This window comes from Hemitrygon akajei, chromosome 28 (assembly GCF_048418815.1).
Source record: "Hemitrygon akajei chromosome 28, sHemAka1.3, whole genome shotgun sequence".
NCBI classification, from domain to species: Eukaryota; Metazoa; Chordata; class Chondrichthyes; order Myliobatiformes; family Dasyatidae; genus Hemitrygon; species Hemitrygon akajei.
Window position 1 is genome coordinate 16,307,698 of NC_133151.1, and position 71,280 is coordinate 16,378,977.

Genomic DNA, 71,280 nt, shown 5'->3' on the forward strand with positions numbered 1-71,280 from the left:
CCCTCCTACAGAGCGGAGTTCCCTCACCACCCCTCCTACAGAGCGGAGCTCACTCACCACCCCTCCTACAGTGCGGAGTTCCCTCACCACCCCTCCTACAGAGCGGAGCTCACTCACCACCCCTCCGACAGAGCGGAGTTCCCTCACCATCCCTCCTACAGAGCGGAGCTCCCTCACCATCCCTCCTACAGAGCGGAGTTCACTCACCACCCCTCCCACAGAGCGGAGTTCACTCACCATCCCTCCTACAGAGCGGATTTCACTCACCACCCCTCCTACAGAGCGGAGTTCCCTCACCATCCCTCCTACAGAGCGGAGCTCCCTCACCATCCCTCCCACAGAGCGGAGTTCACTCACCACCCCTCCCACAGAGCGGAGTTCACTCACCACCCCTCCTACAGAGCGGAGTTCCCTCACCACCCCTCCTACAGAGCGGAGTTCCCTCACCACCCCTCCTACAGAGCGGATTTCACTCACCACCCCTCCGACAGAGCGGAGTTCCCTCACCACCCTCCTACAGAGCGGAGTTCCCTCACCATCCCTCCTACAGAGCGGAGTTCCCTCACCATCCCTCCTACAGAGTGGAGTTCCCTCACCATCCCTCCCACAGAGCGGAGTTCACTCACCACCCCTCCCACAGTGCGGAGTTCCCTCACCACCCCTCCTACAGAGCGGAGTTCCCTCACCACCCCTCCTACAGAGCGGAGCTCCCTCACCATCCCTCCTACAGAGCGGAGCTCCCTCACCATCCCTCCTACAGAGCGGAGTTCCCTCACCATCCCTCCCACAGAGCGGAGTTCACTCACCACCCCTCCTACAGAGCGGAGTTCCCTCACCACCCCTCCTACAGAGCGGAGCTCCCTCACCACCCCTCCTACAGAGCGGAGTTCCCTCACCACCCCTCCTGCAGAGCGGAGTTCCCTCACCATCCCTCCTACAGAGCGGAGTTCACTCACCACCCCTCCCACAGAGCGGAGTTCACTCACCATCCCTCCTACAGAGCGGATTTCACTCACCACCCCTCCTACAGAGCGGAGTTCCCTCACCATCCCTCCTACAGAGCGGAGCTCCCTCACCATCCCTCCCACAGAGCGGAGTTCACTCACCACCCCTCCCACAGAGCGGAGTTCACTCACCACCCCTCCTACAGAGCGGAGTTCCCTCACCACCCCTCCTACAGAGCGGATTTCACTCACCACCCCTCCTACAGAGCGGAGTTCCCTCACCACCCCTCCTGCAGAGCGGAGTTCCCTCACCATCCCTCCTACAGAGCGGAGTTCACTCACCACCCCTCCCACAGAGCGGAGTTCACTCACCATCCCTCCTACAGAGCGGATTTCACTCACCACCCCTCCTACAGAGCGGAGTTCCCTCACCATCCCTCCTACAGAGCGGAGCTCCCTCACCATCCCTCCCACAGAGCGGAGTTCACTCACCACCCCTCCCACAGAGCGGAGTTCACTCACCACCCCTCCCACAGAGCGGAGTTCACTCACCACCCCTCCTACAGAGCGGAGTTCCCTCACCACCCCTCCTACAGAGCGGATTTCACTCACCACCCCTCCTACAGAGCGGAGTTCCCTCACCACCCCTCCCACAGAGCGGAGTTCCCTCACCACCCTCCTACAGAGCGGAGTTCCCTCACCATCCCTCCTACAGAGCGGAGTTCCCTCACCATCCCTCCTACAGAGCGGAGTTCCCTCACCATCCCTCCTACAGAGCGGAGCTCCCTCACCACCCCTCCTACAGAACGGAGTTCCCTCACCACCCCTCCTACAGAGCGGAGTTCCCTCACCACCCCTCCTACAGAGCGGAGTTCCCTCACCATCCCTCCTACAGATCGGAGCTCCCTCACCATCCCACCCACAGAGCGGAGTTCACTCACCACCCCTCCTACAGTGCGGAGTTCCCTCACCACCCCTCCTACAGAGCGGAGCTCACTCACCACCCCTCCGACAGAGCGGAGTTCCCTCACCATCCCTCCTACAGAGCGGATTTCACTCACCACCCCTCCGACAGAGCGGAGTTCCCTCACCATTCCTCCTACAGAGCAGAGTTCACTCACCACCTCTCCTACAGAGCGGAGTTCACTCACCACCCTCCTACAGAGCGGAGTTCACTCACCACCCCTCCTACAGAGCGGAGCTCCCTCACCATCCCTCCTACAGAGCGGAGCTCCCTCACCATCCCTCCTACAGAGCGGAGTTCCCTCACCATCCCTCCTACAGTGCGGAGTTCACTCACCACCCCTCCTACAGTGCGGAGTTCACTCACCACCCCTCCTACAGTGCGGAGTTCACTCACCACCCCTCCTACAGAGCGGAGCTCACTCACCACCCCTCCTACAGAGCGGAGTTCACTCACCATCCCTCCCACAGAGCGGAGTTCACTCACCATCCCTCCTACAGTGCGGAGTTCCCTCACCACCCCTCCTACAGAGCGGAGCTCACTCACCACCCCTCCGACAGAGCGGAGTTCCCTCACCATCCCTCCTACAGAGCGGATTTCACTCACCACCCCTCCGACAGAGCGGATTTCACTCACCACCCCTCCGACAGAGCGGAGTTCCCTCACCATCCCTCCTACAGAGCGGAGTTCACTCACCACCTCTCCTACAGAGCGGAGTTCACTCACCACCCTCCTACAGAGCGGAGTTCACTCACCACCCCTCCTACAGAGCGGAGCTCCCTCACCATCCCTCCTACAGAGCGGAGTTCCCTCACCACCCCTCCTACAGAGCGGAGTTCCCTCACCATCCCTCCTACAGAGCGGAGTTCCCTCACCACCCCTCCGACAGAGCGGAGCTCCCTCACCATCCCTCCTACAGAGCGGAGCTCACTCACCACCCCTCCGACAGAGCGGAGTTCCCTCACCATCCCTCCTACAGAGCGGATTTCACTCACCACCCCTCCGACAGAGCGGAGTTCCCTCACCATCCCTCCTACAGAGCGGAGTTCACTCACCACCTCTCCTACAGAGCGGAGTTCACTCACCACCCTCCTACAGAGCGGAGTTCACTCACCACCCTCCTACAGAGCGGAGTTCACTCACCACCCCTCCTACAGAGCGGAGCTCCCTCACCATCCCTCCTACAGAGCGGAGTTCCCTCACCACCCCTCCTACAGAGCGGAGTTCCCTCACCATCCCTCCTACAGAGCGGAGTTCCCTCACCACCCCTCCGACAGAGCGGAGCTCCCTCACCATCCCTCCTACAGAGCGGAGCTCACTCACCACCCCTCCTACAGAGCGGAGCTCACTCACCACCCCTCCGACAGAGCGGAGTTCCCTCACCATCCCTCCTACAGAGCGGATTTCACTCACCACCCCTCCGACAGAGCGGAGTTCCCTCACCATCCCTCCTACAGAGCGGAGTTCCCTCACCACCCCTCCTACAGAGCGGAGCTCACTCACCACCCCTCCTACAGTGCGGAGTTCCCTCACCACCCCTCCTACAGAGCGGAGCTCCCTCACCACCCCTCCTACAGAGCGGAGTTCCCTCACCACCCCTCCTACAGAGCGGAGCTCACTCACCACCCCTCCAACAGAGCGGAGTTCCCTCACCATCCCTCCTCCAGAGCGGATTTCACTCACCACCCCTCCGACAGAGCGGAGTTCCCTCACCATCCCTCCCACAGAGCGGAGTTCACTCACCACCCCTCCTACAGAGCGGAGCTCCCTCACCATCCCTCCCACAGAGCGGAGTTCCCTCACCATCCCTCCCACAGAGCGGAGTTCCCTCACCATCCCTCCTACAGAGCGGAGTTCCCTCACCATCCCTCCTACAGAGCGGAGTTCCCTCACCATCCCTCCTACAGAGCGGAGCTCCCTCACCACCCTCCTACAGTGCGGAGTTCCCTCACCACCCCTCCTACAGTGCGGAGTTCCCTCACCACCCCTCCTACAGAGCGGAGTTCCCTCACCATCCCTCCTACAGAGCGGAGCTCCCTCACCACCCTCCTACAGAGCAGAGTTCCCTCACCACCCCTCCTACAGAGCGGAGTTCCCTCACCATCCTCCTACAGAGCGGAGTTCCCTCACCATCCCTCCTACAGAGCGGAGCTCCCTCACCATCCCTCCCACAGTGCGGAGTTCCCTCACCACCCCTCCTACAGAGCGGAGTTCCCTCACCATCCCTCCTACAGAGCGGAGTTCCCTCACCACCCTCCTACAGAGTGGAGTTCCCTCACCATCCCTCCCACAGCGGCTGGATAGTAAGTCAGCACTTCGGGCAGAAGGCCATGTCTGTGATGTTAGGCCTGGCCCCTGCCAGCGGGAGGCTGGAGTGATTCAGATGAGCCTCCGCTGTATCTCAGCATGACGGGGCTGCCCCTCTTCCTCTTCCCCTGCAGCCTGTTCCCTCTGCGAGCTCAGCTCAGGGCCCTGCGGCTCGCTAAGTCACCTCCTACCCACCGCCCTGCGCCTCCTCGAACTCGGCTTGCGGCTCAACCTCAAGCCCTGCACAGAGATGTCTTCGCATGTAGCACTCGGCTGGCTCAGTGTGGGGGAAGGTGGGGTCTGTCACAGACTGCTGCCTTCCTGCCTTCGGTCCGCTACATCTCTCTACCTGCACCCTCTCTCACTCACACTCTCTGTGGCTCTCTCTAGTTGCCTCTGTTTCTCTCTTTCTCTCTAGCTGCCTGTCCCTCCCTCTCCCTCTCTGTTTCTGTCTGTCTCCCCTCTCTGTCTGTCTCCCTATCTCTCTCTCTTTCTCTCATTCTCTCTCTGTCTCTCTCTCTCCCTCTCTGTTTCTGTCTGTCTCCCTCTATCTGTCTCCCCTCTCTGTCTGTCTCCCTATCTCTCTCTCTTTCTCTCATTCTCTCTCTGTCCCTCCCTCTCCCTCTCTGTTTCAGTCTGTCTCCCCTCTCTGTCTGTCTCCCTTTCTCTCTCTCTTTCTCTCATTCTCTCTCTGTCTCTCTCTCTCCCTCTCTGTTTCTGTATGTCTCCCTCTATGTCTCCCCTCTCTGTCTGTCTCCCTTTCTTTCTTTCTCTTTCTCTCTCTCTCTCATTCTCTGTGAGTCTCTCTGCCTTAACTGGGGGTTACCTGGACCCAGGTTGCAAACCCCTGGTCTGAACCGTTCCCATCCGTCTCTATTAAATGTTATTAATGTACCTGCCTCAACCACTTCCTCTGGCAGCTCGTTCCATATACCAACCACCCTCTGGGTGCAGAAGTTGCCCCTCAGTTTCCTGTTAAATCTCTCCCCTCTCATCCCAAACCTGTACCCTCTAGTTGGTGATTCCCCAAGCCTCGGGAAAACACTGTGTTCATTCACTCTATCAGTGTCCCTCATGGTTCTACACACCTCTATAAAGTCACCCCTCAGTCTCCTACACCCTATCTGTGTCCCTCATGGATCTACACACCTCTATAAGGTCACCCCTCAGTCTCCTACACCCTATCTGTGTCCCTCATGGATCTACACACCTCTATAAGGTCACCCCTCAGTCTCCTACACCCTATCTGTGTCCCTCATGGATCTACATACCTCTATAAAGTCACCCCTCAGTCTCCTACACCCTATCTGTGTCCCTCATGGTTCTACCCACCTCTATAAGGTCACCCCTCAGTCTCCTACACCCTATCTGTGTCCCTCATGGTTCTACACACCTCTATAAGGTCACCCCTCAGTCTCCTACACCCTATCTGTGTCCCTGATGGTTCTACACACCTCTATAAGGTCACCCCTCAGTCTCCTACACCCTATCTGTGTCCCTCATGGTTCTACACACCTCTATAAGGTCACCCCTCAGTCGCCTACACCCTATCTGTGTCCCTCATGGTTCTACACACCTCTATAAGGTTACCCCTCAGTCGCCTACACCCTATCTTTGTCCCTCATGGTTCTACACACCTCTATAAAGTCACCCCTCAGTCTCCTACACCCTATCTGTGTCCCTCATGTTTATACAATCTCTATAAGGTCACCCCTCAGTCTCCTACACCCTATCTGTGTCCCTCATGGTTCTACACACCTCTATAAGGTCACCCCTCAGTCGCCTACACCCTATCTGTGTCCCTCATGGTTCTACACACCTCTATAAGGTCACCCCTCAGTCGCCTACACCCTATCTTTGTCCCTCATGGTTCTACACACCTCTATAAGGTCACCCCTCAGTCTCCTACACCCTATCTGTGTCCCTCATGTTTATACAATCTCTATAAGGTCACCCCTCAGTCTCCTACACCCTATCTGTGTCCCTCATGGTTCTACACACCTCTATAAGGTCACCCCTCAGTCGCCTACACCCTATCTTTGTCCCTCATGGTTCTACACACCTCTATAAGGTCACCCCTCAGTCTCCTACACCCTATCTGTGTCCCTCATGGTTCTACACACCTCTATAAGGTCACCCCTCAGTCTCCTACACCCTATCTGTGTCCCTCATGGTTCTACACACCTCTATAAGGTCACCCCTCAGTCTCCTACACCCTATCTGTGTCCCTCATGTTTATACAATCTCTATAAGGTCACCCCTCAGTCTCCTACACCCTATCTGTGTCCCTCATGGTTCTACACACCTCTATAAGGTCACCCCTCAGTCGCCTACACCCTATCTTTGTCCCTCATGGTTCTACACACCTCTATAAGGTCACCCCTCAGTCTCCTACACCCTATCTGTGTCCCTCATGTTTATACAATCTCTATAAGGTCACCCCTCAGTCTCCTACACCCTATCTGTGTCCCTCATGGTTCTACACACCTCTATAAGGTCACCCCTCAGTCTCCTACACCCTATCTGTGTCCCTCATGGTTCTACACACCTCTATAAGGTCACCCCTCAGTCTCCTGCACCCTATCTGTGTCCCTCGTGGTTCTACACACCTCTATAAGGCCACCCCTCGATCTCGTACACTCCAGGGAATAAAGCCCCAGCCTGCCCAATCTCTCTCCCTGAAGACCCGGCAATGTCATCATAAACCATCTTTGCCATCTTACAACTCAGAGACATCCCTCCTACGTCAGGGTGACCAAAATGGATCACAATGTTCTAAATGCGGCCTCACCAAGATCTTGCACAACTGTAACACAAGACCGTAAGATACAGGAGCAGAGTTAGGCCATTCGGCCCATCGAGTCTGCTTCACCATTTCATCACGGCCGATCCATTTCCCCTCTCAGCTCCAATCTCCTGCCTTTCCCTCGTATCCCTTCATGCCCTGACCAATCAAGAACCTGTCGACCTCGACTTTAAACACACTCAATGAATTGGCCTCCACAGCCGCCCGGGGCAATGAATTCCCCAGACTCACCACCCTCTGAGTAACGAAATTCCTCCTCAACTCTGTTCTGAAATGAAACCCCCCTCTACTCTGAGGCTGTGCCCTCGGGTCTCAGACCCCCCCCCCCCATCGAAGGGAATACCCACTCTGTCGAGGCGTTCGATAGGTTTCGATGAGATCCCCCCCCATCATCCCAGTGAGTACAGGCCCAGAGCCATCAAACGTTCCTCGTATGACAAACTCTTCAACCTCGGAATCACTTTCGTGATCCTCTCCTCTCCAATGTCACTGTCAATGTCCTAGATAAGGGGCCCGAGCACTGTGGCTCCTATACTCAGTACCCTGACTGGTGAGGGCCAGTGAGCAGGACACTTCCCTCGCCTCCGTCTCCCCGTGACGCCGCTTCCAAGAAGCCACGCACCTCTACAACGCCGCGGGCCGACGGGTCGGTCCCCTTCTGGCCCACCACCCCTGCTGGGGCCCTCCGTCCTGAGCCCCGGGCCCCGGGCCCGTCCGTCTTGTGTCGGCCACCGAATGTCCCTCCCCTCCCGGGGATGAGGTCTTCCGGCCTCCTGCTGCTCCCGGTTGCTACCCCCGTGCCGCGAGCAGGCTTGAGGCCTTCGAAGGGCCTGCGCTGTGCTGTTCGCTGAGTGTGATTTGCCACCCCCACCGGCCTACTTCCCCGGTGTTCCTCTGAGATTTCTGACAACCATCTTCACGGTCTATGGGGCCACCCATTTCGGAGTCAACTGCCCCCCCGAACATTCTCGTCCAAGTGGCTCACGTTCCCCACTGTCGGCCTGGAGATGCCCTCCAGTGCCCCGTCCCCAATCTGCCCCTCCCCTCCCTGCACCCAGCCCTGATGCCTCTCTCTCTCTCTCTCGCTCGCTCGCTGCATCTCACAGCTGACAGAGGGCTTCCTGTTGATGGAGATTAACATCGCTGAGCGCAAACACCATCCCGCCCCCAAGGCGACACACACCAGACTCTGCCACCAGCCGTTCCCAGAAAGCACGGGCCACAGGGTCCCGTCCCGTCCCCTTCCACCGCACTCCCTCCGATATAGCACTCCTCCGGGCATCGGGAGGTAAGTCCTGTCGACAGAGGCGGGGGGGGGGGGGGGGGGCGCGGAGGAGATGGCGAGGCAGATAATGTACGGTGTTTGTGGTTCCCCTCCCTGACTCGAAAAACCCTTCCTTCCCTACACTGCTCCCTGTCTCTGGAACCCCCTCAGGCCCTACTCCCCTCCCCGTCTGTAACCCCCTCAAGTCCCTACACCCCTCCCCGTCACTGTAACCCATCCCCAGCCCCTATACCCCTCCCTGTCTCTGTAAACCCCTCCAGTCCCTACACAACTTCCTGTCTCTGTAACCCCATCAAGTCCCTACACCCCTCCCTGTCCCTACACCCCTCCCCATCACTGTAACCCATCCCCAGCCCCTATACCCCTCCCTGTCTCTGTAAACCCCTCCAGTCCCTACTCCCCTTCCTGTCTGTAACCCCCTCCAGCCCCTACACAACTTCCTGTCTCTGTAACCCCCTCAAGTGCCTACACCCCTCCCCGTCACTGTAACCCATCCCCAGCCCCTATACCCCTCCCTGTCTCTGTAACCCCCTCCAGTCCCTACACAACTTCCTGTCTGTAACCCCCTCCAGTCCCTACTCCCCCTCCTGTCTCTGTAACCCCCTCCAGCCCCTACACCCCTCCCTGTCTCTGTAACCCCATCCAGCCCCTACACCCCTCCCTGTCTCTGTAACCCCCTCCAGTCCCTACACAACTTCCTGTCTGTAACCCCCTCCAGTCCCTACTCCCCTCCCTGTCTCTGTAACCCCCTCCAGTCCCTACACAACTTCCTGTCTGTAACCCCCTCCAGTCCCTACTCCCCTTCCTGTCTCTGTAACCCCCTCTGGCCCCTACACCCCTCCCTGTCTCTTTAACCCCCTCCAGTCCCTACGCCCCTCCCTGTCTCTGTAACCCCCTTCAACCCCTACACCCCTCCTTGTCTGTAACCCCCTCCGGCCACTACACCCCTCCCTGTCTCTGTAACCCCCTTCAACCCCTACACCCCTCCTTGTCTGTAACCCCCTCCGGCCACTACACCCCTCCCTGTCTCTGTAACCCCCTCCGGCCCCTACACCTCTCCCTGTCTCTGTAACCCCCTCCGGCCCCTACACAACTTTCTGTCTCTGTAACCCCCTCTAGCCCCTACACCCCTCCCTGTCTCTGTAACCCACACCCAGCCCCTACACCCCTCCCTGTCTCTGAAACCCCCTCCAGCCCCTACACCCCTCCCGGTCTCTGTAACCCCCTCTAGCCCCTACACCCCTCCCTGTCTCTGTAACCCCCTCTAGCCCCTACACCCCTCCCTGTCTCTGTAACCCCCTCTAGCCCCTACACCTCTCCCTGTCTCTGTAACCCCCTCCAGTCCCTACTCCCCTCCCTGTCTCTGTAACCCCCTCCAGTCCCTACACAATTTCCTGTCTGTAACCCCCTCCAGTCCCTACTCCCCTTCCTGTCTCTGTAACCCCCTCTGGCCCCTACACCCCTCCCCATCTCTTTAACCCCCTCCAGTCCCTACACCTCTCCCTGTCTCTGTAACCCCCTCCGGCCCCTACACATCTCCCTGTCTCTGTAACCCCCTCCAGTCCCTACTCCCCTTCCTGTCTCTGTAACCCCTCTGGCCCCTACCCCCCCCCCCCCGTCTCTTTAACCCCCTCCAGTCACTACACCCCTCCCTGTCTCTGTAACACCCTCCAGTCCCTACACCTCTCCCTGTCTCTGTAACCCCCTCCGGCCCCTACACAACTTCCTGTCTCTGTAACCCCTTCTAGCCCCTACACCCCTCCCTGTCTCTGTGACCCCCTCTGGCCCCTACACCCCTCCCTGTCTCTGTAACCCCCTCCAGCCCCTACACCCCTCCTTGTCTCTGTAACCCCTCTGTCCCCTACACCCCTCCCTGTCTCTGTAACCCCTCCAGCCCCTACACCCCTCCCCGTCTCTGTAACCCCTCAAGCCCCTACAACCCTCCCTGTCTCTGTAACCCCTCCAGCCCCTACATCCGTCCCTGTCTCTGTAACCCCTCCAGTCCCTACACCCCTCCTTGTCTCTGAAACCCACTTTGGCCCCTACACCCTTCCCTGTCTCTGTAACCCCTCCGGCCCCTACACCCCTCCCCGTCTCTGTAACCCCCTCCAGCCCCTACACCCCTCCCTGTCTCTGTAACCCCCTCCAGCCCCTACACCCCTCCCTGTCTCTGTAACCCCCTCCAGCCCCTACACCCCTCCCTGTCTCGGTAACCCCCTCCAGCCCCTACACCCCTCCCTGTCTCTGTAACCCCCTCCAGCCCCTACACCCCTCCCTGTCTCTGTAACCCCTCCGGCCCCTACACCCCTCCCTGTCTCTGTAAACCCCTCCGGCCCCTACACCCCTTCCTGTCTCTGTAACCCACCCCCAACCCCTACACCCCTCCCTGTCTCTGTAACCCCTCTGGCCCCTACACCCCTCCCTGTCTCTGTAACCCCCTCCAGCCCCTACACCCCTCCCTGTCTCTGTAACCCCCTCCTCTACACCCCTCCCTGTCTCTGTAACCCCCTCCAGCCCCTACACCCCTCCCTGTCTCTGTAACCCCCTCCAGCCCCTACACCCCTCCCTGTCTCTGTAACCCCCTCCAGCCCCTACACCCCTCCCTGTCTCTGTAACCCCCTCCAGCCCCTACACCCCTCCCTGTCTCTGTAACCCCTCCAGCCCCTACATCCGTCCCTGTCTCTGTAACCCCTCCAGTCCCTACACCCCTCCTTGTCTCTGAAACCCACTTTGGCCCCTACACCCTTCCCTGTCTCTGTAACCCCTCCGGCCCCTACACCCCTCCCCGTCTCTGTAACCCCCTCCAGCCCCTACACCCCTCCCTGTCTCTGTAACCCCCTCCTCTACACCCCTCCCTGTCTCTGTAACCCCCTCCAGCCCCTACACCCCTCCCTGTCTCTGTAACCCCCTCCAGCCCCTACACCCCTCCCTGTCTCTGTAACCCCTCCAGCCCCTACATCCGTCCCTGTCTCTGTAACCCCTCCAGTCCCTACACCCCTCCTTGTCTCTGAAACCCACTTTGGCCCCTACACCCTTCCCTGTCTCTGTAACCCCTCCGGCCCCTACACCCCTCCCCGTCTCTGTAACCCCCTCCAGTCCCTACACCCCTCCCTGTCTCTGTAACCCACCCCCAGCCCCTACACCCCTCCCTTTTTCTGTAACCCCCTCTAGCCCCTACACCCCTCCCTGTCTCTGTAACCCCCTCCAGCCCCTACACCCCTCCCTATCTGTGTAATCCCTCCAGCACCTACACCCCTCCCTGTCTCTGTAACCCATCCCAGCCGCTACACCCCTCCCTGTCTCTGTAACCCCCTCCAGCCCCTACACCCCTCCCTGTCTCTGTAACCCCCTCCAGCCCCTACACCCCTCGTCTCCGTAACCCCTTCTGGCCACTACACCCCTCCCTGTCTCTGTAACCCACCCCCAGCCCCTACACCCCTCCCTGTCTCTGTAACCCCCTCCAGCCCCTACACCCCTCCCTGTCTCTGTAACCCCCTCCAGCCCCTACACCCCTCCCTGTCTCTGTAACCCCCTCCTCTACACCCCTCCCTGTCTCTGTAACCCCCAACCCCTACACCCCTCCCTGTCTCTGTAACCCCCTCCTCTACACCCCTCCCTGTCTCTGTAACCCCCTCCAGCCCCTACACCCCTCCAGCCCCTACACCCCTCCCTGTCTCTGTAACCCCCTCCAGCCCCTACACCCCTCCCTGTCTCTGTAACCCCCTCCTCTACACCCCTCCCTGTCTCTGTAACCCCCTCCAGCCCCTACAACCCTCCCTGTCTGTGACCCCAATCTGACTCCACAAACCCTCTCGCTGTGTCAACAGCAGCCGTACCCTAAACTCTGGGAACCTCCACTGTCCTTACTCTCCGTCCTCTCCCCCTCCCGACATTCAGCACTGACCTGTCCCGGCCGTGTGCGGTACACCGTTACCGTTCAGACCCCAAGCTCTGAGATTTTGCCACCGCCGCCGAGCAGGTATTGGTTGGTCGGGTAACTGGCCTTTGCGAATTCTCTTGCGATCTGGCTCGGGTTAAATCGGGGGGGGTGGCTGGGAGGTGGGTCTCGGTGGGCCAGAAGGAGCTGTTCCTCTCCGTATTGCTAAATAAACAAATATATTTTCATAAGGCATCCATATGTGTTATTTTTCATTTAGAACCCAGCCCGGAAACAGGCCCCCTGCCACCCGATTACTCCCACGAGGCCTACTAACCTGCTTATTTTTCATTTAGAACCCAGCCCGGAAACAGGCCCCCTGCCACCCGATTACTCCCACGAGGCCTACTAACCTGCAGGTCTTCGGAGCACGGGAGGGAGTCGGGGGAAACCCACCCGGTCACAGTCAGCGGCGGGAATCAAACCCTGGCGCTGTAATAGGATCTCGCGATCCACCACGTTGTCCGTCCGTTTCCCTTCCAACCTCTGCCCTCCCGCGTTAGGCCCTCCTCCGCCCTAGGGGAGAGGACGGCGGCGGTCGGCCGGTTTTATAAGCCTCCCTCGCTCCAGCCTGACCAGCAGGGCCTTCCTCTCCGGGGGGGGCGGCCCGCTCCCTCGAGTGCTGGTGCACCCCTCCCTGCGGTGGGGTGCCCGCTAAGGCACGCCGTGCGTCCTTACCAGCGTTACGGTGTCACGCAGCGTGGCAGTGTGACGTGGAGCTGCAGCAGAGTATGGCGCACAAAACAGGCCCTTCGGCCTGTCCGGACCATGCTAAACCATTTGAGCTGCCCACTCCCATCGACCGGCACCGGGGTCCGCGGCTCTCCACACCCCGTCCCGTCCGTGTACCTGCCCGAACTTCTCCTCAACGTCGGAACCCAGCTCGCGTCCACCACTTGTGCCGCCAGCTCGTTCCACACTCTCACCGCCCTCCGAGTGAAGAAGGTTCACCTTTCACCTTTCACCCTTAACCCATGACCTCTGGTTGTAGTCCCACCCAACCCCAGTGGAAACAGTCTTCTTGCATTTACCCTATCTGTACCCCTCATCATTTTGTACTTCTCTATCAAATCTCCCCTCAGTCTTCTACATTCTAGAGAATACAATCCTGACCTATTCGATCTTTCCCTATAACTCGGTCCCTCCCGACCCGGCAACGTCCTTGTCGATTTTCCTATGGCTGACTGACTGAAGCCTCTGTCGGTCAGGGGTGACAATGGACATTGCATCCTAGACGTCTGGATACACAAGCCGGGGCTGTACAGACAGACAGACTCTATTGATACCGAGGGAAACTGGGTACGATGTGGAGAGCGAGCTGTTCCCCACGTAGCAAGCTCCCCCTCTCCAGGCATCTGACGAACCCAAAGGAACGGCGGGGACCGATACAGTTTGGCACAAGGAGCCGCCGGTCAGCGATGAACTCAACGTAGGACTGCCCGAGGGATCCCAGCTCCGGATTTTCCCTCGGGGGGTTCACTCCCGAAGCCTGCCCCACGAGCGGGTACGGCCGCAGGGCAGCGGAGGTTTGAGATCGGAGTTTTCCTTCTCCTATTGAGCTGACGAGCCCCATCTGCCCGAAGCGACTGGCTTTAAGGCTCCAGTAACCCGGCTTTGCCCCTTCTCCTGTGAGTAGAAACGGTTCCGCCGGGCTCCGTAGCGAAGGCCAGGGGCTGGACTGGGCTGTCAGAGGCGTTCATTTAGAATGTGGACCACTCCAGCACCACACTGGCCCTGAACGGATCTCTCTTTCGCTGGAAGTTCAAGCCTAGCTTTGCACCTTCCAGTCCGTCTGCAGCGCTCTTCGCCTGTCGTCGGAACACTGTTTCCCTTCGCTTGTGCACGGAATGACGTCTGGATACCACACAGGCAGAATCCTCTACATGCAGACCCAGCGCCTTACAGGCCCTCCGGCCCACAGTGTCGTGTGCTCACCTTTTAACCCTTTAACTCTTCCCTCCTACATAACCCTCCATTTCTCTATCATTTATCTGTCTGTCCACCAGACTCTTGAGGAGGGGTTTCGGTCCAAAATGTCGACTGTTTATTCATCTCCATAGATGCATTTTGTGTGTGATGCTCTTAAATGTATCTGCCTCTCCCCCCCCAGCCTGGGCAGGGTGGTCCACACACCCACCACCCTCTGCAAAAAACTGACCTCTGACATCCCCCTATACCTTCCTCCAATCTCCTTAAAAATTCCCTCCTTTCGTATTCCACCCCGGGAAAAAGTCACTCGCTGTCCACTCGATCTGTGCCTCGTATCCCCTGTCAAGTCACCTCTCATCCTCCTTCAGAGAGAAAACCCCCTCGCTCACTCAACCTCTCCTCACAAGAGATGCTCTCTAATCCAGGCAGCGTCCTGGTGAATCTCCTCTGCACCCTCTCTAATCCAGACAGCGTCCTGGTGAATCTCCTCTGCACCCTCTCTAATCCAGGCAGCGTCCCGGTGAATCTCCTCTGCACCCTCTCTAATCCAGGCAGCATCCTGGTGAATCTCCTCTGCACCCTCTCTAATCCAGGCAGCGTCCTGGTGAATCTCCTCTGCACCCTCTCTAATCCAGGCAGCGTCCTGGTGAATCTCCTCTGCACCCTCTCTAAACAAGGGAGCATCCTGGTGAATCTCCTCTGCACCCTCTCTAATCCAGGCAGCGTCCTGGTGAATCTCCTCTGCACCCTCTCTAATCCAGGCAGCATCCTGGTGAATATCCTCTGCACCCTCTCTAATCCAGACAGCGTCCTGGTGAATCTCCTCTGCACCCTCTCTAATCCAGGCAGCGTCCTGGTGAATCTCCTCTGCACCCTCTCTAATCCAGGCAGCGTCCTGGTGAATCTCCTCTGCACCCTCTCTAATCCAGGCAGCGTCCTGGTGAATCTCCTCTGCACCCTCTCTAATCCAGGCAGCATCCTGGTGAATCTCCTCTGCACCCTCTCTAATCCAGGCAGCGTCCTGGTGAATCCCCTCTGCACCCTCTCTAATCCAGGCAGCATCCTGGTGAATCTCCTCTGCACCCTCTCTAATCCAGGCAGCATCCTGGTGAATCCCCTCTGCACCCTCTCTGAAGCCTCCACCTCCTTCCTGTAATGAGGGGACCAGAACTGGACACAATTCTCCGAGTTGAAGCCACCGGGTGGGTATTAGGACCCAGGGGAGCTGTCCCAAACAACCTGGTCAGCAGATGACCCGCTTCCCCATGCTGACCCTCAGCCAGCGGGCACCAGGACCATACGGAGGCTCGTCCGCGGGCGCTGGGCCCTCCCAGCGTCGGGGATCCAGGGGCAAGTGGCTGAGACAAGCCTCCCTCAACACCCCCTCCCCTCTGTCCCCGCAGGAAACGGCGAGGAGGGACCTCCCCCCAGCATGGCACAAATGCTCGTCAGTGGCTGCAAGGCCACCCAGGAGGGGCTGCCCCTCGGGCAGGACGACACCGGACTTCCCTTCCAGGTAGAGGCAGGACGGCCGGGTGGGGGGGGGAGTGCGCTGGGGTTGACGGGAGGGGGAACGGAACAAGGTGGGACTGACAGTGGGCGCAAGAAGGGAGGGAGGTGGGGGAGGCAGAGGGAAGTCATTTAACCGTATGCATGTATACCGTCAAACAGGCCGACGTTAGTAGCACACAGAACGCTCAATAACTCGGGAAAGTAAGAATTAAATCTACAAATGAATAAACTGAAGTGCATAAATTAAATATTGTAGGGTACAGATTAACTGGGGACACTTTGAATGCGATGTGGCAGGGAGTTCAGAAGCCTCTTGTCCTGAGGGATGAAACTGTTTCCCATCCCGACCGTTCTCGTCTTTGTGCATCGGAGTCTCCTGCCCGAGGGTAGAAAGTCAGAGAGGATGCTGGATGGACGGGTGGGATCCTGGATAATACTGAGGGCCCTGCGAACGCGGCGCTCCTGATAAATGTCCCTGATGGACAGTAGGGAGACCCCTGTGATCTTCTCGACCATTCTCACAGTCCTTTGTAGGGACTTCCAGTCCGATGGGGGAGAGGGGCAGAGAGAGGGCGGAGAGAGAGAAGAGCAAGTGGGGAGCGAGAGAGAGGGCAGTAGGGAGGGGGAGGGGGGGAGAGGAGAGAAGTGAGCGAGGGATGGAAAGAGAGAGACAGAAGGAGGTAGAACATAGAAACTCTACAGCACAATACAGGCCCTTTGGCCCACAATGCTGTGTCGAACATGTACTTACTGTAGAAATTACCTAAGGTGACCCATAGCCCTCTATTTTTCTGAGCTCCATATTCCTATCCAAGAGTCTCTTAAAAGACCCTATTGTACCCAATAGGGGGTTTCAAGAGGTGAAAAGAGGGGGAGAGAGGGGGTGGAGAGAATGGGGAGGGGGACAGAGAGAGCTAGAGAGATGGAGAGAGAAAGGGAGAGAGGGGTAGAAGAGAGAGGGGGGAGAGTGAAAGAGGAGGGTGAGTGGGGCAAATGAGAGTAGGGGAGAGGGTGAGGAGGAGTGATAGGGGTGAGAGAGGGGTGATGAGAGTGGAGAGAGAGGGAGAACAAGAAAGGGGATGAGGGGAAGAGAGTGAGAGAGGGAGGGTGAGAGGGGAGTGGGAGAGGGATGGGAGAGAGGGGGAGGGGAGGGAGAGGGCTGGGAGAGAGAGGGTGGGAGGGGGATGGGAGAGAGGGAGAGGGCTGGGAGAGAGGGGGAGGGGAGAGAGGGGGAGGGCTGGGAGAGGAGGGGGGATGGGAGAGAGGGAGAGGGTGGGAGAGAGGGGAGAGGAGGGTTGAGGGGGAGAGATAGAGAGAGACAGACATGGAGAAAATGGGAAGAGAGCAATAGAGAGGGGTAGAGAAAGGAGGAAGGAGTGAAAAGGGGAGGGAGAGAGAGGGAGGTGATGGATTGGTTGATGCCCCTGTCAGTGCTGAGTTTGGCAGATTTCCCCGGGCCAGCTATAAATAACGCAGGACCTTGGCCTCGCTCAGTCCCAGTCTGCGAGAGTTCGGTTTATTATTCTGACCATGAAAATAGATCGCTGGGAAAACAGTCCCAGAGAAAGATGGGAGGCTGGCGTCACTCAGAAACCTCCGCGTCCCTCGTGAGGGAACCAACACTGGGGGCAAAAGACAGAGGCTTTTTCCACTGAAGGTGGGTGAGACTGCTAGAGGTCAGGGGTTAAGGGTGAAAGGTGAGGTTTAAGGGGAATAGGAGGGGGAACGTCTTCACTCGGGGGGGGTGGGGAGAGTGTGGAACGAGCTGCCAGCGCACCATAGGTTGGAGTTTGATTGCAACGTTTAAGAGAAGTTTGGATGGGAGGGGTACAGAGGGAAATGGTCTGGGTGGAGTGACAGCCCAGCACAGACTAGATGGGCCGAAGGTCCTGTTTTGTGCTGTTCTGCTCTATGGCTCTATAACGAAGGGCGACGGCAAATTCAAACCGCCACGTGGGCTGGGATTGCCCCGATGGGCCGATTGGCCTCCTCCTGCTCCCCCCGCGTACCTGAGCGCGGAACTCCGTCTGCGTGCCGATGCCGGACAGTCTCAAACGGGCTCCCCTCCGTGTAGATGGGCTGAGCGGCCTGTTTCGTATTCTATAACTATAAAGGCAGGCGAATGAGACCAGCTCGGCAGGCACCGGGATCAGTATAGATCAGAAGGGCCGAACAGCCGGCTTCCCTGCCGTGGAGCTCTGACCGGCCACACCCGAGCGGTGGTTCGATTTATTTAGAGCCCTTCCCGCCCGCCGAGCGACCCTGGCCCAGCCCTGCCTCGACTCCGGGCCTGTCCTGCGAGGCGGGTGAGGTCCGACCGCCCAGTGTCCAGTCCCAGTCCGGGGCTCAGCCGGGTCTGGGCGCTGGAGGTCAGTCATTGCCCCGGGGAAAGTCCTCCCCGCTGCCCGTCCCTCCGTCCGGAGGTGAGAGGGGGCGACGGTCACTGACGCCTGCGCGACGTTCGGTTCCTTACGGAAAGAACCGTGGCAGCGGCCGGTAAACGTGGCCGGTGTCGCAGGGTGCCCGGGCTGTGATCAACTCCACAAGGGAGGGAGGGAGGAGTGAAGCAGAGAGGGGGGGGAGAGAGAGGAGTGGAGAGAAAACATTGAGAGAGAGGAGAGAGGGAGACAGAGGGAAAGAGAGAGAGAGAGGGGAAGGGAGGGAGAGAGGAGAGGAGAAGGGAGAGGGAAAGAAAGGGAGGGAAAGTGATTGAGAGCAGGAGAGAGCGAGAGTGGGGGTGAGAGAGATCAAGAGGGCGAGGAGAGAGATAAGAGGGTAGAGAGACGGGGAAGGGGAGATATAGGAGGGAGGAGAGAGAAGGAACAGAGAGGGGTAGGGGATAGGGACAGAGGGACAGAGATTGAGAGGGGATTATGGGAAGGGAAGGGGGAGAGAGGGGGCAGGGATAGAGAGGGGGAGTATGGGAAGGGAAGGGGAGAGAGGGGGCAGGGATAGAGAGGGGGAGTATGGGAAGGGAAGGGGAGAGAGGGGGGAGTATGGGGAGGGGGAGTATGGGAAGGGAAGGGGAGAGAGGGGGAGAATGGGAAGGGAGGGGGAGAGGGGGCAGGGATAGAGAGAGGGAGAATGGGAAGGGAGGGGAGAGGGGGAGTATGGGAAGGGAGGGGGAGAGAGGGGGCAGGGATAGAGAGGGGGAGTATGGGAAGGGAAGGGGAGAGAGGGGGGCAGGGATAGAGAGGGGGAGTATGGGAAGGGAAGGGGAGAGAGGGGGGGAGTATGGGGAGGGGGAGTATGGGAAGGGAAGGGGAGAGAGGGGGAGAATGGGAAGGGAGGGGGAGAGGGGGCAGGGATAGAGAGAGGGAGAATGGGGAGGGGAGAGGGGGAGTATGGGAAGGGAGGGGGAGAGAAGGGAGGGGGAGAGAGGGGGCAGGGATAGAGAGAGGGAGTATGGGAAGGGAGGGGAGAGAGGAGGCAGGGATAGAGAGAGGGAGTATGGGAAGGGAGGGGGAGAGAGGGGGCAGGGATAGAGAGAGGGAGTATGGGAACGGAGGGGGAGAGGGGGAGAATGGGAAGGGAGGGGGAGAGGGGGAGAATGGGAAGGGAGGGGGAGAGGGGGAGAATGGGAAGGGAGGGGGAGAGAAGGTGAAAGGAAGATTGGAAAGGGAGAGCCTGCACCCACAGGCCTTGTTATTCTGAGGTCCCCATTAATGTCACCCAACATCACCCCCGGTGGTTACCACTGCCCAGGGACTCCACTGGGAGAGACAACAGCACATGGAACCCCCTTTGCGCACTCTACGCTTGTCCCGTTCTTCAGCCTCTTCCACCGAGTTCCCCACCCACCCAGGGGTGTGCGGACTAACCATTGCTCTGAGCCGGAAATTCTTACCCAGGCCTGGAGACTGTGCGACACTTTAAATGGTTTTTTTGGGGGGTAATTATGCATAGTATGAATATTTAGAACGAAGATTGAACGATACATTTGATTTTATTTATTAATTGAAGGGTATAATGAAACTTTTTCTCGCTGCATCCCGGTTCCAGCCGCGTGGCTACGAAGGCTACGTGTGCGCGAGCAATTTGGCTACTGCGCGGCCCGTGTACCTGCACAGGCGGCCGCGGGAACACTGCTCGAGCCGGTCGCAGAGAAAGGTCTCCCTCGTGGGACAGGCAGAAGCCGTTTTTAAAAGCCCAGCCAAAGGAAGGTTTATTTTTCCGAAGAGAGTTACCAGGGCAACGGGCGCAAACAGCAGCAAAAGTCAATTCCCCTCGGAGTCTGTGCATCCGTCCCAGGACGTCATAGACTTGACACGGGTTCAGTCCGCGGTGCCTGGGCTCCTTAAAGGAACAGTCCCTCCCCTCGCCGGGACAGTGTGTGGACCTGGATTCAGAATCGTACAAATCTGGACTTGTCTGCGAAGCCAGGACCACTCTTGGGTCTTAGTGTGTTCTGACCGCGAATATCCAACTAAAGGTGCGGAGTGGGGTGGAGACAGAAGGTTGTTTGAGAGCCCGGAGGAGGGCATCGCGATAGCGTGGCGGTTAGCACGATGCTATCACAGTTCGGGGCGGAGGAAGCCCGCACGATCACGGGGAGGACATTCCGAACTTTGGAGTTCGGTTCCCGCGCCGTTTTTTATAAATTCCTTTATAAAAAAATTTGTTCAGTTGCGGACGGACAAGGGGGTTGCAAATGGACATCGTGGGAGGTTTTTACACTCCGGGGCGAGTTTATTAGGTACAGGAGAGGTGCACGGTGTGGCCTTCTGCTGCTGGAGCCTGTCCACTTCAAGGTTTGACGTGTTGTGCGTTCAGAGATGCTCTTCTGCACACCACTGTTGTTATTGAAAATACTGTCACCTTCCTGTCAGCTTGAACCAGTCTGGCCATTCTCCTCTGACCTCTCTCATTAACGAGGCGTTTTTGCCCACAGAACTGCTGATCACTGGATGTTTTTTGCTTTTCGCACCACTCTCTGTAAACTCTCGAGATGGTTGTGCGCGAAAACCCCAGGAGATCAGCGGCTTCTGAGATACTCAAACCACCCCATCTGGCGCCAACAATCACTCCGCGATCAAAGTCACATTTCTTCCCCGTTCTGACGTTTGGTCTGAACAACTGAACCGCTTGGCCGTGTCTGCATGCTTTGGCGCATTGAGTTGCTGCCACACCATTGGCTGATTAGATATTTGCATTAACGAGCAGGTGTGCCTAATAAACTGGCCACTGAGTGTAGCTCAGTCACAGATCTGGATGCAGAAACAGGAGACGGGGGTTAATCTGGGCCAGTGCTCCGGCAGGTCAAATGTCATCGGGGAAGTTCACGGTTACCGGTGTTGTGTGGTCAGCACCAATAATATCTTCACCTCATTACAGAGAGGGGCCCCCCCCCACCTTTTGTGTGAAGTCTATTGGTAGCAGATGCATCTTCCTTTTGTCAGCCTTTCCCACCCCCCGAAAGGGCTAGTTGCTCTCTGCAACTCTTGGTTTTATTTTCGAACCAAACTCCCCGAGGCCAGGGGTCACAGTCTGACGGAGATCAACGGTTTGACGTCTGGGCTAAATCCCTCGGCTCTCTGACGCATTCCTCTGCGAGTCTGTAGCCCCCCCCCGCAGACGTACGGGCCGAGAGCAGATAACTAGCGGCAGGGCAGGGAACCACGATTCCCCACCCCACCCCGTGGCTATCGTGTGCCTTTCGGGGAGATCAGCTGAACAGTCCTCCCACCACCCTCCCCCCTCCCCAATTTCCAGTTACGGCGAACCTGTGTCAGACCAGGACCGTAACGCGGCGTAGCCTCACCGTCCCCGACAGGAGTATTCCTGCGGGAAGCCAGAAGAAAGGCTGCGACGTAACAGGGTCAGGGTTCAGAATCTTGGCTAAGTGATGGAACTATTTTAAAGTGAGCAGAGAGGGAAATTTCCCACCCGGGGACTGGATGGGAACCAAGGCTGCCCACAGACTCAGCGGAGGAGGTCAATCCCGGACACGGCTCCAAAGACAGGCCCGTGCTATGCAGACCCCTAACCTCCACCCAAAGGGGGTGAAGACCGTGGGGGTTAGAAAGGCCTCTTATCAGGTACCAACATTGCACAAGAATTGGTTCAGTCGTGGACGGTGAAGTTTGTCAAAAGGACACGGCGGGATGTCGGTCAGTTACAGAGATGGCAGATGGAGTCCAACGTGGGGACCACTTGCCCCTTTTCCGTGGCATGAAGAGGGTGGGAAGTCCTAAAGCAGGGCAACACACAAAATGCTGGAGGAACTCAGCAGGTCAGGCAGCGTCTGTGGAGGGGAATAGGCAGTCAACGTTTCAGGCTGTGACCCTTCATTGCAATGCCTGCACTGTTTTGTGCACTTTGTGCAGTCCTGGGTAGGTCTGTAGTCTGGTGTAGTTTTTTTCTGTGTTTTTACGTAGTTCAGTCTAGTTTTTGTACTGTGTCATGTAACACCATGGTCCTGAAAAACGTTGTCTCGTTTTTACTGTGTACCGTACCAGCAGTTATGGTCAAAATGACAATAAAAGTGACTTGACTTGATCAGGACTTAATCGGAGCAAGGGTGAGGTGTTGCAATTTAGGAAGGGTCAAATGCCCAGTTATTACCCCTCAACCATCAGGCTCCTGAACCAGAGGGGGTAACTTCACTCACCCCAACACTGAACTGTTCCCACAACCTATGGACTCACTTTCAAGGGCTCTTCGTCTCATGTTCTCGATCTTTATTGCTTATTTATTTTTCCTTTCTGTGTTTGCACAGTTTATCTTTTGCACACTGTGTGTGTGTGTGTGTGAGTGAGTGTGTGTGTGTGAGTGAGTGAGTGAGTGTGTGAGAGTGTGTGTGTGTGAGTGAGTGTGTGTGTGAGTGTGTGTGTATGTGTGTGTGTGAGTGTGTGTGTATGTGTGTGAGTGTGTGTGTGTATGTGTGTGTGAGTGAGTGTGTGTGTGTGCGTGTGAATGTGTGCGTGTGTGTGTGTGTGAGTGTGTGTGAGTGTGTGTGTGTGAGTGTGTGTGTATGTGTGTGTGTGAGTGAGTGAGTGTGTGTGTGTATGTGTGTGTGTGTGAGTGTGTGTGTGTGTGAATGTGTGTGTGCGTGTGTGTGTGAATGTGTGTGAGTGAGTGTGTGAGTGTGTGTGTGTGTGAATGTGTGTGTGCGTGTGTGTGTGAATGTGTGTGAGTGAGTGTGTGTGTGTGTGAATGTGTGTGTGCGTGTGTGTGTGAATGTGTGTGAGTGAGTGTGTGTGTGTGTGTGAGTGTGTGTGTGCGTGTGTGTGTGTGCGTGTGTGTGAATGTGTGTGAGTGAGTGTGTGTGTGAGTGTGTGTGTGTGAATGTGTGTGCGTGTGTGTGAATGTGTGTGTGCGTGTGTGTGTGTGCGTGTGTGTGTGAATGTGTGTGAGTGAGTGTGTGTGTGAGTGTGTGTGTGTGAATGTGTGTGCGTGTGTGTGAATGTGTGTGTGCGTGTGTGTGTGTGCGTGTGTGTGTGAATGTGTGTGAGTGTGTGTGTGTGTGTGTGTGAGTGAGTGTGTGTGTGTGTGAATGTGTGTGAGTGAGTGAGTGTGTGTGTGTGTGTGTGTGTGTGTGTGTGTGTGTGTGTGTGTGTGTGTGTGGTGTGAGTGAGTGTGTGTGTGTGTGTGTGTGTGTGTGTGTGTGTGTGTGTGTGTGTGTGAGTGTGTGTGTGTGTGTGTGTGTGTGTGTGGACGGGCTTCTGTCTTTTCTACTGTGTTTCCTGTGAATGCCCGTGGGAAGATGAATCTCCGGGTTGTATATAGTGACATATATGTACTTTGATAATAAAGTTACTTCGAACTTTGGAAACTACACGGTGAATGGCGGGACCCTTAACCACAGAGGGTAACTAAAATCCAACGCCTCCGGCACCTTCCCTGGCAGCTCATTCCAAGTAGATTGGGTGGTAAAGGTGGCGTACAGCCGGCTTGGGTATAAAATTTATGAAGTCACGTTGCAGCGGTGTAAATCCCTGGTCGGGCTGCACTCGGAGTACCGCATTCAGTTCTGGTCGTCCCACCGTAGGAGGGAAGTTGGGGCTTTGGAGAGGGGGCAGAAGAGGTTCACCAGGATGCTGCCCGGTTTAGAGGGCGTGTGCTATCACGAGAGGCCGGGTAAACTTGGGCTGTTTTCTCTGGAGCGTCAGAGGCCGAGGGGAGATCAGATCGAGGTTTATAGGATCATGAGAGACACCGATAGCGTGGACAGGGAGTGTCTGTTTCCCAGGGTTGAAATGTCCAACACCAGTGGGAGGCATTGACCATGGGGCAAGTTATTTTGCACAGAGGTGGGTGTGTGGAATGAGCTGCCAGGGGTGGGGGTGGAGGCAGATACGACAGAGGAGTTTAAGAGACTGTTAGTGTGCAGGGAATGGAGGGATTTGGACCGTGTGCAGGGAATGATGGGAGATGGACCATGTGCAGGGAATGACGGGAGATGGACCATGTGCAGGGGATGGAGGTAGATGGACCATGTGCAGGGGATGGAGGGAGATGGACCATGTGCAGGGAATGGAGGGAGATGGACCATGTGCAGGGAATGATGGGAGATGGACCATGTGCAGGGAATGGAGGGAGATGGACCATGTGCAGGAAATGATAGGAGATGGACCATGTGCAGGGAATGGAGGGAGATGGACCATGTGCAGGGAATGATGGGAGATGGACCATGTGCAGGGAATGGAGGGAGATGGACCATGTGCAGGAAATGATAGGAGATGGACCATGTGCAGGGAATGGAGGGAGATGGACCATGTGCAGGGAATGATGGGAGATGGACCATGTGCAGGGAATGATGGGAGATGGACCATGTGCAGGGAATGGAGGGAGATGGACCATGTGCAGGGAATGGAGGGAGATGGACCATGTGCAGGGAATGATGGGAGATGGACCATGTGCAGGGAATGGAGGGAGATGGACCATGTGCAGGGAATGATGGGAGATGGACCATGTGCAGGGAATGGAGGGAGATGGACCATGTGCAGGGAATGGAGGGAGATGGACCATGTGCAGGGAATGATGGGAGATGGACCATGTGCAGGGAATGGAGGGAGATGGACCATGTGCAGGGAATGATGGGAGATGGACCATGTGCAGGGAATGGAGGGAGATGGATCATGTGCAGGGAATGATAGGAGATGGACCATGTGCAGGGAATGGAGGGAGATGGACCATGTGCAGGGAATGGAGGGAGATGGACCATGTGCAGGGAATGGAGGGAGATGGATCATGTGCAGGGAATGATAGGAGATGGACCATGTGCAGGGAATGGAGGGAGATGGACCATGTGCAGGGAATGGAGGGAGATGGATCATGTGCAGGGAATGGAGGGAGATGGACCATGTACAGGGAATGGAGGGAGATGGACCATGTGCAGGGAATGGAGGGAGATGGACCATGTGCAGGAAATGATAGGAGATGGTCCATGTGTAGGGAATGGAGGGAGATGGACCATGTGCAGGAAATGATAGGAGATGGTCCATGTGCAGGGAATGGAGGGAGATGGACCATGTGCAGGGAATGGAGGGAGATGGACCGTGTGCAGGGAATGATGGGAGATGGACCGTGTGCAGGGAATGATGGGATATGGACCATGTGCAGGGAATGGAGGGAGATGGACCATGTGCAGGGAATGATGGGAGATGGACCATGTGCAGGGAATGATGGGAGATGGACCGTGTGCAGGGAATGATGGGAGATGGACCATGTGCAGGGGATGATGGGCCGAATGGTCTCCTTCCCTCGATGGCCGTCTTCACTCACAATGCTCCCCACTCCTTCCCACCTACCACGTACCATCCCTCTCACCCTGGGGGTTGAGACCAGGGTGGGGGGGCATGCGGGAGTATTGAAGGGGGCGATGGGTGAGAGGCTTGGCCTCTGCTGAGGCAGGTTCCCACCCCAGGGAGCAGGGCTCGTGGATGGGAGTCTCTTGCTGCGTCCTCCCACCCCGTCTGTATCTCTCTCTCTATCTATCTGTCTCTCTCTCCCCTCTCTCTTTCCCTCTCCCTCCCTCCTCCATCTCCCTTTTCCAGACACTGCTCTTCTGTCTCCCAATCTCTCTCTCTCTCTCTCTCTCTCTTGCTTCCTTTTTTATTATTGTTGTGCTCTTCATCTTGTGTTTTTTTGGTCTGCATCAGATCCGGAGTAACAATTATTTTGTTCTCCTTTAAACTTGTGTACTGGAAATTACATCAAGCAATCTTGAATATTAATTTTCTCACTCCCTGCCTCGCTTGTTTTTTCTCCTTCCGCCACCCCGTCTCTCTCCTTACCCCCTCTCTCATGGTCTCTGTATCTCTCGCACACAGTCTCTTCATATCTGTCTCTCCCCTCTCTCACTCTCATATCTCTGTATCTCGACCTCAGGATCTCCCCTCGCCCTCTCCCCCATCTCCCTCTGCGCTTCCTTCCCTGTCTGATGGCTGTCATGTCTAACAGTCTCCATATCTCTCTCACAATCTCTCTCTGTCACACACACAGTCTTAGTATCCCTCTCCAACAGTCGGTATTTCCCTCACCCTCACACTCTCTCTCACACACACAAATTCTTTGCATCTCTCCCAGTCTCTCAATCTCTCTCACACACACTCACACAGTCTCTGCATCTGCCGGACTCTGAATCTCTCACAGTCTCAAATCTCTCTCTTTCTCACACACACACAAATTCTTTGCATCTCTCCTGGTCTCTCTGTATCTCTCTCTCTCTATCTCACACTAACACACATTCTGCATCTCTCTCTCTCAGTCTCAAATCTCTCTCTTTCTCTCACACACACAAACTCTTTGCATCTCTCCTGGTCTCTCTGTATCTCTCTCTCTCTATCTCACACTAACACACATTCTGCATCTCTCTCAGTCTCACAATCTCTTGCTCTCTCTCTCACACACACACACTGCATCATCCCCGGTCTCTGAATCAATCAATCAATCTCTCTCTCCCTCTCTCTTTCCCCCCTCTCTCGCTCTCTTACCCTCTCTCTCTCTCTCTTGTCCTCTCCCTCTCTCTCTCTGTCTCCCTCTCTCTCCCTCTCTCTCTCGCTCTCTTTCCCTCTCTCTCTCTCCCTCTCTCTCCCCTCTCTCTCATTCTCTCCATCTCTCCCCCTCCCCCCCCTCTCTCTCTCGCTGTCTTTCCCCCCTCTCTCTCGCTCTCTTTCCCTCTCTCTCTCTCTTTTCCTCTCCCTCTCTCCCTCCCTCTCTCTCTCTCCCCTATCTCTCTCTCTCCCCCTCTCTCCCCCTCCCCCTCCCTCCCTCTCTCTCTCCCCTTTCTATCTCTCTCTCTCCCCCTCCCCCTCTCTCTCTCTCACTCTCTCTCTCCATCTCTCCCAGACTCTGAACCTCTCTCTCTCTCACTCTCTCTCTCCATCTCTCCCGGACTCTGAACCTCTCTCTCTCTCACTCTCTCTCTCCATCTCTCCCGGTCTCTGAACCTCTCTCTCTCTCACTCTCTCTCTCCATCTCTCCCGGACTCTGAACCTCTCTCACTCTCTCTCTCGGTAGATTTTCCCGGACCCCTGTGAGTCGTACGAGGGTGAGGGGAAGTTGAAGGACCGCCTCCCCTCCATCGTGGTGGAGCCGACCGATGTCAGCGAGGTGGAGAGCGGCGAGCTGCGGTGGCCTCCCGATGACTTCCCCATCGCCGAGCCAGAGGCAGACGGGGACCGGGGACAAAGCCCGGGCGAGACAGGTGAGGGGCAGGGGCACAGGAGGACTGCGGAGGGAAGGAGGGATGGATGCTGAGGGCAGAAAGTCACCGTGGCTTTGTGCGAGGCTGGCCATGACCCTTCGGCCCACAATGTTCTGCTGACCCTTTAACCTACTCTAAGGTCAATCTAACCCTCCCTCCCACATAACCCTCCATGTTTCTATCATCCCTGTGCCTACCTAAGGGTCTTTAAATGCCCCTAATGTATCTGCCTCCACCACCATCCCCAGCAGGGTGTTCCACACACCCACCACACTCTGTGTAAAAAAAACCCCACCTCAGACACTACTCAGGGGGCAGAAGGAGAGGGTGCTTGGGAAGCTGGAAGGTCTGAAGGTCACCTGGACCAGGTGGACTACACCCCAGGGTTCTGAAAGAGGCGGCTGAAGAGATTGTGGAGGCATTAACGGTGATCTTTCAACAGCCAAAACCGCCACTACTAACGCTGGCGAGGCTCTGCATGAACTCTCCAGCACCAGCTCACCAAACCAGGCCAGTCACCCCAACGGCACCTTCGTCGTCACGGGCGATTTTAACCGTGCGGGCCGAGGGTCAGGCCTGCCTGCATCCCACCAGCACGTCGATTTTGCTGCCAGAGGTCGTTAACGCTGACGTAAAGCAGTCCCGCCACCCCACGCCGGACTCCCGGTGGGCCTGTTTCTGCGCTGAACTTCTCTATGACTGCCCTTTGAAGAAATAACAAGCAGGATAGACAAAGGAGAATCGGTTGACGTTGTGTACTTGGATTTTCAGAAGGCCCTCGACAAGCTGCCACACATGAGGCTGCTTAACAAGCCACGAGCCCATGGTATTACAGGAAAGATCCTAGCGTGGATAGAGCAGTAGCTGATGGGCAGGAGGCAAAGAGTGGGGATAAAGGGAACCTTTTCTGATTTGCTGCTGGTGACTAGTTGCGTTCCACTGGGGTCCGTGTTGGGACCGATCCTTTTCACGTTATATGTCAGTGATTTGGATGATGGAATTGGTGGCTTTATAGCCGAGTTTGCAGACGATATGAAAATAGGTGGAGGGGCAGGTGGTGTTGATGAAGAGGGGAGTCTGCAGAGGGACTGGGGCAGATTAGGAGAACGGGCAAAGAAGTGGCAGATGGAATACAGTGAAGGGAAATGTATGGTGACGCATTCTGGTAGAAGGAATAATGGAGTGGAATATTTTTCTTAATAGGGAGGAAAAACTATCAGAAATCGGAAGAGCAGAGGGACTTGGGAGTCCTTGTGCAGGATTCCCTAAAGGATAACTTCCAGGTTGAGTTTTTGGAAGGGAAGGCAAATGCAGTGTTAACATTGATTTCAAGAGGACTAGAATAGAAGAGCGAGGATGTAACGTTGAGACATTGGCCAGACTGCACGGAGCATTGTGAGCAGTTTTGGGCCCCTCAACTAAGGAAGGACGTGCTGACATTGGAGAAGGTCCAGAGGAGGTTCACGAGAATGATTTTGGGAATGGGAAGGTTGATGCATGAAGAGCTTTGGGCCTGTGCTTGCTGGAGCTTAGAAAATTGTTGGAGGATCACACTGAAAACTGTCAAGTTTGAAAGGTGTAGGTAGAGTGGATACGGAGAGGATGGTCACTACAGTGGGAGAGTCTTGGACCAGGGAACACAACCTCAGAATAGAAGGACCTTCAAAACAGAGCTGAGGAGGAACTTCTGTATCTAGAGAGTGGCGAATGCACAGAATTCATTGCCACATGGACGCCAAGTCATCGGGTATATTTAAAGTGGAGGTTGATAGGTTCTTGAGTAGTCAGGGCAACAGGGAAAAGGCAGGGGAATGGGGTTCAGAGGGGTAATAAATCACCCATGATGGAATGGTGGAGCAAACTCAATGGGCAGAGTCTATGAACACACCCCCTCTATACTTTCCTCCAGTCACCTTAAAATTAGCCATTTCCACCCTGGGAAAAAGTCTCCGACTGTCCACTCGATCTGTGCCTCTTATCATCTTGTGCACCTCTACCAAGTCACTTCACATCGTCAAATTAGGCTGCAAGGGTAGTGTGGGGTGGTGGATGGTGTCTCCGTGGACCTCACTAACACTTACAACAAGGTTGCTCGTGGTAGCCTGCTTTCAAAAGCTCGGAGGAGTGGTGGTGGGGGAAGGAGGGGAACCTCTTTGAGGAGGAATTTCTTTTGCCAAATAGTGATGGATCTCCGGAATCCATTGCCACAGACGGTCGTGGGAACCCAGTCATCGGGTATTTCAAGCAGAGGTTGATAGGCTCTTGGTTAGTCAGGGTGTTAAAGGTTATGGGAAGAAGGCAGGAGAGTAAGACAATAAGGAGTAGAATTAGGCCGTTTGGCCCATCGAGTCTGCCTGCCATTCATCATGGTTGATCCATTTCCCTCTCGGCCCCCATTCTCCTGGGCATGATGTCCCAGTCTCGATGGGCTGAACAGCCTGAATTTAGCTGCTTTTTCTTATGGTTTAAGACCGGCTTGGAAACAGGAAGCTGAGAGGCGTGGTGGTGATGGAGACGGTCGGTGTTCCACGGGGATCATCCTTCTGGGATCTCTGTGATGTGGTGATGCACGTGTTCTGGTTTGTAAGGTCGTGGGTGACAGAGCCACTCGTGCAGTGCCAGCAACCCCATCAGATGGAGGCGGGAGCTCGGCGCCATCTGGGGAATAGACCACAGGGGCAGAATTAGGCCATTCAGCCCATCAAGTCTGCTCTGCTATTCCATCATGGCCGATCCCGGATCCCACTCAACCTGGTGCACCTACCTTACCGCCATATCCTTCAATGCCCTGACAGATCAGGAAACGATCGACTCTGGCCTCCCTCACACCGACCGATACCCACTTCTTTTCCAGCAGCTCGCAAAGCACATACAGTCGAGATGTTTTTTATGATTCCTGTACCGTGAATTCAGTCTGTCCCCTTGCGATGTGCAGGTAACAGAGCAGTTAGCGTAACGCTCTAGCAGGAACGATCCCCGCTGCTGTCTGTAAGGAGTTGGTACCTTCTCCCTGTGGGTTTCCTCCAGCTTTTCCGGGTTCCTCCCACATCCCAGTGAGGGTTAGTGAGTTGTGGGCTCGCTACGTTGGCGCCGGAAACGTAGTGACACTTGGGGGCTGCCCCGGACCGTGGAGGTGCGTGGGTGAGTGACGGGATGGAGAAAGGGGTGTGGGCAGAGGAGGGAGGGAGGGAGGGACGCCTTATTTTGCTCCGATGTCTTGTGGAGGGGATGAGTGTGTCTGTGAGTGGCGAGGGGAGGGGAATGGGATGAGGGAGGAGGGGTTCGGGTTTAAGAGGACCACCACTCCTGACTGTCTGCCCTCCTCCTCCCCATTCCACAGAAGGAGAGCAGCACGAACAGGCAAGTGGAGCAACAGGACCCAGTGCGGCCTCACCTCACCCCGACTGAGCCCAGCACTGGACGCAGGCTGCCCCCTCTCCCCTCCCCTGCTCTCTCAGATCACCCTACCCCTCCTTCACCTGCTCTCCCCACACCGTTGTAAATTTTCAGACTCAATAAAGTTTTTTGCTAATTTGTTTAAAGCCCTGCTCTCTGATCATTTCAAACTCCAATCCCCGGCTGCTCCCCACTCCCCCTGTCCTGTGGGTGGGGGGAAGAGGGGACAAGGGAAGGGATGGAAGGTAGTGGAGAAGGGGGAAGGGATGGAGGGAAGGGGAGAGGGGGAGGGGATGGAGGGAAGGGGAGAGGGAGGGGATGGAAGGTAGTGGAGAAGGGGGAAGGGATGGAGGGAAGGGGAGGGGGAGGGGATGGAGGGAAGGGGAGGGGGAGGGGATGGAGGGAAGGGGAGAGGGGGAGGGGATGGAGGAGAGGGGAGGGGAGGGAAGGGGAGGGGATGGAAGGGGAAGGGGGAGTGGATGGAGGGAAGGGGATGGAGGCTGACTTTCAATCGAGGCTTAGCTGGCTATTCAACCTTAGAGGGCAACATCTGAAAATCTTCGCAACATCTCAGCCAGGCAGAGACCCTCCTCCGTCCCAATCCCAATCGCTCCTCCCCAGACCCCAAAATCCACTGCTTTGCCCCCCACTGGAGGTAGGTGTGGCTCGAGGTGGAGACGAGGGGTGAGGGACGGTGGGGGCTGTGGAGAGACCTCAGTTAGCACTATTCTCAACCCGTGCATCGGGGAGGGGGCACATCCCGGTCTGGGTGTCGCGGGGTTTCGATGGGTTCCGAGCGATGCTGGGGTGGGTACGTACGGCAGGAGCATCCTGGCCAACTGCATCACCATCTGACACGGGAACTGCAAGAATTACAAAGGCTGTTCAGGGGAACATCGGGGGTCTCTCCCCCACCCATCGGGATATTTATCAGGAGTGCTGTGTACACAGGGCCCTCAGAATTGTCAGTGGTCCCTCCCATCCGTCCCACAATCTCGGTGACTCAGGCAGGAGGTACCATAGCACTAGGACGAGAATGGTTAGGATGGGAAACAGCTTCTCCCCCCCAGGCCGTGACCCCACTGAACTCTCTGCCACCGCCCAGCTCTCATCACAAATGAAGCGTTATACTGTTCACTTACACCTTACTACGTGCTCATGGATCTGTGGTAATATTACTTGGTGTGCTGTGTGGGTTATCGGTCCTGTGCTGTGCACCTTGCTCTGGTGGAACGCTGTCACGTTTGCTGCCACTCATGACAAACTGAACTTCAACGTGAAGGCTGGAACGGATAAGGCAGGAAGCTGAGCGCCTGCCAACACCCCTCAGGACGGAAAGAGAGAATACCCCACTCCTCCGAGATGAGACAACACAGTGTGTTCCCAAGGAAAGATCCCTGATCAAGGGGCAAAAACCATTTCCCCACCCTCCGCCCCGGGGATGACTGGGCGTAATCCCATTCTGCACACACACACACACTGCTCGCTGATCAGCCGGTCCCACAAATGAGGGGAGGAAGATGACTGTGGAGGGGGGTGGTTTGGATGCTGTTTTAAGAAAATGAAAGGTATCTCAAAGTCTCGTGGATGGAGGTGACGACCGAGAGGTTCAGTAGTAGTCCATGGGGTGGCGGGAATCTTGAACTTCCTCGGGGGGGGGAGGAGGAGTTGAGGCAGAGAGACCCCCACAAACCTTCCCCAACATTGAGCACAGACACAGGAAAGCAACACCCATCATCAGGGACCCCCACCACCCAGGCCGTGCTCTCTTCTCGCTGCTGCCATCAGGAAGAAGGTACAGGAGCCTCAGCAGTTATTACCCCTCAACCATCAGGCTCCTGAACCAGAGGGGATATTTCCCTCATCCAGACAATGAACTGTTCCACAGCCTATGGACTCTCTTTCCAGGTCTCCTCATATTTATTGGCTATTTATTTACTATTATTTTTCCTCTTTGTGTTTGCACAGTTTGTCATCTTTTACACACTGACTGTAAGTCCATCTTGTCATTGAGTCTTTGTGTTTGTTTGTACTTATTGTGTACACCCGCAAGAAAATGAATCTCAGCCTTGTATATGGTGACCTATACGTACTTTAAGTTTACTGTGAACGTTGAACAAATATCTCAACAAACACTCGCAATGCCACGGGTACAAGGGGATGGTAAAGGATTTAGTGCAGATGAGCCTTTGACGGTCAGTCTAGATCCCAGTTGTGTAATCCTCTTGTTCACAGTCGACTCTATGACACTTACCAAGAACCTATCAGCCTCTGCTTTAAATGCTGTATACCCAGTTACCTGATCTCCACAGCAATGAATTGCACAGATTCACCCAAAGTTCAAAGTAAATTTATTATCAAAGTCCGTACAGTTGCCGGAAAAAGTTTGTGAACATTGGTTTTCTGCATTAATTACTCATAAAACGTGGTCTGATTTTCATCGAAGTCACAATAATAGACAGACACAATCTGCCTAAACTAGTAACACCCAAACAATTGTACTTTTTACGTCGTTATTGAGCACACTGTTTAATCATTCACAGTCCAGGCTGGAAAAAGTCTGTGAACCCTTGTATTTAGTAACTGGTAGAACCTCCGCCAAACATTTCCCGTTTCTGCTGATCAGACTTGCACAACGGCGAGGAGGAATTTTAGACCATTCCTACTATCAGAGTATACTGATTTCTGACCGTGCCCCAATTACCCTCTCTCTGAACTTTCCTGGTCTCCCTCAGAGAAATAAACACTGGCGGTTTGATTCAACTTTATTATCGGATGATGATTTTTAAAAATTTATTAAGGATCAGATAACCTTTTATTTTAACACTAATACATCACCTGAAGTGCCATCCCAGATTGTCTGGGATGCCATGAAAGCATATCTGAGGGGTCAAATAATCTCTTACACAGCAAAGCTCAACAGAAGATCCCGTGCAGATTGATTAGACCTCATTAACCAGATTAAAGATTTGGATCAAATATATGCCCAAACTAAGAACCCTGAATTATACAAGAAGCGCGTTGAACTCCAAACTAAATTTAACCTTCTGTCCACTCAACCTGTCGAACGCCAACTTCTAAAGAAGCAAGAGTCACTTTTACATTCATGGGGATAAGTCTGGTAAATTCCTAGCCAATCAGCTGAGGCGTTCCAAAGCCAAACAACATATTACAAAGATCCGGAAGGAGAACGGAGACTTTACATCGGATCATTTAGAAATTAATGACGCATTTAAAATTTTTTATTCTCGACCATTCCTGCATACAAAACTGTTTCAGTTCATCAATATTTCTGGGATACCTTGCACGAACAGTCCTCTTCAGGTCATGCCACAGCATCTCAATTGGGTTAAGGTCTGGACTCTGACATGGCCATTCCAAAACATGAATTCTCTTCTTTTTAAACCGTTCTGTTCTTGACTTACTTTTGTCTTTCAGATTATTGTCTTGTTGCATCATCCAACTTCTATTAAGCTTCAGGTGACGGACCACTACCCTGACATTCTCCAGTAGATTTTGCATTAATTGTTCCCTCGACGATTGCAAGCTGTCCAGGCCCGGAGGCAGCAAACCAACCCCAATCGTGATGCTCCTTCCACCGTGCTTCACGGTTGGCACGAGGTTTTGGTGTTGCTGTGCAGGACCCTTTTTCCTCCAAACATAGCGGTGTGCATTTCTGCCAAAGAATTCAACATCTGTCTCCTCTGACCACAGAACATTGTCGTAGAAGCATTGCAGAACATCCAGGTGGCCTCTTGCAAATTTAAGACGTGGGGAGCAGAGGTTTCCTCCGTGCTGTCTTCCATGAACGCCATCCTTGTTCAGTGTTTTTCTTACAGTGGACATGTGAACAGTGAACAAGTTCTAGAGGTTTCTGTAGGTCTTTTGCTGTTACCCTTGGGCTCTTTTTCACCTCCTTCAGCATTATACATTGTGCACTTTGCCCACTCATCGAGAGAGTAGCAACAGTACTGAATTTCCTCCATTTGTAGACATTTCTCTTACTGTGGATTGATGAAAACACTAATCTTTAAAAATACTTCTGTAGCCTTTTCCAGTTTCGTGCAGCTCTACAATTCTTCAGAAAGTTGTCTTGATTGAGACATGGTGCATGTCAACAGATCTTTGGTGAGATGAGCAGGCTCTGTCAGTAACCTGACTTTGTGTCTTTTTTACAGGGCAGGGCACCTCTACAACCCCACAGCTCCAATCTCATCTCGTAGATTGGAACACCCGACTTTAGTAGAAGTTCACACACTATTTTTGAACTTGGGCTGTGATTGTTTAAATGGTGTACTTAGTATTGACAGAAGTACAATTGCTTGTGTGTTACTAGTCTAGGCAGATTGTGTTGGCCTATTATTGAAACCTAGATGAAGATCAGACCACATTTTAAGAGTAATTAATACAGAAAACCAAGTAATTGCAAAGGGTTCACAAACTTTTTTTTCTTGCAACTGTATGCCACCCTGAGATTCATTTTCTTGCAGGCATACTCAATAATCTACAGAATAGTAACCACAATAGAATCAATGAAAGACGGCACCAACTTGGCCATTCAACCAGAGGGCAGAGGACAAGAAACTGTGCAAATACAAGACAGGAAATAATAAATAAACAATAAATATCAGGAACATGAGAAGAAGAGTTCTTGAATGAGAACCCATTGATTGTGGGAACATATCAATGATGGGGCAAGTGAAGTTATCCCCTTTGGTTCAAGAGCCTGATGGTTGAGGGGTAATAACTGTTCCTGAGTCCTGATGCTCCTGTACCTTCTTCAAGATGATAGAAGCAAGAGAAGAGCACGTCCTAGGTGGTGGGGGTCCCTGATGATAGATGCTGTTTCCAGTGACAATACTCTATGTAGATGTGCTCACTGGTGGGGAGGGATGGACTGGGCTGTATCCACATTTTGTAGGATTTTCTGTTCAAGGGCACTGGTGTTTCCATACCAGGCTGTGATGCAGCCAGTCAATACACTCCCCACTGGACTGTCAAAGTTTTAAATGTCATACCAAATCAATTCAAACTCCTGAGGAAGTAGATGGACTGATGTGCTTTCTTCGTGTTTGCATTTGCACGCCGAGCGCAAGACAGGTCCTCTGAAATAATAACCGAGGAAGTTAAAGGTGCTGACGCTCGCCACCTCTGATGAGAACTGCCTTATGGACCTCTGGTTTCCTCCTGAAGTCAATAATCAGCCCCTTGGTCTCGCTGACATTGAGTGAGAGGTTGTTGTTGTGGCACCACTCAGCCAGATTTTTAGTCTCCCTCCTGTGTGCTGATTCATCACCACCTTCGATTCCGCCCGTGATGGTGGTGTCGTCAGCAAACTTGAATATGGCATTGGAGTTGTGCTTAACCACACAGACACAGGTGTAAAGTGGGGAGAGCAGGGGGCGAAGCACACAGCCCTGTGGTGAACCTGTGCTGATGAAGACTACCTTCTGGCTAAAGAAATTCCAGCTCATCTCTGGTCTATTCTGAGGTTCCGCCCTCTGGTCCTAGACTCCCCACAAAAGGAAAACATCCTCCCCACATCCACTCTGTGTCCTCTGGTCCTAGACTCCCCCACTATAGGAAACATCCTCTCCACATCCACTCTATCTGTGTCCTCTGGTCCTAGACTCCCCCACTATAGAAAACGTCCTCTCCACATCCACTCTATCTGTGCCCTCTGGTCCTAGACTCCCCCACTATAGAAAACGTCCTCTCCACATCCACTCTATCTGTGTCCTCTGGTCCTAGACTCCCCCACCACAGGAAACATCCTCTCCACATCCACTCTATCTGTGCCCTCTGGTCCTAGACTCCCCCACTATAGGAAGCATCTTTTCCACATCCACTCTATCTGTGTCCTCTGGTCCTAGACTCTCCCACTATAGGAAGCATCTTCTCCACATCCACTCTGTCTGTGCCCTCTGGTCCTAGACTCCCCCACTATAGGAAGCATCTTCTCCACATCCATTCTATCTGTGCCCTCTGGTCCCAGACTCCCCCACTATAGGAAACATCCTCTCCACATCCACTCTATCTGTGTCCTCTGGTCCTAGACTCCCCCACTATAGGAAACGTCCTCTCCACATCCACTCTATCTGTGTCCTCTGGTCCTAGACTCCCCCACTATAGGAAACATCCTCTCCACATCCACTCTATCTGTGTCCTCTGGTCCTAGACTCTCCCACAAGAGGAAACATCCTCTCCACATCCACTCTATCTGTGCCCTCTGGTCCTAGACTCCCCCACTATAGGAAACGTCCTCTCCACATCCACTCTATCTGTACCCTCTGGTCCTAGACTCCCCCACTATAGGAAACATCCTCTCCACATCCACTCTATCTGTGTCCTCTGGTCCTAGACTCCCCCACCACAGGAAACATCCTCTCCACATCCACTCTATCTGTGCCCTCTGGTCCTAGACTCTCCCACTATAGGAAGCATCTTCTCCACATCCACTCTATCTGTGTCCTCTGGTCCCAGACTCCCCCACTATAGGAAACATCCTCTCCACATCCACTCTATCTGTGCCCTCTGATCCTAGACTCCCCCACTATAGGAAACATCTCTCCACATCCACTCTATCTGTGTCCTCTGGTCCTAGACTCCCCCACTATAGGAAACGTCCTCTCCACATCCACTCTATCTGTGTCCTCGGGTCCTAGACTCCCCCACCACAGGAAACATCCTCTCCACATCCACTCTATCTGTGTCCTCTGGTCCCAGACTCCCCCACTATAGGAAACATCCTCTCCACATCCACTCTATCTGTGTCCTCTGGTCCTAGACTCCCCACCACAGGAAACATCCTCTCCACATCCACTCTATCTGTGTCCTCTGGTCCTAGACTCCCCCCACTATAGGAAACATCCTCTCCACATCCACTCTATCTGTGTCCTCTGGTCCTAGACCCCCCTACTATAGGAAGCATCTTCTCCACATCCACTCTATCTGTGTCCTCTGGTCCTAGACCCCCCCTACTATAGGAAGCATCTTCTCCACATCCACTCTATCTGTGTCCTCTGGTCCCAGACTCCCCCACTATAGGAAACATCCTCTCCACATCCACTCTATCTGTGTCCTCTGGTCCTAGACTCCCCCACTATAGGAAACGTCCTCTCCACATCCACTCTATCTGTGTCCTCGGGTCCTAGACTCCCCCACTATAGGAAACGTCCTCTCCACATCCACTCTATCTGTGCCCTCTGATCCTAGACTCCCCCACTACAGGAAACATCCTCTCCACATCCACTCTATCTGTGTCCTCTGGTCCTAGACTCCCCCACCACAGGAAACATCCTCTCCACATCCACTCTATCTGTGTCCTCTGGTCCTAGACTCCCCCACTATAGGAAACATCCTCTCCACATCCACTCTATCTGTGTCCTCTGGTCCTAGACTCCCCCACCACAGGAAACATCCTCTCCACATCCACTCTATCTGTGTCCTCTGGTCCTAGACTCCCCCACTATAGGAAACATCCTCTCCACATCCACTCTATCTGTGTCCTCTGGTCCTAGACCCCCCTACTATAGGAAGCATCTTCTCCACATCCACTCTATCTGTGTCCTCTGGTCCTAGACCCCCCTACTATAGGAAGCATCTTCTCCACATCCACTCTATCTTGGCCTTTCAAGACGATAGGTTTCAATGAGACCCCCCCCCCCCCCCCAGTACAGACACTGAGCTGTCAAACACTCCTCATACCCAACCATTCTCTTCTGGACCGATTGCAGCACCAGCACATCCTTTCATGGATAGGGAGCCCAAAACTGCCGACAATACTCCGTGAGATCTGCCATACGCCTTCTAAAGCCCCAGCATTACATCTTTGCTTTTATATTCTCGTCCTCTGGAAATGGAAGCACCCAAGTCGATGCCGAAAAAGTTTGTTGATGTTTCCCCTGGAAGGGCTAATGGCCATTCTTCACATCTGACCACTCGCTCCCCTCTCTATCTTTGCCCCCCATAAGACACAGGAGCAGAATAAGGGCATTCATCCCATCAAGTTTCGCTTCCTCCTTCTCCCACACTCCCTCCTTGTTTCACTTCCTGCTTCACACAAACCCTCCATGCATTTTACCCCTCTCCTCCTCCTAAGCTCCTTCCCCCACACCTCTCCAACCCTACCTTCCCCCGATCTCCTTCACTTGAACAGGAGCAGGCCATTCAGCCCACTATATGCATGCTGACCACAATTCCAGTCTCCATCTCCCTCCATGATTCATATCCCATCATCCCCTGCACATGGTCTCCATCCCATCAATCCCTGCACATTCGTGTGTCTGTCTAAGATTTTTATACTCCTCTATCGTATCTGCCTCCAGCCCCACCCCGGCAGCTCATTCCACACACCCACCACTCCCTGTGTAAAATCACTCGCTCCGCACACCTCCTTTAAACTCCACCATCAATGCATGCCCTCTGGTGTTGGACATTTCAACCCTGGGGAAACAGACACTCCCTGTCTACTCTATCTCTGCCTCTCACAATCTTGTAAACCTCTATCAGATCTCCCCTCAGCCTCCGACACTCCAGAGAAAACAGCCCAAGTTTGTCCAGCATCTCGTGATAGCACACGCCCTCTAAACCGGGCAGCATCCCGGTGACCCTCTTCTGCCCCCTCCCCAAAGCCTCGACATCCCTCCTAGAGAGGGGCGACCAGAACTGTAAACAATATTCCAGATGTGGCCTAACCGGTGTTTATAAAGTTAACATAACCTCCTGACTTTTGAACTCTTTGCCTCGACTGATAAAAGCAAGAATCCATAAGCCTTCTTCACCATCCTCTCGACCTGTGTAGCCACCGTCAGAAAGCCCAGGACTTGGAACTCAAGATCGCTTTGCTCATTAAGACAGGTCAGAGTTCCCTGAGACTACCCTTTACAAGATCCAGTCTGTCGGTAGTGAGTGGCCGTTCCCACGAGACCCTCACTCCACTTCCTCCGCAGCTGGAAAACTCGCCCTGCCCAACCCCACGTGGGTGAAGCCACAGAAATCGACCAGACGCGCCGGTGGAGCGCCAGCAGAAACCCTTCTCGCCAGATGACCCCACCGCTCCCTCGGCAGCCGAGTGAATTCGGGGTTCCCGCCGTAACACCGACCAGCGATCGCCCAGGCCGCGGAGAGATGTCCAGGGAGGGTCTGGTGCTGTGGTGCGGGGGTTTGTTTTATTATGTTAAGCTCGGGGGAGGGGGCTGCTCTCTGGGAACAGTGAGGGGCTGAGAGTCATACACGAACGAGGGGCTTCCTGACCACCACCACCCCCCCTCTTCTCCTTGCCCATTTTGTCCTCCCCTACCCCTCCTATACCCCACTCCAATCCTTCCCTCCTGACTCCCCTCCATCATGCATCCTCTCCCCCTCTATATACCTCCACTAAGCACCCACCTCCCTCCCTTTTCCGTTCTTCTGCCCCTCTTCCCTGCAACCCTCCCTCCAACTCTCCTCTCACTCTCCAAATTCCCCAAACCCACCATTCTGCCTCTCCCACTTACCTCTCCATTGCCCCATCTCCCACCTCTCTCTTCCCCCCCTTCCACATCCTCGTCCCTTACTCTCTCTCCCCACACCTCATCACCCCCCCCCCCTTTGCTCCTCCCTCCAAGGTCCCCTCTCTGCTTTCCCTAAGCCCCTGCCCTCTTCCCGCAGTCCGTCCCCTTCCCACCCCGCCGACAGTAAGAGAAGAGAGGCCAGTTGGGATGGAGCCGGTTTATTAAAAGGGGGGGTGTGGGGAGGTCCTCGCTCGCTGCTCCCGACACATTGTAGCCCCCCCTCCCCCACAGCCGAGCCAGAGCAGAGCGGGTACCGAGTGGGGGGCCGTGGGGACCCTGAGACCCTCGCCGTGCCCATGATGTCACAGTCGAGCGTGGAGTGAACCCCCCCACCGCTACCCTGACTCCAGACCAGCAACCCCTGCCACCCAAAGCAAAGGGAAATGAGTGACCCCCCCACCTCCTTCCACCCGACTGGGCAGAAAAGAGTGGGGGAGAGTGAAGGGGGGAAGATGGCAGGAAGAGGGGGAGGGAAAGGAGGAGGGCAGCAGGCAGGGGCGGAGAGGGATGAGGATAGAGGTGGTGAGAGAAGCCAGATTGGGGAGGGTGAGGAAGGGGAACGGAGAGCGGGGAGAGGGGGGAAGGGGGCCGAGTAGCATCACACCGTGGACAGTGAGTTATCAGAACAGTCCTGGCAGTCCCAGCTCCCCATAGCCCAGGGACGGCCAGACTGTCCCCTGCCACCCACTTGCCAGGGGGAGAGTACACATCGAGCACGGTGCCGGGCCCGGTGCGGGCGGGGATGTGGAGTTCTCCTGATCGCTACCCCACCATGGTTCAAAGATTATTCACACCTCGTCCGCCGGTCAGGGCTCAAGGGGAGCTCCTCTACAGTGACTGGTATTCAATTGCTGGGACAATATTGTCTGCCTGAGTTTGCAGAGGGATTCAATAGGTGGTAGGAGGAGGGGGTCGGAGGCGGGGGTGGGGGGGGGCCCAATACGGAGGTGGTGACCGGAGGAGAGGGGATCAGAGGGTGGAGGCTATTGGGATAGAGACGGGAGGGGAGGGGAAAGGGGTGAGAGAGCGGGAGGATTTGGGGATTGACAGCAAAGAAACCATCTCAACTTCAGAAGGAAAGGAGCGAGTGAGCGAAGTGTGTGCAGGAGTAGAGGGGGAGGAAGGAGGAGTGGGAAGGGGAGCGGAGAGGGACAGAGAGGTGTGGGAGGGGAGAAAGAGGGGAGGGGGAGACAGGGTGGGAGGAGACATAGAGGGGAGAGGGGAGAGGGGGTGGGGGAGAGGGGAGAGAGGGGTGGGAGAGAGGAGAGGGTTTTGAGAGAGGGGTGGGAGAGGAGAGAGGGGTGGGGACAGGAGAGAGGGGTGGGGACAGGAGGAGAGATGGAGGGGGAGAGAGATGAGGGTACATGAAAGAGAGGGACATGCATGCATGGTAGAGTGTGTATACATGCATGTGTCTGTACATGCACACGTATGTGGGTGTGTATATGTGTGAGTGAGAGTGAGAGTGTGCGAGGCCAGCTCCCCCCAGTCAGTCAGACAACTTCAGTAACAAAGTGGGTGTGGGGAGTGGGGCTTCAGCCCATCATTTACAACCACGGAAACTCTGTACAAACACGAGCCGCTCTGCCTATTTATACAGGATGTCGTAATGTCCCGGCCTGTACAAGAGGAAGACGCGGGGCTCCGAGCCCTCGGGGAAGATGTGCTGGTTGGTGCTGTTGCCCTCGCCGCGGTCCATGTACTCCACGCGGATGGAGGTGTCCAGCGCCTGGGCCAGCGCGATGATGTGGATGTGGTCACTCTCCTTGGCCATCGGCTCCACCTCCTGCGGGCATTGTTCAGGGGCAAACACAGTCATTCAACTGCCCCTTCTCTCCCCCTCCCTCCCCAACAACCCCCACTGCCACCCTTCACCTTCCATAAACACGCACCAAGTAGAAAACAGCCATTCTCCCCATCGGCTCTATTCTAACCCACAGGCCAATCCAATTTCCCCAGGCTTTCTCTTCCTCCTCCACTCACTCTCATCCCTCTCCCTCCCCTCATCCTTCCTCCTCCCTCTCCCTCTCATCTCCTTCCTCTCCCTCCCCTCATTCCTTCCCCTCCACACTCCCACTCTCTTCCTCTTCGCTTATCCTCCCCCACCTTCCCCTATTACATCCTCCCCTGCCTCACTCCCCTCATACCTCCTCCTCCCCTTCCTTTCCCCTCATCCATCCTCATGCCCCCTCCCTCCTTCCATTCCATTCTCCTCCCCTCTCCTCCATCTCCTCTCCCCCGAGCCGCTCACACCCTCACCTGCTGGCAGAACTCTTTGACTGTCCGCCCGCCCTCGATGAAGTGCTCGAAGAAGCCGGACTCGCGCTGCAGGTAGCCCGAGGTGAGGAGGCGGAGGTAGACCACCAGGTAGTCCGACGTGCTCTGGTCATTGAAGGCCGTCAGGAGGTCGGCCAGGGAGCCCTGCTTCTCCACCAGCTCGATCACGTCCATGAACTGTCAGCGAGACAACACTCGAGGTCAGGGGCGGCACCTTGGGGTGGTGCGGGGGGGGGGGGGGGGGTTCTAACTTCCTCTGATCCATGTGCACATCTGTCAACAATGGCGATACTGCGCGGCACAGGATACCCCGGCCCCACCGAGCAACCCCAGCCTAATCACGGGTCATCAGCCTGCCAACCGGTACGTCTTTGGACCGTGGGAGGAAACCAGGGCACCCGGAGGAGACCCACGCGGTCACGGTGGCCCCCCCCCGCCCCAACAGCAGCTCACTGGAAGTTTGCTCGGCCCTGTGGGTTCCGTTTTCACCACAATGACCTCGTGTCTTCGAGGCGGGGATCCCTCCTCTCCCGGGGACGAGGTCTCTGGAGCTTCTGCTGCCATTTCTGTAGCTCGGGGTTTTTTCCAGGATGGGGTTGCTAGCCCCATACCCAACCCTCCTCCTTCCACAGCCGGGCTTGGGACTGCCCGTGGCAAAGTTATGTGCCTGCCTAAGAGTTTCTTAAACATGTGCACGCTCTGCCTATTTGTCCCTGGTTCACAGAGTAACAGAGCACAGTACAGGCCATTCGGCCCACAACATCATGCCGACCCTTAACCTACTGAGTACCCCTGGGGCTGTCCCCCTTAACAACGAGTACTCCTGTTTGAGTACTATTGGGGGGAAGCGATAGCGGACGTGCCTCTGGCACAAGAGTCTGGCCCTGTGTCTCAGAAGGGTAGGGAAGGAAGAGGAAGACAGCAGTGATAGGGGACTCGATAGTTAGGCGGTCAGATTCTGTGGATGCAGGAAAGAAACTCAGATGGTAGTTTGCCCCCCAGGTGCCAGGGTCCGGGATGTTTCAGATCGTGCCCACGATATCCTGCAGTGGGAGGGAGAACAGCCAGAGGTCGTGGTACATATTGGTACCAAAGACATAGGTAGGAAAAGGGAAGAGGTCCTGAAAACAGACTACAGGGAGTTAGGAAGGAAGTTGAGAAGCAGGACCTCAAAGGTAGTAATCTCGGAATTACTGGCTGTGCCACGTAATAGTGAATACAGGAATAGAGTGACGTCGAGGATAAATGCGTGGCTGAGGGATGGGAGCAGGGGGCAAGGATTCAGATTTCTGGATCACGACCTGTACAAAGAGGACGGGTTGCACTTGAATCCGAGGGGGGCCAATATCCTGGCGGGAAGGTTTGCTAAGGCTATTGGGAGAGTTTAAACTAGAATTGCTGGGGAGTGGGAACCGAACTGAAGATATGGAGGAAAAGGTGGGTTGGCTCACATGCTGCAACTGTACAGGGTACTGGTGAGGCCGCACCTGGAGTACTGCGTACAGAGGAGGTTCACCAGGTTGATTCCAGAGATGAAGGGGTTAACCTATGAGGAGAGATTGAGTCAGGGAGGTCACGCTGCAACTGTACAGGGTACTGATGAGGCTGTACCTGGAGTACTGTGTGCAGTTCTGGTCTCCGTACTTGAGGAAGGATATACTGGCTTTGGAGGCGGTGCAGAGGAGGTTCACCAGGGTGATTCCAGGGATGAAGGGGTTAACCTATGAGGAGAGATTGAGTCACCTGGGACTGTACTCTATGGAGTTCAGAAGAATGAGAGGAGATCTTATAGAAACATACAAAATTTTGAAAGGGATAGATAAGATAGAAGTAGGAAAGTTGTTTTCCATTGGTAGGTGAGACTAGAACGAGGGGACACAGCCTCAAGATTCAGGGGAGAAGATTTAGGACGGAGATGAGGAGAAACTGTTTTTCCCAGAGAGTGGTGAATCTGTGGAATTCTCTGCCCAGGGAAGCAGCTGAGGCTTCTTCGCTAAATATATTTAAGAAACAGTTAGATAGGTTTTTACACAGTAAGGGAATGAAGGGTTATGGGGAAAAGGCAGGTAGATGGAGCTAACTTTACGGACAGATTAACCGTGATCTTATTGAATGGTGGGGCAGGCTCGATGGGCAGGATGGCCGACTCCTGCTCCTATTTCCTATGCTCTTATATTCAAATAGAGAAAGCTTGTAGACAGTGCGAAAGGGAGGACAGGCAGGTGATAGAGAAGGGACGCGCTCAGACCGATGGTTTGAGATGTGTCTATTTTAATGCAAGGAGTATTATGAATAAAGCGGATGAGCTTAGAGCGTGGATCAGTACTCGGAGCTGTGATGTTGTGGCCGTTACAGAGACTTGGATGGCTCAGGGGCAGGATTGGTTACTTCAAGTGCCAGGCTTTAGATGTTTCAGAACGGACAGGGAGGGAGGCAAAAGAGGCTGGGGTTGTGGCACTGTTGATCAGAGATAGTGTCACGGCCTGCAGACCACCCAATAGTAACAGGGACATCGACGAGCAGATGGGGAGGATCAAAGGTATCTTCGGGTCCGTCCATAGGACACTCAAAGCTGCTGCGCAGGTTGTCTCTGTGGTTAAGAAGGCATACGGTGTATTGGCCTTCATCAATCGTGGGACTGAGTTTTAAAAACCGAGTGGTAATGTTGCAGCTATATAGGACCCCACTTGGAGTACTGTGCCTCACTACAGGAAGGGCGTGGAAGCCATAGAAAGAGTGCAGAGGAGATTTACAAGGATGTTGCCTGGATTGGGGAGCATGCCTTATGAGAATAGGTTGAGTGAACTCGGCCCTTTTCTCCTTGGAGCGACGGAGATGAGAGGTGACCTGATAGAGGTGTATAAGATGATGAGAGGCATTGATCGTGTGGATAGTCAGAGGCTTTTTCCCAGGGCTGAAATGGCTAGCACGAGAGGACACAGTTTCAAGGTGCTTGGAAAGTAGATAAAGAGGAGATTTTTACTGAGAGAGTGGTGAGTGCGTGGAATGGGCTGCCAGCGACAGTGGTGGAGACAGATACGATAGGGTCTTTGAAGAGGCCCCTGGATAGGTACATGGAGCTTAGAAATGAGTAATTTTACTTTGTCATAATGTTTAGGCCATTTGGCCCATCAAGTCTGCTCTGCCATTTCATCATGGCTGATACTTATTCCTCTCAACCCCATTCTCCCAAATCCTTTGACACCTTCACAAATCAAGGACCTCTGCTTTCAATACACCCAGGGACTTGGCCTCAACAGCCATCTGTGGGAATGAATTCCACAGATGCACCACCATCTGGCTAAAAGAAATTCCTCCTCACCTCTGTCCTAAATGGATGTCCTTCTATTCTGAGGCTGTGTCCTCTGGTCCTAGACTCCCTCACTATAGGAAACATCCTCTCCACATCCACTCTATCTATGTCCTCTGGTCCTAGACTCCCCCACTACAGGAAACATCCTCTCCACATCCACTCTATCTGTGTCCTCTGGTCCTAGACTCCCCCACTGTAGGAAACATCCTCTCCACATCCACTCTATCTGTGCCCTCTGGTCCTAGACTCCCCCACTATAGGAAACATTCTCTCCACATCCACTCTATCTGTGGCCTCTGGTCCTAGACTCCCCCACTATAGGAAACATCCTCTCCACATCCACTCTATCTGTGTCCTCTGGTCCTAGACTCCCCCACTATAGGAAACATCCTCTCCACATCCACTCTATCTAGGGCTTTCAAATTCGATCGGTTTCAATGAGATTCTCCCTCATAAACTCTGGTGAGTACAGGCCCAGAGCCATCAAACTCTCATAGTTTAATGCTTTTGACCCCAGGATCATCCTCGTGATCCCTCTCTGGACCCTCTCCACTGCCGGTACATCCTTTCTTTGATCCAAAACCTGGGCTACTGTACCTCCCTCTGCAAATGGATCCTCAAATTCCGAACTGGAAGACCACAGTCTGTGCGGACCGGAAATAACATTTCCACCTCGCTGACAATCTAACACAGGCGCACCTCAGAGACGTGAGAGCCCACTGCTCTCTTTCTCTCTCTCTCTACATCCAGCCGGCTAGGCTCAAACGCTATCCATGAATTGCCAATGACACAACTATTGCTGGCAGAATTTCGGACGGTGACGAGAGGGCGTACAGGAGCGAGATACACCAGCTGGTTGAGTGGGTGGTGCAGCATCAACCTCGCACTCAACGTCAGCAAGACCAAAGAGCCGATGGTGGACTTCGTTCCTCGGTATCAACACCTCTGAGGACCTCACCTGGCCCCAACATGTCGACGCAGCTATAAAGAAGGCAAGACAGCGGCTGCATTTCACTTGGCGCTTGAGGAGATTTGGTTTGTCACCAAAGACACTCGCAAATTTCTACCGATGTTACCATGGAGATCATTCTGACTGGTTGCATCAACTTCTGGTGTGGGGGGAGCAGTGGGTGGACTCCTGCACAGGGCAGATTTGGTCGAAATGACAATAGAAGTGACTTGACTTGACTTGGTTTTAAACCCGGTTCTGATTCCGATTTGGGGTCCAAAACTGCTTTCACATTACTCCAATTGTGGTTCGGCCCCAATGCCTCATCAAGCCTGAGTGTCAGGTCCCTGCGTATCTATTCTAGTCCTGTCAAAATGAAAGCAAACATTTCACCCAGCTCTCTCACCGTGTTGTGGAAGTCTTCGATGGTAAACTCGGTGAAGCCCTGGGTCACTAGGTCCTCTTTGCTTCTGGAGGCTATTGCCTTAAACCTGAGAAGGGAGGAGAACATCAGACTTCCCAGCGGATGGGAAAATCTATCCCAGCCCGGCAGGTAGACGCAGGCGTGGAGACCTGAGGGCAACACACACAAAGTGCCGGAGGGGACTCAGCAGGTCAGGAGGGGAATAGACAGTTTGGTCCAAGACCCTTCATCAGGACTGGAAAGGAAGGGGGAAGTTGGCAGAATGGGGGGTAAGAAACTGGGAGGTGATGGTGGAAAAGGAGGAGTCTGATAGGAGAGCGGACCACGGGAGAAAGGGAAGGAGGAGGGGTGCTGGGGAAGGTGATAGGCGGGTGAGGAGAAGGGGTGGGGGAACTGAAAATAAGAGGGAAGGGGGAGGGGGGAAATTTACCAGAAGTTGGAGAAATCAATGTTCTAAGGCCAGGGAGGGAGGGGAGAACTCATGGGTGTGGAGGATGGGGAGGGAGGGTGTGGAGGAGGGCTGGAGGGAGGAGGACGCCACGGGCGTGGAAGAGGGGGAGAAGGAGAGCTGGGAGGACCCCCATGGGTGTGGAGGGGGGCTGGAGGAAGGAGGGAGGACCCTGGGGTGTGGAGGAGGGGGGAGCGAGGGAGGAGGACCCCACGGGCGTGGAAGAGGGGGAGGGGAGGGAGAGGGAGGGAGAAATACACAGGTGTGGAGGAGGGCTGGAGGGAGCAGGGAGGACCCTGGGGTGTGGAGGATAGGGAGGGAGATGTGGAGGATGGGGAGGGAGGGAGGGAGGTAGGAAGGGGTGGAAGGAGAAGGAAGGAAGATGAGGGAGGGAAGCATACAGAAGGGAGAGGGAAGGGTGGAAGAGGGGGGAGGGGTGGAAGAGGGGGAAGGGTGAGAGGGAGGGGTGGAAGAGGGGGAAGGGTGAGAGGGAGGGGTGGAAGAAGGGGAGGGGTGGAAGAAGGGGAGGGGAGGGAAGGGTGAGAGAGGGAGGGGTGGAAGAGGCAGAGGGGAGGGTGGGAGAGGGAGGGGTGGAAGAGGGGGAGGGGAGAGAAGGGTGAGAGGGAGGGGTGGAAGAGGGAGAGGGAGGGGTTGGAAGAGGGGGAGGGGGAGGGGAGGGTGAGAAGGAGGGGTGGAAGAGGGGGAGGGAGGGGTGGAAGAGGGGGAGGGGGAGAGAAGGGTGAGAGGGAGGGGTGGAAGAGGGAGAGGGAGGGGTGGAAGAGGGGGAGGGAGGGGAGGGTGAGAGGGAGGGGTGGAAGAGGGGGAGGGAGGGGTGGAAGAGGCGGAGGGGAGGGTGAGAGGGAGGGGTGGAAGAGGGGAGGGGGAGGGTGGGAGAGGGAGGGTGGAAGAGGGGGAGGGGAGGGAGAGGGAGGGGGAGGGCCACACTGGTGCGGAGGAGGCTGTGTAAGGGGGCTGGAGGAAGGAGGGAGGGAGGACCTGGGGAGTGGCGGAGGAGGAGGGGCTCGTACTTCTGTAGTTCTTTGCTGTTGTCCAGGAGTGCCTCGAGGTGAGCAAAGCCGAAAGCCCGGTAGAAGCAGTTCCCGTCGGGCCGGGTCTTGCGTATGCAGCAGTACCGATTGTTGCAGGTCCTGTTCGGGGGGGAGCAGAAGGACGGACATCAGGGGGGGGGGTGCCACCTGGAGGGGGAGGCTCCACAGCACACACTGGATCCCTCCCCTCTCCCCCTCAAGATCACCCTCCTCTCCATCACCGATGAGGATCCTCGTTGGAGTTTCACCCTGCTCACTCAACACCGCGCGGTCTCCCACCCCCTCTATCCTCCTCTCTCCCTCCAGCCCCTCAGAATCTCCCTCCTCACCTCTTCCTCGGAGACCAGTCCTCCTTCCCACGGACCCATGGCACCTCCGTCCTCTCTCTCTGAGTCTCCCTGCTCCCTGGATTCCTCCCAGCCATCAGGGAGACCCTCGTCGGGCCTGTTCTCTCCTTTGCTCCCCTCCCTCGGGGAGACCCTCATTGATGTGTCGGGGGGGGTGTTGTAACAGCGGTAAGGCTGAGGCAGAGACCGACAGCCTCGGTGCTGCCCTCTGGTGGTGCTGGCTCAGTGCTGCCCTCTGGTAGAGCGGGCACTCAGAGAAACACAAACCGTCCGCCGGGGAACCCAGCCCTCGCCGAGTTTAACCCTCCACAGACGCAGTGTGGCCCGCTGGCTGCCTCCAGCAGACTGTTTGCCCTTCCGGACTTTAGCGTTGGCAGCCTCTTTCATCGAGCTTTCAACGTGGGGGGAATGGGCCCACAATATAGGCCAACACACCCAGTGCAGTTCTGAGGGGGGGGGGTCACACCGTGGGAGGGTCGGTGCTGAGGGAGGGTCACACCGTGGGAGGGGCGGTGCTGAGGGAGGGTCACACTGTGGGAGGGTCGGTACCGAGGGAGGGGACACACCGTGGGAGGGGCGGTGCTGAGGGAGGGACACACCGTGGGAGGGTCGGTGCTGAGGGAGGGACACACCGTGGGAGGGTCGGTGCTGAGGGAGGTTCACACTGTGGGAGGGTCGGAGCTGAGGGAGGGTCGCACCGTGGGAGGGGCGGTGCTGAGGGAGGGTCACACCGTGGGAGGGTCGGTGCTGAGGGAGGGTCGCACTGTGGGAGGGGCGGTGCTGAGGGAGGGTCACACCGTGGGAGGGTCGGTGCTGAGGGAGGGTCGCACTGTGGGAGGGGCGGTGCTGAGGGAGGGTCACACCGTGGGAGGGTCGGTACCGAGGGAGGGACACATCGTGGGAGGGTCGGTAGCGAGGGAGGGACACACCGTGGGAGGGGCGGTGCTGAGGGAGGGACACACCGTGGGAGGGTCGGTAGCGAGGGAGGGACACACCGTGGGAGGGTCGGTGCTGAGGGAGGGTCACACCGTGGGAGGGTCGGTGCTGAGGGAGGGACACACCGTGGGAGGGTCGGTAGCGAGGGAGGGACACACCGTGGGAGGGGCGGTGCTGAGGGGGGGTCACACCGTGGGAGGGTCGGTGCCGAGGGAGGGACACACCGTGGGAGGGTCGGTAGCGAGGGAGGGACACACCGTGGGAGGGGCGGTGCTGAGGGGGGGGTCACACCGTGGGAGGGTCGGTACCGAGGGAGGGTCGCACTGTGGGAGGGGCGGTGCTGAGGGAGGATCACACTGCCAGCCCCTCCTCCATGTGTGTGCCCAGCTGTCCCTGGGGAAGGAGCAGGGTCCACGGACACAATGGGCGATTTCCAGGAATGGGGGAACTGTCAGGGGCTCGGATGCTTCGTAGACAGTAATAATAGCATTTTAATTTGAAAATATAAACTATTTATGTACTATTGGTAGTAATTCAGGTGTAGAGCCACCGTACATTAACCCTTTCATTCCCAGTGTCACTCTCCCGAACCTGCTCTGGACCCTCTCCGAGGTACGTTCCAGGCAGGAGAATGGTTCAAACGTGGGCGGAGACTACTCGGCCCACCAAGCCTGTACTGGCCCTCCGGGAGAGCAGTCACATTTGGCTGCCCACTGCCCACAGCCCAGCCTTTCGCGTCCCTTGTTCCCGAGCTCTCACCTTGACCTTTAACTGGTAAACCTGGTCATCTTCCGCATATTCTTTGTAGAGCACCGACAAGTCCAACTTGTCTGACACCAGCGGGTTCGTCGTCGCTATCTGAGGGAGAGGGCGCAGTGCTGAGGTTTTAGAAGGCATTGGTCAGACCGCAACCCAAAACCTAGAGGGCGCAGGTTTAAAGTGAGAGGGAAAGAGATTTAAAAAGGACCCAAAGGGCAACTTCTTCACCCAGAGGGCGGTCAGTGTATGGAACGAGCTGCCAGAGGAAGTGGCCGAGCCAGGGGCATTAAAAACACTAGGAGGAGCATCACACACAAAATGCTGCAGGAACTCAGCAGGCCGCCAACCCTCATCGGGAGTAAAAAGGAAGGGGGGGGAAATGCCAAATTAAGAAGGGGAGGGGGACAGGGAGGAGGACGAGCTGGACGGTGATAGGTGAAGAGAGGTGGGTGGGGGGGGGGAACGGAATTGGATAAAATGGGAATGCTGGTTGGCACTGACGAGATGGGCTGAAAGGCCTGTTTCAGAGCAGTGTGACTCTGCGGAGCTGACACCGAGGGGGAGAGATCGGACTGAACAGTGGGCACCAGGTGGGAATCCAGACGGGGGTAATGTTTGGTATGCAAGGCCCTTCTCACCGACCTCCAGTCAATCAGCTGTCTCTCTCAACAGGCAAACACCTTCAGAACATAGAAAACCTACAGCACAATACAGGCCCTTCGGCCCACAATGCTGTGCCAAACATGCACTTATTTTAGAAACTGCCTAGGATTACCCATAGCCCTCTATTTTTCTAAACTCCAAGTACCTATCCAGGAGTCTCTTAAAAGACCCTATCGTATCCACCTCCACTACCGTCGCCGGCAGCCCATTCCACACACTCACCACTCTCTGCGTAAAAAACTTACCCCTGACATCTCCACTGTACCTACTTCCAAGCACCTTAAACCTGTGCCCTCTTGTGCTAGCCATTTCAGCCCTGGGGAAAAGCCTCTGACTATCCACACGATCAATGCCTCTCGTCATCTTATACACCTCTATCAGGTCACCTCTCATCCTCCGTCGCTCCAAGGAGAAAAGGCCAAGTTCACTCAACCTATTCTCATAAGGCATGCTCCCCAATCCAGGCAACATCCTTATAAATCTCCCTTCCCATGGCTTCCACGTCCTTCCTGTAGTGAGGTGACCAGAACTGAGCACAGTACTCCAAGTGGGGTCTGACCAGGGTTCTATATAGCTGCAACATTACCTCTCGGCTCCTGAACTGAATCCCACGATTGATGAAGGCCTGTACTGTATGCTTTCGTAACCACAGAGTCAACCTGCTTAGCAGCTTTGAGTGTCCTATGGACTCAGACCCCAAGATCCCTCTGATCCTCCACACTGCCAAGAGTCTTACCATTAATACTATATTCTGCCATCATATTTGACCTACCAAAATGAACCACCTCACATTTATCTGGGTTGAACTCCATCTGCCACTTCTCAGCCCAGTTTTGCATCCTATCAATGTCCCACTGTAACCTCTGACAGCCCTCCACACTATCCACAACACCCCCAACCTTTGTGTCATCAGCAAATTTACTAACCCATCCCTCCACTTCCTCATCCAGGTCATTTAAAAAAATCATAAAGAGTAGGGGTCCCAGAACAGATCCCTGAGGCACACCACTGGTCACTGACCTCCATGCAGAATATAACCTGTCTACAACCACTCTTTGCCTTCTGTGGGCAAGCCAGTTCTGGATCCACAAAGCAAGGTCCCCTTGGATCCCATGCCTCCTTACTTTCTCAATAAGCCTTGCATGCGGTACCTATCAAATGCCTTGCTGAAATCCATACACACTACATCTACTGCTCTTCCTTCATCAATCTGTTTAGTCACATCCTCAAAAAATTCAATCAGGTTCATAAGGCACGACCTGCCTTTGACAAAGCCATGCTGATTGTTCCTAATCATATTATACCTCTCCAAATGTTCATAAATCCTGCCTCTCAGGATCTTCTCCATCAACTTACCAACCACTGAGGTAAGACTCACCGGTCTATAATTTCCTGGGCTATCTCTACTCCCTTTCTTGAATAAAGGAACAACATCTACAATCCTCCAATCCTCCAGAACCTCTCCCGTCCCCGTTGATGATGCAAAGATCATCACCAGAGTCTCAGCAATCTCCTCCCTCGCCTCCCACAGTAGCCTGGGGTACATCTCATCCAGACCCGGTGACTTATCCAACTTGATGCTTTCCAAAAGCTCCAGCATATCCTCTTTCTTAATATCGACATGCTGAAGTCCACTGTAAGTGATCCCTACAATCGCCAAATTATTTTTCCATAATGAACACTGAAGCAAAGTCTTCATTAAGTACCTCAACTATCTCCTCCAGTTCCATACACACTTTCCCACTGTCACACTTGATTGATCCTATTCTCTCACGTCTTATCCTCTTGTTCTTCCTGATCTAGGTGTGGAACTCCATCCCATCTAAACCATTTGCTCTAGGGAGATGACAATCAATATTGGGGAAATTAAAATTTCCCACCACAACAACCCTGTTATTATTGCACCTTTCCAGAATCTGTCTCCCTACCTGCTCCTCGATGTCCCTGTTACTATTGGGTGGTCTATTAAAAACACCCAGTAGAGTTATTGACCCCTTCCTGTTCCTAACTTCCACCCACAGAGACTCCGTAGACAACCCCTCCATGACTTCCTCCTTTTCTACAGCCATGACACTATCTCTGATCAACACGCCCCCACCTCTTTTGCCTCCCTCCCTGTCCTTTCTGAAACATCTAAAGCCTGGCACTCGAAGTAACCATTCCTGCCCCTGAGCCACCCAAGTCTCTGTAACGGCCACAACATCATAGCTCCAGGTACTGATCCACGCTCTAAGCTCATCCGCTTTATTCATGATACTCCTTGCATTAAAATAGACACACCTTAAACCATCGGTCTGAGAGCGTCCCTTCTCTATCACCTGCCTGTCCTCCCTCTCACACTGTCTGCAACCTTTCTCAATTTGTGAGCCAACCGCCTGTTCCTCCATCTCTTCAGTTTGGATCCCACCTCCCAGCAATTCTAGTTTAAACTCCCCCCAAAAGCCTTAGCAAACCTCCCTGCCAGGATATTGGTTCCTGTTGGATTCAAGTCCTTTTTGCACAGGTCACGGCTGCCCTGAAAGAGGTCCCAATGATCCAGAAATCTGAATGCCTGCCCCGATCCACTCCCTCAGCCACACACTTATCCTCCATCTCACTGTCGCGTCTGAGTACTCTGTTCCCTTACTCTTGACCTTGTCTGCATGCTTTTATGTTATGCAGTTAGCTTAACGCTTCACAGTACAGCAGACCCGGGTTCAATTCCCGCCGCTGTCTGTAAGGAGTTTGTACGCTCTCCCCATGGACTGCGTGGATTTCCTCCGGGTGCTCCGGTTTCCGCTTTCCAAATAAGTACCGGTCAGTAGGTTACTCGCTCATTGTAAATTGCCCCGTGATTAGGCCAGGGTTAAATCGGGATTGATGGATGGTGCAGTTCAAAGGGCCGGAAGGGCTTATTCCATGCAGTAACTCAGTGAGTAAACAAACCAATAGATAGATCGATAAATAAACAGACAGACAAATAAACAGATAGGGTCCAGGACGTCTCTGAGCAATTGCAGAACATTCCTGAAGGGGAGGGTGAGGGTCGTGGTCCATGTTGGTAGCAATGTCATAGGCAGGAGAGGGGCAGAGGTCCTGTCAGTGAGTTTAGGGAGTTAGGGAGGGGGCTGAAGAGCAGGACCTCCAAGGCGGTGATCTCTGGATTACTCCCGGTGCCACGAGCTAGGGAAGGTCAGAACAGGAAGATAGCGCAGATGAATGAGTGGCTGAGGAGATGGTGCAGAGGGCAGGGTTTCAAGTTCTTGGATCCTTGGAAGCTTTTCTGGGGAAGGGGGGGGACCTGTTCAAGTGGGGCGGGTTGCACCGGAACTGGAGGGGAACCAATACCCGGGGAGCGAGGTTCGCTAATGCTACTGGGGAGGACGTAGTAGATTTTCAGGGGGGAGGGAACCGAAGTGAAGAGGCAGAGTGGGTGGTTGGAGCACAAGTAGAGACAGCCTGTAGGGAGTGCGTGAGGAAGGACAGGCAGACGCTAGAGCAAAGTTGCACTCGAGTGGCCTGATGGTTTGAGATGTGTCTATTTTAATGCAAGGAGTATCATAAACAAGGCAGATGAACTTGGAGCAATAGATGCAACTGTGATGCTGTGACCATTACAGAGGCCTGAATGTCTCAGGGAAAGCAAAGGCTTTCAGAAAGCCTTTGATAAGGTACCACATAGGAGATTAGTGGGCAAAATTAGAGCACATGGTATCGGGGGTAGGGTACTGACGTGGATAGAACATTGGTTGGCAGACAGGAAACAGAGTAGGGATTAACAGGTCCTTTTCAGAATGGCAGGCAGTGACCAGTGGCCTACCGCAAGGTTCGGTGCTGGGACCGCAGCTGTTTACAATATACATTAATGGTTTAGATGAAGGGATTAAAAGTAACATTAGAAAATTTGCAGATGACACAAAGCTGAGTGGCAGTGTGAAATGTGAGGAGGATGTTATGAGAAAGCAGGGTGACTTGGACAGGTTGGGTGAGTGGGCAGATGCAGTTTAATGTGGATAAATGTGAGGTTATCCACTTCGGTGGCAAGAACAGGAAGGCAGATTACTATCTGAATGGTGTCAAGTTAGGGAAAGGGGAAGTACAACGAGATCTAGATGTCCTTGTTCATCAGTCACTGAAAGTAAGCATGCAAGTACAGCAGGCAGTGAAGAAAGCTAATGGCATGTTGGCCTTCATAACAAGGGGAGTTGAGTATAGGAGCAAAGAGGTCCTTCTGCAGTTGTACAGGGCCCTGGTGAGACCACACCTGGAGTATTGTGTTCAGTTTTGGTCTCCAAATCTGAGGAAGGACATTCTTGCTATTGAGGGAGTGCAGCGTAGGTTCACGAGGTTGATTCCCGGGATGGCAAGACTGTCATATGTTGAAAGATTGGAGTGACTGGGCTTGTATACACTGGAATTTAGAAGGATGAGAGGGGATCTGATTGAAACATATAAGATTATTAAGGGATTGGACACGCTAGAGGCAGGAAACATGTTCCCGATGCTGGGGGAGTCTAGAACCAGAGGCCACAGTTTAAGAATAAGGGGTAGGCCATTTAGAACAGAGTTGAGGAAAAACTTTTTCACCCAGAGAGTGGTGGATCTGTGGAATGCTCTGCCTCAGAAGGTAGTGTAGGCCATTTATCTGGATGCTTTCAGGAAAGTGTTAGATAGAGCTCTTAAAGATAGCAGAGTCAAGGGATGTGGGGAGAGGGCAGGAACGGGGTACTGATTGTGGACGATCAGCCATGATCACAGTGAATGGCCGTGCTGGCTCGAAGAGCCGAATGGCCCTACTGTCTATTGGCTGCTGAATGCGCTGGGCTTTAGATGTTTCGGCAAGGACAGGGAGGGAGGCTAAGGAGGTGGGGGAGTAGCACTGCTAATCAGGGATAGCATCACGGCTGCAGAAAAGGAGGAAGTCATGAAGGAATCGTATACTGAGTCAGTGTGGGTGGAAGTCAGAAACAGGAAGGAGGTTTTTTATAGACTCCCAATAGTAACAGAGGCATCAAGGAGCAGACAGGGAGGCAGATCCTGGAACGATGCAACAATAATACAGTTGCTGTGATGGGCGATTTTAACTTTCCTAATATTGACTGGCATCTCCTTAGAGCAAGGGATTTAGATGGGGTGGAGTTTGTTAGGTGTGTTCAGGAAGGTTTCCTGACGCAGTATGCAGATAAGCCAAACAGAGGAGAGGCTGTACTTGATCTGGTGTTGGGAAATGAACCTCGTCAAGTGTCAGATCTCTCGGTGGGAGAGCATTTTGGAGGTAGTGATCACAACTGTATCTCCTTCGCCATAGCGCTGGAGAGGGATGGGAGCAGACAATTTGGGAAAACATTTAATTGGGATGGGAGAAATTATGATGCTATTAGGCAGAAAATTGGGAGCAGATATTCTCAGGGAAATGCACAGCAGAAATGCAGCAAATGTTCGGGGAACATTTGCATGGCGTTCTGCATCAGTGTGTTCCACTGAGGTAGGGTAAAAGAGCCACGATGTACAAAGGATGTAGAAGATCTAGTTAAGGAGAAAAGAAAAGCTTACGAAAGGTTCAAGAAACTAGAAAAGTTAGAGCTCTAGAAAATTACAAGGATGCCAGGAAGGAGCTTAAGAATGAAATCAGGAGAGTGAGAGGGGCCACGAGAAGGCCTTGGCGGGCAGGATTGAGGAAAACTCCGAGGCATTCTACAAGTATGTGAGGATGAGCCGGGTGAGAATAGGCAGACGCAGCCGGGATTCGGCAGAGGCAGGTCCTGTTTGACAAACTTACTGAAACTCTTTGAGGATGTATTGAGCACAGTGGATAGAGGGGAACAGATGGATGTTATTTACTCGGAAAAAGTGCCACATAAAAGACTTTTATCCATAAGATAAGGATGCGTAGAGTTGGGGGTGATGTACTAGCGTGGACAGAGGATTGGATAACCAATCGAAAGCAGAGAGTTGGGATACATGGGGACTCTGGTCGGCAATAATGGTGAGCGGTGTGCCACAGGGGTCAGTGCTGCGCCCACAGCGATTTACGATATACATTAACGATCTGGAAGAGGCGACCGAGTGTAGTGTATCTAAGTTTGCTGATGACACTAAATCGAGTGGGAAAGATACAGAGAATCTGCGGAGAGATATCGATAGGTTAAGCGGGTGGGCAAGGGTCTGGCAGATGGAGTACAATGTTAGTAAATGTCAGGTCATCCACTTTGGAAGAAAAAATTAAAGATCAGATTATTATTTAAACGGTGAAAGATTGCAGCATGCTGCTGTGCGGAGGGACTTGGGAGTGCTTGTGCATGAATCACAAAAGGTTGGTTTGCAGATGCAGCAGGCTATCAAGAAGGCAAATGGGATGTTGGCCTTCATTGCTAGAGGGATTGAATTTAAGAGCAGGGAGGTTATGCTGCAACTATACAGGGTACTGGTGAGGCCGCACCTGCAGTACTGTGTGCAGTTCTGGTCTCCTTACTTGAGGAAGGATATACTGGCTTTGGAGGCAGTGCAGAGGAGGTTCACCAGGTTGATTCCAGGGATGAAGGGGTTAACCTAAGAGGAGAGATTGAGTCACCTGGGACTGTACTCACTGGAATTCAGAAGAATGAGAGGAGATCTTATGGAAACATATGAAATTATGAAAGGGATAGATAAGATAGAGGCAGGAAAGTTGTTTCCACTGGTAGGTGAGACTAGAACGAGGGGACACAGCCTCAAGATTTAGGGTAGAGATGAGGAGGAACTGCTTTTCCCGGAGAGTGGTGAATCTGTGGAATTCTCTGCCCAATGAAGCAGTGGAGGCTACCTCAGTAAATATATTTAAGACAAGGTTAGATAGATTTTTGCACAGTAGGGGAATGGAGAGTGATGGGGAAAAGGCAGGCGCGATCTTATTGAATGGCAGAGCAGGTTCGACGGGCCGGATGGCCGACTCCTGCTCCTGTTTCTTATGTGATAGACCAGTCAGGTGTGATAGTGGAAACGTGTGCATGGAGTTGGAGGAGGTAGCAGAGGTACTTAATGAATACTTTGCTTCAGTATTCACCAGGGAAAAGGACCTTGGCAACTGTAGGGATGACCGAAAGCGGACTGAAATGCTCGAGCACGTAGACGTTAAGTAAGAGGACGGGCTGGAGCTTTTGAAAAGCATAGAATCAGACAAGCCGCCAAGTCTGAAGAGATATACCCCAGGCTTCTGAGGGAAGTGAGGGAGGAGATTGCTGAGCCTCTGACGATGATCTTTGCATCATCAATGGGGACGGGAGAGGTTCCGGAGGGTTGCAAATCTCATTTCCTTATTCAAGAAAGAGAGTATAGATAACCAAGGAAAGTATAGATCAGTGAGTCTTACTTCAGTGGTTGTTGAAGATCCTGAGAGGCAGGATTTATGAGCATTTGGAGACACATTATCTGATGAGCGATAGTCAGCATGGCTTTGTGAAAGGCCTTATGAGCCTGATTGGATTTTTTGAGGATGTAACAAAACACATTGATGAAGGTAGAACAGTAGATGTAGTGCATATGGATTTCAGCAAGGCATTTGATAAGGTACCCCATGTGAGGCTCATTCAGAAAGTAAAGAGACATGGGATCCAAGGGGACCTCGCTTTATGGATCCAGAATTGGTTTGCCCACAGAAGGCAAAGGATGACTATAGATGGTTCATATTCTGCGTGGAGTTCAGTGACCTCTTTTAAGTCTCTTTTATGAGACTCTTAGATAGGTACAGGGAGCTTAGAAAAGAAGAGGGCTAAGTGGTAGTTCCGCAGGGATCTGTTCTGGAACCCCTTCTCTTTGCGATTTTTGTAAATGACCTGGATGAGGAAGTGGAAGGGTGGGCCAGTAGTTTGCTGAAGACACAAAAGTTGGAGGTGTTGTGGACAGTCCGGAAGGTTGTCAGAGGCTACAGCGGGACAGGATGCAGAACTGGGCTGAGAAGTGGCAGATGGAGTTCAGCCCAGATTAAGTGTGAAGTGGTTCATTTTGGAAGGTCAAATTTGCACAGAGAATATAATATTAATGGTAAGACCACTGGCACTGTGGAGGATCAGAGGGATCTTGGGGTCCATGTCCATAGGAGACACAAAGCTGCTGCACAGGTTGACAGTGTTGTGAAGAAGGCGTATGGTGTGTTGGCATTCATCAACCGTGGGATTGAGTTCAAGAGGCGTGAGGTAATGTTACAGCTGTATAGGACCTTGGTCAGACCCCACTTCTGGTCACCTCACTCCAGGAAAGATGTGGATACTATAGAGAGGGCAGAGGAGATTTACGAGGATGTTGCCTGAATTGGAGGGCATGCCTTATGAGAATAGGTTGAGTGAACATGACCTTTTCTCCTTGGAGCGATGGAGGATGAGAGGTGACCTGATAGAGGTGTATAAGATGATGAGAGGCATTGATCGTATGGGTAGCCGGAGGTTTTTTCCCAGGGCTGAAATGGCTAATGTGAGGGGGCATAGTTTTAAGCTGCTTGGAAGTAGGTACAAGGGGGATGTCAGGGGTAAATTTTTCAGTGAGTGTGGTGGGTGCACGGAATGCACTGCCAGCAACGATGATGCAGGCGGACACAACAGAGTCTTTTAAGAGACTCTTAGATAGGTCCATGGAGCTTAGAAGAGGGCTACGTGTTAGGGAAATTCTAGGCAGTCTCTTGAGTAGGTTACATGGTTGGCACGACCTGAAGGGCCTGTAATCTGCTGTAGGTTTCTATGTTCTATAAATAGATAGATAACCAGAGAGACAGAAAGATAGATAAATAAAAATAACTGGCTTTTTAGATATAAGCATTATGGACTGTGTACCTAATACAGTGGTCACTGAGTGTATAATATCATAAGATTATGGATAAACCATAAACATATTATTATAGAATAATAATTAATAAAAAGCAATCAATTATAATAAATAACTACAGATTATGATGATATAATCCATAAAGTACACACATTAGGGGGAAAGCAGCACACTGGACATTCCCCACAGCCCTCTCCAACACCGACAGGTGGAAGGTCAGGGTGTTCCACGCCTGCAGCTCACCCAAAGCCACCCACGCCCCACAGCAACTCACCTCCTGTTGGATCCGATCCTGCTGGGCCATGATGGCTTCATCATAAGCCAGGAAGTTCACTGCTACAGGGAGAGAGGGGCAAAATATTAACTCAGCACTTCACCTGTCCAAAACTCCCCGCACCCGCCCGATGCCAAAACTCCCCGCACTTGTCACACACAAAAACACACTACACCCGCCACATACAAAATCTCCCCGCACTCGTCACACACAAAAACACACTACACCGACCCCATACAAAATCTCCCCGCACTCGCCACACACAAAAACACACTACACCCGCCCCATACAAAATCTCCCCGCACTCGTCACACACAAAAACACACTACACCGACCCCATACAAAATCTCCCCGCACTCGTCACACACAAAAACACACTACATCTGCCCCATACAACATCTCCCCGCACTCGTCACACACAAAAACACACTACACCCACCCCATACAAAATCTCCCCGCACTCGTCACACACAAAAACACTCCAGACATGTCCTATACAAAACACCGCACCCGGGTCAAGAGGTGCAGGTAAACCCAGAGCCCAACCTGGAGCCTACATCTGGCAAGAGGACTCTTCGGAAACGCGGAGTGACCGCAGGGCCCCCGCCCGGCGAGGTTAGGCCGGCCCCCGCCCATGAGAGTCATACTGATTCCGAGGATGAGGACCCGGATGTGTGACCTCCCCACTGATGGAGGGAGAGACTCCCGGCCCTTCTCCCACTGAGACAGGTGAAGTGTGTGGAGGGGGGGGGGGGGGGGTATCTGTGGGCAGCCTGGGTTGCAGCGGAACTCTGCAGGGGGAGGAAGCGGGGTTTGTTCTCGGGACAGGGGGCTCACCGAGTTGCAGGTGGGCGCGAGCGATAGACGGGGGAGGCCGCGCCAGGTAGACCGGAAATAACCCCAGTAGTGTCGGAACCTGAAGAGTTACACGAGGGGGTGCGGAGATCTCAGAGAATTCAGATACCACCGGATAGGCTGGCCTACGTAGCACCTGGGGGACAGAGTGTGACCCCCGCTGTGTTGGGCAGCTATGTCACGGCCTTGTGCACCTGGGTTGGACTTTGTGTTCTGCAGGAAGGGTTGGTGAATTATCTCAACGTCATGAGGACATGACTAAATTTGGTGGGGGGGGGGGAGAGTGTAACACGCTGTAGGGACTCACGGCTGATGTAATGGCCGCTCTGTACTGTTTCACTGCTAATGTAATGGTTTCTCTGTAGCAGCAATCTGACTGGAGATAACAGGGCTTGGAATGTGGGGGCCCTATCCAATGAGAAACATGTTGTTTCTAGTCAGTCTGGAACAGGATTTTCGCAGTCCTTGGCCGGCGAGAGGAGGAGAAGGAAGATGTCTACGGAGAGAGCTGATAGATCACTGGATGGAGTGGACCGGGAGCGAGGGTCTGAAGGTCGGTGACACTCGGAGGAGGTCGGTGGTTGATGAATGGCCGTATCAGTGAGCCCCAACCTTCACTTTTGACTTTTTCCTTAAAATGGGCCTTTTTCTTTTTATTTTCTTTACTAACCCTCCATCCAGATTAAGATTTATAAAGTTCAGTTAATTGCACATGGCGTACTGTCTGGTATTTTGCAGAGCGGATTTGTAACCGGGCAACACATCACGCAGCATCCACACAAACCGGCCTGGCCAAGAATTGTCTTCTCCTCTACGAACGCGTGCTGGCCAAGTCTGAGCGGTACACACGCCACACACATCCCATAAAAAACTCCCCACAGTTCCAATCAAAAATACCCGACACCCGTCCCACACATCCCGTACAAAAACACCCCACACATCCCGTACAAAAACACCACACACATCCCGTACGAAAGCACCCCACACATCCCGTACGAAAGCACCCCACACATCCCGTACGAAAGCACCCCACACATCCCGTACGAAAACACCCCACAAACATCCCGTACGAAAACACCCCACAAACATCCCGTACGAAAACACCCCACACACATCCCGTACGAAAACACCCCACAAACATCCCGTACGAAAACACCCCACACATCCCGTACGAAAACACCCCACACACATCCCGTACGAAAACACCCCACACATCCCGTACTAAAACACCCCACACACATCCCGTACGAAAACACCCCACACATCCCGTACAAAAACAACCCACACACCCCGTACAAAAACACCCCACACATCCCGTACAAAAACACCCCACACATCCCGTACAAAAACACCCCACACACATCCCGTACAAAAACACCCGACACACACATCCCGTACAAAAACACCCGACACACATCCCGTACAAAAACACCCCACACATCCCGTACAAAAACACCACACACATCCCGTACAAAAACACCCCACACATCCCGTACAAAAACACCACACACATCCCGTACAAAAACACCCCACACACATCCCGTACAAAAACACCCCACACATCCCGTACAAAAACACCCCACACATCCCGTACAAAAACACCCCACACATCCCGTACAAAAACACCCCACACACATCCCGTACAAAAACACCCCACACACATCCCGTACAAAAACACCCCACACATCCCGTACAAAAACACCCCACACACATCCCGTACAAAAACACCCCACACACATCCCGTACAAAAACACCCCACACACATCCCGTACAAAAACACCCCACACATCACGTACAAAAACACCCCACACACGTCCCGTACAAAAACACCCCACACACATCCCGTACAAAAACACCCCACACACATCCTGTACAAAAACACCCCACACATCCCGTACAAAAACACCCCACACATCCCGTACAAAAACACCCCACACACATCCCGTACAAAAACACTCCACACATCCCGTACAAAAACACTCCACACATCCCGTACAAAAACACCCCACACACATCCCGTACAAAAACACCCCACACACATCCCGTACAAAAACACCCCACACACATCCCGTACAAAAACACCCCACACATCCCGTACAAAAACACCCCACACATCCCGTACAAAAACACCCCACACACATCCCGTACAAAAACACCCCACACATCCCGTACAAAAACACCACACACATCCCGTACGAAAACACCCCACACATCCCGTACAAAAACACCCCACACACATCCCGTACAAAAACACCCCACACACATCCCGTACAAAAACACCCCACACATCCCGTACAAAAACACCACACACATCCTGTACAAAAACACCACACACACATCCCGTACAAAAACACCCCACACATCCCGTACAAAAACACCACACACATCCTGTACAAAAACACCACACACACATCCCGTACAAAAACACCCCACACATCCCGTACAAAAACACCCCACACACATCCCGTACAAAAACACCCCACACATCCCGTACAAAAACACCCCACACATCCCGTACAAAAACACCCCACACACATCCTGTACAAAAACACCCCACACACATCCTGTACAAATACACCACACACATCCCGTACAAAAACACCCCCCACACATCCCGTACAAAAACACCACACACATCCCGTACAAAAACACCCCACACACATCCTGTACAAAAACACCACACACACATCCCGTACAAAAACACCCCACACACATCCCGTACAAAAACACCCCACACATCCCATACAAAAACACCCCACACATCCCGTACAAAAGGAGTGAAGCAAAGAGCTGGGAAGATGATTGGTGAAAGAGATACAGGGCTGGAGAAGGGGGAATCGGATAAGAGAGGATAGAAGACCATGGAAACAAGGTAAGGCAGAGGAGCACCAGAGGGCAGGTCAGGAAATAAGGTGGGAGAGGGAAACAGGAATGGAGGTGAATGAATGGGGGTTGATTCTGCTTCTAATGATCCTTCAGAGGTAAGCTCATTCTCCCTGGCACCTGTGGATCACATCCTGTGAGGCTGCCCAGGTTGAATAGCTCCGAGAAAACGCGTCATCACAATATCTCTAAAGTACTGTATCAGCAGCAACATTTACCTGTACAGGACCTTGTCAGGAGATGGCGCCAGTGAGCCACAGCTACACTGGGGCTGCAGACAATACTTCTCAACAAACTTTTACATATCCCTCTTTCGAATTACTCTCACAAAAAATCTGCAATGTATAATTTCCCTCTCAGCAAAGCACTTTTAGGTTAAGACCATAAGACCATAATTAACCTGATGACCTACAGATTTCACAATCACCTGAAGATCTCTGTCGACCAGATAGGTACTGCATCTTTAAGCAGACGTAAGTAGTGGGGGGAAGACGGGACTCCAAGCCAGGTTGCAGCACAGAGGGATGAGGTCCCCTCTACCCAGCATCTTGTTGGCAAATGTGCGGTTGCTGGAGAACAAAACTGAGGGCCTGAGGGCGTGATCTGAGTATCAGAGGGAGATGAGGTACTGTTGCATTGTGTGTGTCAGCGAGATGCGGGCTTCTCCCAGCACACCAGATTCCAGTGAGACTGGAAGGCTTCTCAATATTCAGTCTGGACCGGACTGCTGATTCGGAAAGGGCAAAAGGCGGAGGTGTATGTTTCAAGATAAACTCTCGGTGGTGCTCCGATGTGGCGGTTTTGTCGAACTCGTGTTTCCCGACATTGAACACCCAACAGTCAAATGCCATAATTCTCCATAATCTTGGCCGCGGTTTACATACCACCAGTGGCCGACTGTAGTCAAGCGCTTGAGATACTGCATGATGCCATCTCAAAACAAACTGCCCGTCAAATCATCGCCGGGGACCTCAACCAGGTCTGTTTGAAGAAATCCCTGCCTAATTACCATCAGCATATAACCCGGGGCACCAGAGGTCCCGACAAACCAGACCACTAAGATACGGGATACCTCCCGCTCCAAGCCCAGACCGCATTTGGGTAAATCTCATCACTTGGCTGTCCTGCTCCTACGTGCTAAAGAGCAAAGGTCCAGAGATGAGGACAACAAAGAGGTGGAGAGCGGCTACAGGATTGCTTCGAGTCAGTGGTCCAGGCCGTGTTAAGGACTCATCTGAGGATCTGAATGAATACACCATGGTTCTCACAGACTTTATTAAAACAGTTGTAGATGAGGGTGTTCCCACAAAATCATTCAGAGTCTTCCCCAAGCAGAAGCCCCGGATGAACCGGGAGATCGGTAATCTGCTGAGGGTCAGGTCGGAGGCATTCAGGTCTGGTGACCAAGAAAGTTACAAGAGATCAGGGTACGATTTCCAACAGCCCCTCTCACGGGCGAAGTGGCGGTTCTGGACCAGACTTGAAACGACGAAGGATCCGCGACAGTTGCAGCACGGTTTCAAAGTTAAACTAAGTGACCCAGGTGACAACAAGGCTTCGCTTCCAGCTGAGCTCAATGCCTTCGCTGTTCACTTTGACTCTGAGCCTGGGGGAACCATCACAAACTCCCAGTGATGCTCCGACTTCTGCCCGCTGAGGCTGGTGCGCGCGTTAGGAGAATGAACCCATCCGGCCCAGGTGGGTTGCCTCGCCAGGTACTAAAGACCGTGCTGATTAACGGGCTGGAGTGTTCACTGACACGTCAGTCCATGGCCTCCTCTACTCCACGATGGGGCCACACTCGGGTTGGAGGAGCAACACCTCATATTCCGTCTGGGTAGCCTCCAACCTGATGGCACGAACATCGATTTCTCGAACTCGCCCCCTTCACCATTCCCCATCCCCACTGGATCCTCTCCTATTGGACTCCAGCCCGGTATCTCTTTCGCCAATCGGCTTCCCAGCTCCGTACTTCATCTCTCCCCCACCCCCAAGTTTCACCCGTCCTCCTCTCCCCCCACCTTCTAACTGTGACTCCTCATCGTCTGTTCTCCAGTCCTGATGAAGGGTCTCGTCCCGAAACCTCCACTGCTTACTCTTTCTGTGGACGCTGCCCGGCCTGCCGGGTTCCTCCGGCGTTTCGGATTTCCAGCGTCTGCAGGTTTCCCTTTGTTAGCCTCTCACTTCAGCGGTCTGAGTTACCCACTGCTTCACGCAGGCTCCAATTACTCCAACGCAGCGATCTTCCTTAATGACGATCGCCGGTGGCACGTACATCCACAGCGATGAAGTGTCATGAGGGGTTGGCGTTGAAACATATCAACTCCTGCCCGAGAAAGGACTTGGATCGTCACAACAAGTCCTCAGCAGATCCCATCTCATTGGCTCTTCACTCAACCCTGGATCATCTGGACACAAAGATACATACACCAGGATGCTCCTTATCGATTACAACTCAACGTTCAGTACCGTCAAAGCTAATCAATAAGCTCCAAGACCTTGGCCTCAACACCTTCTGCACTTGGATCCTCAATTTCCTCACTTGCAAGCCCCAGTCAGTTCAAACCGGCAACAACATCTCCTCCACGATTTCCATCAGCACAGGCCTCGCCCCCACCCCACTCTACTCACTTTACCCTCAGGACTCTGCGGCTAAACACAGCTCCAATGCCAAATTAAAGATGGCATAAAAGCAGGAGATTAAAAATCTGGCTAAGCGATGTCATCACAACAACCTCTCGCTCAATGGCAGCAAGACCGAGGAACTGACTTCAGGAGGAAACCGGAGGCCCATGGACCAGTCTTCATCGGGGGATCAGAGAAGACGGTCAGCAACTTCAAATTCCTCAGCGTTACCACCTCAGAGGACTTCTCCTGCGCCCAGCATTTACAAAGCAACTTCCTTAGGAGTTTGCGAAGATTCGGCAGGGCATCTGACACTTCGAAGAACTTCTATAGATGTGTGGTGGGGAGTTTATTGACTGGCCTGGTATGGAAACACCAATGCCCTTGTATGGAAATTCCCACAAGAAGTAGTGGATACAGCCCAGTACATCATGAGTAAAAACCCCCCCCATCATTCAGCACATCTACACAGTGTTGTCGTAGGAAAGCAGCGTCCGTCCATTAGAAACTCGCATCACCCAGGCCGTGCTCTCTTATCGCTGCTGCCATCAGGTAGAAGGTACAGGAGCCTCAGGACTCGCACCACCAGGTTCAGGGACAGTTACTACCCCTCAACCATCAGGGAGAAGGTACAGGAGCCTCAGGACTCACACCACCAGGTTCAGGAACAGTTATTACCCCTCAACCATCAGGAAGGAGGTAGAGGAGGCTCAGGACTCGCACCACCAGGTTCAGGAACAGTTATTACCCCTCAGCCATCAGGTAGAAGGTACAGGAGCCTCAGGACTCGCACCACCAGGGTCAGGAACAGTTATTACCCCTCAGCCTTCAGGTAGAAGGCACAGGAGCCTCAGGACTCACACCCACAGGTTCAGGAACAGTTATTACCCCTCAACCATCAGGAAGGAGGTACAGGAGGCTCAGGACTCGCACCACCAGGTTCAGGAACAGTTATTACCCCTCAGCCATCAGGTAGAAGGTACAGGAGCCTCAGGACTCGCACCACCAGGGTCAGGAACAGTTATTACCCCTCAGCCTTCAGGTAGAAGGCACAGGAGCCTCAGGACTCACACCCACAGGTTCAGGAACAGTTACTACCCCTCAGCCATCGGGAAGGAGGTACAGGAGCCTCAGGACTCACACCCACAGGTTCAGGAAGTTATTACCCCTCAGCCTTCAGGTAGAAGGTACAGGAGCCTCAGGACTCACACCCACAGGTTCAGGAACAGTTATTACCCCTCAGCCTTCAGGTAGAAGGCACAGGAGCCTCAGGACTCACACCCACAGGTTCAGGAACAGTTATTACCCTCATCCATCACGCTCCTGAACCAAGCAGGACAACTTCACTCGCCCCATCACTGAACTGTTCCCACAACCCACGGACTCACTTTCAAGGACTCTTTATCTCAATAATTATTGCTTATTTACTAAATAATATTTCTTTCTTTTTGAATTTGCACAGTTTGTTGCCTTTTGCACGCTGGTTGAACACCCGAGTTGGCGTGGTCTTTCACTGATTCTGAAATGGTTATTCTATCGAGTATTCTCGAGAGACAATGAACCTCAGGTTTGTATATGGGGAAATGTATGTACTTTGATAATAAATGTACTCTGAGCTTTGAAATATATTTTGGTAGAAGGAATGAAGGCGTAGACTTTTCGAAACAGGAAGCAAATTGGAGGTGCAAAGGGATATGGGAGTCCTGCAGGTTAGCTCGCAGTGTAGGTCGGTGGCAAGAAAGGCAAATGCAATGTTTCGAGCAGGGATGTGACGCTGAGGAGACCACGTCTGGAGTCACTCCTGGGCGGCTTGTCTGAGAAAGGACGTGCTGGCGTTGGAGAGGGTTCGGAGGAGGCTGACGAGAACGATTCCGGCAACAACAGGGTTAATGAACGAGGCGCCGCAGATCATAAACAAAGGGTTCTGCACGTCCAGAGCTAAACGCAAAATGCTGGAGGAACTCAGCAGGTCAGGCAGCGTCTATGGGAGTTGGAATAAACATTTGCTGCCTCGGGTCGAGACTCTTCAGCTGGATTCAAGTAAGGAGGCTTTGATAGCTCTGGGCCTGTACTCACTGGAATTCAGAAGAATGGGGACATTGAAAGGTCTACAGTACACATGCAGAGAACGTTTCCCATAGCTGGGGACTCTAGGACCAGAAGGCACAGCCTCAGAATAGAAGGACATCCTTTTAGAATGGAGGTGGTGAATCTGTGGAATTCATTGCCCCAGGCCCAAGTCTCTGTTCTAAAGGGGCATGCTTCTATTGCCCCAAGCCCGTCTCTGTTCTAAAGGGGCATGCTTCTATTCTGACACTGTGAACTTTGGGAAACATCCACTCTATCTGGGCCTTTCAATATTCAACAGGCTTCAATGAGACCCCTGCCACTCATTCTTCTAAACTCCCGTGAGTACAGGCCCAGGGCCACCAAAGGCACCTCGGACATAAACCCTTTCCGTCCCGGAATCATTCACGTGACATCCCGGCAGACCAATTACAGAGTGCGAGCATGCGGGTGCTGTTCTGGGAAGGCAGACGAGACACATTATTGCGAGAGGATCTGAGCACGAGAAAGACCATTCTGCAAATTATGTAGGACCCCGGGAAAGAGTGGGACTGGAATTTTGGGCTCAGGGGGAAAGCTGGAACCAGTTTACTATTTCAATTCCTGGCAAGCTGAACTTGTCACGAGGAGAGATTAAAGTTGTCATAGAGGATACAGTCCCTTTGGCCCAACAAACCCCTGCTAGCCACAGTGCCCACTCACCCCTTCACAATTTCCTGCTTTTGGCCAATCCTCACGTTCCCAATCAGGCACACTCATCTAAAGAAGACGTATATAGGAAACTGACATTCCTTGCTAGCAAACATTTCCAAGTGCCTCCTGCACCACTTTCTCTGGCAGATCACTCCATCAACATCTCTGAGGATCTATCCTGGACAGGTCACTCCATCAACATCAGGGTGGACACGACAGGGAACCTCAGCACTGGGTACTCTGCCTCTCCAGGAGGTGACAAATGGGAAGCGTTGTGCCTTCTCTCCTGCTTATGTGTGGTCCAGGTCTCTCTGTCGTGCGGGAGTGTGCTGGTGACACAAGCTTGCAGCACTGCCACCTTTGTTTCGACTGAGGGTGTGGAGTTCTCCCAGGCTCGTCTGGTGGGGCAGGCAGGAGTCGCTACAGCCTCGCCGATGAGCTTGTCCATTTCTGTATCCAAGGAGAGGTGGTCGCTGGTGACGGGCCCCACACATGCGAACCGATGAACAGCACATCGAGTTTGTAGCAATCAGCGGCAATGGCTGGTGGCGCCTCAGCGTGCTGTCCCTTTCAGGCTGACAGTCAGACCAACTTACTTGCAGGCCTGGGAGAAGCGATCCATCAAGCTCCAGAGCGTGGGCTGCGACTGCTGCTCCTCAGCAAACACATCATAACCTGATTCTGGTTTCGGCTCTTAGGCAGATGAGGTTGAAAAGCCCGCCATCTGATCGAGTACTGAGGTAGATCCACTCTGCTGCAATGCCAAATGAGTGCTTCAGGAGAAGAAGGGCGAGGACACAGCCTTCCTTAACATCGCTGCTTTGTAAAGGACTCTAAAGACATGCCGTGTACTGCACAGTCCCCCTTCACGTTGCTGTGGAAGGACCTGATCGTGTTCTGGCAGGCAGACAACATTAAAGAGGATCTGAGAAAGTCTGCCTCTGCTGACCAAGAGAATCACCTCGATGAGATCTATAAACACAAAGTACAGGGGCTTCTTTCTGTCCTCTGCCCTTCTGGAGTCGGCCGAGGGAGAAAATCACGTCCACAGTCGACCTTCCAGCACGGAAGCCACTTTGTGACTCTGGATAGACAGATCCAGCCAAATCCTATCGAAGACATCGAGGCATACAGTGAAGTCTGTCGTTTGTGCTGATGACCAACGCAAAGGTTGTGCTGGGGGCAGCCGACAATCGTCAGCACACATTCGTAAGTAGCATACCTACAAAGCTCAGCAGAACGACAGAAAGCACAGTGACGAAACGAGCCCCTCTCCCACCGACTCACGCGCAGACACAGACAGAAGGCAGACACCGATTGGTTGAGCACTCTGTGGAGTGTTTGCTTTCTGTGCGGCAGACACGACCGCGAGCTTGTTGTCCCCACCCCGCCCCGTCCATCGGCAGCCTCCTGGAACATTACCGCAAGGCGCAAAGCAATGCGGACATCACTCCTCAGTCTTCCAAACTCCAGACGACCTGCCCAGTCAAGCCCACCCGGCCTCTCATTACGGGAGGAGCTGATCTCGCTCGCCCGCACCTGCCTTCAATCTGGAGCTTCCTGTGACCTCCCACCCCATCCTGTTCTGCAAGGCGACATCCAAAACTGACTCGAGGAAGAGGACCTCATCTTCCACGGTCACACAGAACAGAAACAGGGCCG

General features: G+C 53.8%; 2 protein-coding genes across 2 annotated transcripts in view; one reads left to right on the plus strand and one right to left on the minus strand.

Moving 5' to 3' along the window:
- The first annotated feature begins 8,163 nt into the window (after positions 1–8,163).
- Positions 8,164–30,876, plus strand: LOC140717716 (protein LBH-like). The gene is made up of 4 exons (XM_073031395.1): positions 8,164–8,309; positions 15,576–15,688; positions 27,148–27,334; positions 30,675–30,876. Exons 2-4 carry the CDS (start codon positions 15,605–15,607, stop codon positions 30,740–30,742), a joined length of 339 nt encoding a protein of 112 aa, XP_072887496.1. The 5' UTR covers positions 8,164–8,309; positions 15,576–15,604; the 3' UTR covers positions 30,743–30,876.
- A 10,924-nt stretch (positions 30,877–41,800) lies between these two features.
- otub1b (OTU deubiquitinase, ubiquitin aldehyde binding 1b) overlaps positions 41,801–71,280 on the minus strand; it is a 30,966-nt gene continuing 1,486 nt past the window's right edge. Inside the window, exons 2-8 of the mRNA XM_073031396.1 lie at positions 60,496–60,557; positions 50,787–50,885; positions 48,966–48,976; positions 48,724–48,843; positions 47,230–47,314; positions 42,544–42,738; positions 41,801–42,070 (exon numbers count right to left, since the gene is read on the minus strand). Of these exons, the coding sequence (XP_072887497.1) occupies positions 41,873–42,070; positions 42,544–42,738; positions 47,230–47,314; positions 48,724–48,843; positions 48,966–48,976; positions 50,787–50,885; positions 60,496–60,557 (770 nt within the window). The 3' untranslated portion in view covers positions 41,801–41,872. The remainder of the gene's footprint in view (positions 42,071–42,543; positions 42,739–47,229; positions 47,315–48,723; positions 48,844–48,965; positions 48,977–50,786; positions 50,886–60,495; positions 60,558–71,280) is intronic.

Bases quoted from the DNA above. Each gene is read 5' to 3' on its own strand.
- LOC140717716 (XM_073031395.1), top strand. From the start codon at position 15,605: ATGGCACAAATGCTCGTCAGTGGCTGCAAGGCCACCCAGGAGGGGCTG. The intron at 15,689-27,147 runs GTAGAGGCAGGA...CTCTCTCGGTAG, and splicing joins ACACCGGACTTCCCTTCCAG to ATTTTCCCGGACCCCTGTGA. The intron at 27,335-30,674 runs GTGAGGGGCAGG...CCCATTCCACAG, and splicing joins ACAAAGCCCGGGCGAGACAG to AAGGAGAGCAGCACGAACAG.